We start from the raw sequence: 66,083 nt of genomic DNA on the forward strand, positions 1-66,083 counted from the left end.
GTTTTTCATCTTTTTTTTTTTTTCGTTTTTTTCCTTTAAGGGGAAAGAAAATATGGGGCGAGCGGAGGGCAGAGGCGGCCAGGGGACCGCGAATCGTTGTTGTCGCTAAGCCGGGAGCAAGGACTGCCGGTACCCAAAATGGAAACGAAATCGTAGGAAGCGCGTCCCGCCGGCACTGAGCATCCCCGGGGTCCTGCCGTCTGAGGAGGAGGAGGAGGGTCAGGCATCGCTGAGGATACTCCCGTCTTTCCTCGGAGTAAAAGCAGCAGCGATGCCCAGCGAGGAACGGGGGTTGGGGACCGGGGAGGAGGTGGGGCCGAGGTGGGGGTGGAGGGGGTGTGGGGAGGCTCAGCGGGGCCGCTGCCGGTAGTTGCCGTTGATCTCCTGGGAGATGGTGACAGCCTCGGCACCCAGCGGCAGCTTGTCACTGTACTCAGAGCGCACCTCGAACTCCTCGCCGTTGGCTTTGGATTGTGACTCCGCCATGGAGCTGGCTGCCACGCTCTCCTCTCGCTCCAGCTCCGGAGCCCCTTCGGCTTCTCTCCTCCTCCTCCACCTGCCTCCTTCTTCATCCTCCTCCTCCTCCTCTTCTTCCTCCACCTCTGCCTCCCCTACCTCGCTGGGATTGTAGTTCTTCTCAGACTCCAGGTAGGAGACACGGGGGTCAAAGTCAGCGGCCATGTGCTTCTCCATCTGGTCTGGGTTCTGGGCCTTCATGATGAGCTTGTAGGTCTTCCCTTGGTATTTGGAGAGGAGGTGGCACCACGTGGCCCCCATCAGGGGTAAGGTGGCCAGCACCAGCAAGAAGATGCTCACCACCACGATGATGATGAGCGAGGGGATCTCTTTTTTGGTGGTGAAGACCACTTGGACCTGGCAGTCCTCCCCGAGGTAGGTGAGGCACACGGAATAGTTGGTGCCGGGGTTCAAGCCCTGGAACCAGTACGAGTTCACCCCTTCTTCAATCTTGGACCACTGGACCAAGGCATGGCCCTTGCTGCTCTCCTGGCACAGGTAGAGCATCCTGAGGTGGACTTTCTCGGGCTGCGTGTAGGTGGGTGTGAGCTGCACCCGGGCGTCGCGCTCTGACACGTCCAGAGCGATCACCCCCAGGTCGAACGTGTGCTGCTTGAAGTCGCCGCTCTGGTTGAAGGCGTGATTGGAGATGTACTTGCTGGTTTGCGTGGAGCCACACTTCTTCTCAAAGGGTGGCAGCTGGAAAGGGATTTGCCCGTCTCCCGTGGACTCTGTCCCACCTGCCAAGGATGGTTGGCTCTGCCGGGTGGGACCAAGGGGTTTGCTCCTCTCATCTGGTGTGAGCACGCTATTCTTTGCTCCCTTGGCCCCAGGCTTCTTGTCACCTGGCTGTGCTTTACCCCCCAGTGGGTCCCTCCCGGGCTGCAGTGGGTATTTCTGGGTGCCTGCCACAGCCACGTTGACAGAGGTCTGGTTACTCCCCATTTCATTGGAGGCCAGGCAGGTGTAGGTGCCTTCTTCCCTCTTGCTCAGGTGGGGAATCACCAAGGTGCCATTCTTGAAGACCAAGAAGCGCTCAGGGTCCCGTTTGGACTGGTCCTTCCCAGCGGTCTCATTCGGGTTCCCGTTGAGCTCCAGGGTTTGGCTGGAGGTGCGGATCTTCCAGCTCACTTCGGGCAGTGGGGTGCCCGTCACGGCACAGTGCAGTGTCAGGGTAAAGCCATCAAAGAGCTCAGTGGTGTCCAGGTTGGGGTAATAGGTGAGCTGCACCGTAGGCGAGGCGCACTGCACATCCGGGATCTTCCCCACCGGCACTCCTTGGAGCTGCTCCGGGAGGGCACAAGTGATGGAGTCCTTCTCAGGGATGGAGATGAGTGTGCTGTCCATCCACTTCTTCAGCCACTGGAGCTTGCAGGAGCACTCAAAGGGGTTGTTGTAGATCTGCAGGTGGGAGAGGGAACTGAGCGAGTCAAAGATCCCCTCAGCAAGGGTGGTGAACTTGTTGTTGTTGATGCGGAGGGACCGGAGGTCCTTCAGGGTGTGGAAAGCCCCCTGAGGTACCAGAGCCATGTGGTTATTGTTCATCTTGAGCAGCTGGAGAGCGCTGAGGTTGTAGAGGTCCTGCCAGGGGAAGTCCACGATCTGGTTGTGGCTGATGTCGAGGTTTTTCAGCTGCACCAGGATGGCGAAGGCACCGGGCTCGATGGAGCGGATCTCGTTGTGTGCCAACCAGAGGGAGGTGACCTGGGTCACTTCCACGAAGGAACGCCGCTGCAGTGAGGTGATCTTGTTGGCCGAGAGGCTGAGGGTGGTCACGTTGGAAGGCAAACCCGTGGGCACCACTTGGAGGTCCTTGTAGGCGCAGTCGGCGAACTGGTGCGCGTACTTGTCCACGCAAGCGCAGGGCTCGGGGCACGCCCGGGCCAAGCCGAGCAGGGCCACTAGCCACAGGGCCAGTAGCGGGGCCATCTCCCCCTGCCAAGGGATACAGGGGGTCTCAGGGCTGCCGGCCCACGTCCCCGCCCCGCTCCCGGCCCCGGTCCCCGCCCGGCGGGAGGCGGCGGCGGGGCCGCGCCCCATTGTCTGTACCCGGCTCCCCCCGCCTGCCCCCCCCTCGCCCCTCGCTCGTGCTCATCCCCTCTTCCCCTTCTCGCTCGTTTTCCCCCCTTTCCCATCCAGCTCTTCCCATCCTTCTCACTCTCTTTTTCTCGTCTTGATTAGGCTTTTCCTTCCCCCAGACGCTCAAAAATTAATTAAATCTCGTTTTCTTTCTTCTCTGCTTTAATTTCTCCTTTTTCAATTATTTCTTTCCCTTTTCTTTTTTTTCTTCCTTTCTTTCATCTTTCCTGTCCCCACTTTTCTCCCTCCCACCTCCATTCCTCCCTAGTTCTCTCCTTCCCTGTTTTCCACTCTCTCTGACTCCCTCCTTCGCCCCTTTCCCCCACTTCCCGCACCGCACCGGGGCTGACCCCGCACCTTACCCGCTCCTAAGTGCCGTTAAGCAACACGCAGCCCTTCTCCTCGTCGTTACCGGCCCTCCGCATCCTCCTCCCGACCCCCGTCCCTGTGGCACGGAGGAGCCTCCGCCAGCCCGGACACGACGGTGAGGGGCGGGGGGACCCCACCCGTCCCCCCGCACCTCTCCGGGCTGAGCTGTGAGCCGGAGCGGGGCCGTACGGGCACTGGGCTGCCGAGGCGACAGCGAAAGGGAGGAATTAGCATTTCTGCCAGCCTCCCCCTCCGCTCGGCTGCCCCCTCCCTCCTCACCACCCCTTTCCCATCCCACCACCCACCCACCGCCGCCGCTCGCCAGCCTGCGGCGAGGACGGGGCCGGCTGCTCCCGCGACGGGCGCGGCACCCTCCTACCCCCCCTAAAACATTCAAAATAACCAAAATAAACACCCACCCGGCAGAGCAACGAATACAACTCCGCGCGCTTGGCAGCAGGCGTCATCCAGCCCCCCCCCCAGCCCCGTCCGCCGTTTTGACTTCCCCGGTGCCCCCCCGGAGGGACCGAAATGCCGTCGTGGCGGATGCGGGACACGGCTACCCCCGTCCTCCCGGGACATCGCGGGGTCGCAACCCTTTGTGGAGCGCTTGTGGACGGGGATGCGGAGGTTGGACCCTCCCGCCCCCGGTCCCCGGGCCGTGCTGCCATCCCCCCACGCCCGATCCATGCGGTATTTCCACGGGCGATGAGCGGCGTGTGCCAGCCGGTCCCGTCGCTCGGCGCTCGTTGAATGCAAAGCGCTTTTAAACACGGAGGGGGTTAGGAGATGGGAGGGGAGAGAAATACACAGGGGCTGCCGGGGGTCCCCAAGACGGGACCGTTGTCTCGGAGCTTCCTCCCGAAGGTTTCAGCCCCTTGGAAAGGCGCAGGGAGCCCCTTATTCCCCTCGTGGTTTCACCTCGACGTGTGGGGCTGTTCTCCCCCTCCACCCTCGGTCCTGCCCCTCTCATCGAGAAACCATTGATTTTGGGAACGTGATCGATTCCTGTCTCCCGCCATCCCTCCCTTCCCCCCTGCATCCCTCCATCCTCTCCCCTCCGGGAGCTCTGCCGGGGGGTGCCGAGGCGGACTCATCATGGATTCGGATGGGTCAGTCCACTCCTCCCGGTGTCCCCGACCCGGCTCTGTCGCGACAGACAGCGGCCCCGCCTAGAGCTGCGGCTACCGCCCCTTCCCCATTCCCCACGGGGACTTGGCACATCCCGGGGAGCTTCAGGCGTGGGGACCCCCGGGGATCTGAGGGGGGGCCCCGCCGCCTTCCTGCTTGCTCGCAGGAGTAGTAAAAGCCCGGCCACCTCTCCCTCGGCGGGAGCTCGGCCCCGCATCCCAGCCCCGAGGCCACGGGATGGGCGTGTTCTTCCAAGGACGAGGAGAGGGAGGAGGGAGCGGAGAGGGGGTGATGACTGGAGGGACAGAGCACAAGCTGCTTGACAGCAAAATGTCAGATTTGATCCTCGATGATGGCTCCCATCCTCCCAGGAGCCATGTCCAAAGCCCCCCAGCCTGACACCTGCTGCCCAGGACAGATTTTGCCCAACCCAACCAACACTCTGCAAGGAAAACCCTGGGAATGGTCCAAGGGAACTGTCCCGAGCAGATGGGCAAGGCCACCTTGGTACAGTGATCTGCTGAGGGGCCACACAGAAGGGAGGCACCGCTTCAAATCCAGTGGATACATCCACAGGGCAGCGCTTCCATGTCTCCCTTCCTGCTGGAGAAGGGTTTGAACGGCCATGGTGCTCTCAGCATCTTCGGAGCTGAGCCATGACTCATCCCCATCCCACCCTTGTGGCTGGCTGGTCACCCAGCATGTCCTCACCCTCACCGTGACACTCCCAAGCACCCACGCTCAGGGAATTACAGCATCAGGCATTTGGAGTTGTGGTTTATAGGCATTTTCCCCTCATTTTGCTCACTTTCTGAACACCCGTGGGCTGTCACTCTCTCCTGAGCCCCACAGCAGGGATTTCTGTGGTTAGTGGGGCAGCACTTGTGGGCTCAGCATCTCCAAACAGACCCACCCTGCTCCTCACCCAGGTTATTCCACATCCCAAGCTCCCCGTGCTGCTGTGGGGCTGCAGGACCATGGATTAGCCCATGCTGGTGTTGCCCCATGGCTGCAGAGCTCAGATGGGAGACACAGGGATGGAAAACTTGCTTTGAGGAGCATGGAAGGGAGTTAAAATGCCACAAGAGTGTGACCAGTGAGGAGAGGACACTCGTTTTCTGGTTTGGCTGCTATCCACGGCATTCTGCTGAGCTCTTCCGAAGGGATGGATGATGCCTTCATCCATCATGCAAGAGGAAGGAACCCAAGTGTCCTAGATACAGTGGCAGCATTTCAGGAACATTTCACGTTGTGCTAGAAATGGGTCAGGGATGAGGCACGTGTGACAAGATGGATACACATCCCTCCTCATGCTCCTGAGGGCCAGACCCTCACCTAGACACGTGGGAGGGCATCGGAGCATGAAGCAGCATGGCATGGGATACACCATCCATCCAGACCCCCACTCACCCCTCCCCAGCTGACACAAGGGGTTCATGTCACCATTTGTGCCTCAGTTTCCCGTGGGCTGAGAACAGGGAGGAACAACAGTGCTCTGGTGGCTCTGCAGTCCACTCAGATGGGAGCTCCAAGGAGGGAGGGAGGGAGGGAAAATGAGCAGATAGATGTGTGGATGGATGGATGGATGGATGGATGGAAGAGCAGGCTCTGGAGCTGCCCACTTCTCCTTCTCACACTTCACTTGCCTCAGCCCCAGGCACCACAAGTTTCATTGTGCTCCTAAACATGTGGCACATAGGGGCTGGTGTTGACCATCCCAGCTCCAGAGACACAACTCCCACTGGTCAGGGACATTGCCTACTTCAGAAGGAGAAGGCCAAGCCACCAGTTTGGGCTCTCCTGGCTTCTCCAGCTCCCCCAGGACCAGGTGAACACATGAACCACCACCCTGGGAGCATCCTGACTGCAGGACCTGCCTGGCCAGAGACAATGTGGTTTCTCCTTCCACCTAGGAAAGTCTTTCCTCAGCTTGGCCTCACCATTTCTCTAAATATTCAAGAGTCCTGACCACCCCGTCCTCTCTCTTGACGTTCCATGGGATGCAAACCTGTTCAGGTGACAGTAGAGTTATGTTTTTATTAGGAATGTAATCCAGGTGACCTTTCCCAGGCTCGCAGAGGCGAATCCTCCTCTGCACTAGACTTCCCCCACTCTGGGCAGCAGACCTGAGCGATCCCGCAGGGCACAATCAACGCAAAGGAACCAGCCCTCTGGCTCTAATTAGTTTTGCATGATTGTTGGGGGAAGAAATCTGTTTTCATAACCAGAAAGGATTTATGCTTCTCTTTCCTGCCTTTTTTTTTTTTCCCCCTCCTAAGTCCCAGAGCACTTTGCTTGGGGCTGGCGGGGAGTCGTTTTATGAATGGTTTAGATTGAGCAATGCATTATTAATAACAGCCAATCAAGCAAGCAGGATAATATATATCATTTCAGGAGGTTCACTTAATTCAGTGAAGTTATTTATTGGGCTAAGAAAACCCAGAGAGGCTCTGAGTCTTCCTGGGAGGGGGATTTTCACAGGGTGGCTCTGGGTGGAAGGGAGGTCTGCACCAGTGTCAAAGCTTCCTGTTGGAGATGGAAGCTGGTAGGGCTTCTGGGGAGCCCTCAAAGCCCTTTTCTCCAGGGTTTGAGGGCTGTTGGGTGCTGCTCTGCTACCCTCACAGTGAGACACCGTTTTCTGGTCAGATGAATGAGCTTTACCGCAGCTCAAGGCAAGAGAAACAGCTAATCCTGCTGCCACAGCCCATTGGCTCCGTCATTGTTTTACCAGGCTTTGATGAGGCCGGTGACAGCAGACAGATGGGCTCTGCCCTCTGCCCGTGCCCTTCGAGAGGCTGATCCCCCGCAGAGCCCTCGAGCAGCCACCAGAGGATCCTCGCGGTGAATTTGGTGACAAGCCTTGTGTGTCAACGTGCCGGCTCCTTTGGGATCACTACTGTAACAGGAATAACTCATCGCTGTGTCCAGGACATGGTTTGCTCCCTGGGGGCTCCCAGAAGATGGGAGGCACTTTTCCTCCCTGTATCCCCCGTTTTCCAAGCCTGGTAGCTCCCCTATCACCCTCTTGGAGGGGAGACCCTCACCCTTCTCTGCCCACCCTCACTTTCCCTGCCCACTTTTACCCTGCCCTGTCCATCTTCACATTTCCCTGTTCATCTTCACCCTCCCTTGCCCACTTTCACCTTCCCTGCCCACTTTTACCTTTCCTGGCCCATCTTCACCCTTCCCTGTCCATCTTCACCCTTCCCTGTCCATCTTCACATTTCTCTGCCCACCTTCACCCTTCCCTGTTCATCTTCACATTTCCCTGTCCACCTTCACCCTTCCCTGTCCATCTTCACACTTTTCTGCTCACCCTCACCTTCCCTGTCCACCTTCACTCACCTCAAGCCCCCCAGAGCACCTGCCCACCCCTCCCACCCCTCTCCCTCCGTGCCCAGCACAGCAACTCAGGCACCTCAGTGACGGCCACGGTGCCCCCCAGGCACAGGAGAGACCACTGGTGGGCCCTGGGGATGTGGGTGGTGTGAGAGGTGTGGGTGTGAGCGAGCACAAGTGGGTGTGAGTGCACGTGTGAGAGTGCAACAGTGTGTGAGTGCACAAGTGAGTTTATGTCCACAATGGAGTGTGAGTGTGCACAAGTGAGTGTGCACGAGTGTGTTTGCACATGAGTGTGAGCACCAGTGAGTGTGAGTGCCCCAAGGACGGCGCCAGCCCCGGCGCTCCAGCCCGTGCGCGGCTGTACAAAGAGGACACCTGGTGGCATGTGCCCCTCACTGCCGTGTCACACACAGCCCTGCTCGGGGACACCCGATGTGGCCGCCTCCGACTGTCACCGGGGCCACATCCGGCCTTGGGGTGGGGGGGAAGTCCTGAGGGGAGGGGAGCAAGGCAGGGTGAAGAGAACTCCAAGCACCTCCCCTCCTGCCTGGCTGGAAAAAGGAGGAAGAAAGATGTCCCAGTAAATTGCACTTGCCTGTGTTGTGTCATTTATTTTATAAGGACGTTAATTCCATTAGGTTATTTCTTCCCCCTAGAGCTGGCCCAGGGGCCTGAACCTTTTAAGCCCAATGCTGGGAGCAGAGAAGGTTTGGGAGTCCTGTTTAATGCTGCTGAGAGCTTCCCTGCATTCCTTGTGAGCAACCTTGCACCCTTGGTGAGCATCCCTGCCTCCCTGGTGAGCATCCCTGCCTCCCTGGTGAGCATCCTTGCATCCCTGCATCCGTGGTGCAGTTAACCTGAGACCTGGCCAGCTCAGCTCACCCCACGGTTGTGCTCACTCCTCTTCCAGATCCCGGAGGACGAGGCTGCGCTGTGCCAGCACCTTGGCCACCCTCTTGGTGAGCAGCTTCTCCTGCACGAAGGGCCAGAGGAGGGTGTAGCTCTGTGCGTTGCGGTGGGTGAGCATCATCTCCATATCCAGGCTCACAGGGAGTGCCAGGGCTCCCCAAAGATTCTGCAAGGCCTTGGCCTTGGCCAGGGCGCTTTCTCCGAGTCGCTGCTGCAGGTACCTTCTCAGTAAGTTATTCAGCCTGTAGGAAGGGGCCTGGGGCACCCTGTCCTTGACCAAGGACAACATATCCATGTAACCACACACAACATGGCAGAAGTCCACTTTCCTGCCCGTGGCATCCAGGGCTTTAAAGACAGCGGGCAGCTCCAGTCCCCAGAAGTTCCAGATGATGAGGATGGGTCTGGGGAGCAGGGAGAGGAACCAGAGGAGGTACTGCACCCCCACCTCCAAGGGGATGCCCTCGGGGAGCAGTGCCAGCACTGACTCGGGGGTTTGGATCAGCGTCCTGAAGGAGTGGTCTCCGTTCACCGCCGCCATCTCCATGATGTTCTGGGCTGTGGAGGGGAAAGGACGGGGCTGGAGTAAGTGTTTGGGGAGGTCCCTCTCTGCCCCTCAGCCCCTGGGAAGGGCAGTGCTCACTTCTTGGATCAACCTTCAGGCTGAAGAACACCAAAGCACCCGGCTCCAACCTGTCATCCAAGGGGCTGGGGGGGCCGGTGCTGTTGTGGGGTGAGGTGCCACTTCTGGACCATGTGGGGCTGGAGGGCTTCTTGCTGTCCTTGGCCTCGCTGAAGGCCTGCAAGAGATTGGAGAAGGGATCCAAGTACAATCTGCCTGCTTGGACCTGGCTGGGAAGGCATGAGGAGAACCCTTGGGAGGACCATTGGCCATGGACAGGGATCTGCTTGTGGCAATGCCACAAAAACCACAGGTGTGATGTCCTGGCACTGGGTGTGTCCTGTGTCTGGAGTGGGCTGGCCATGGGGAGTCCTGCTGAGAGCCCAAAAACAGGGTCAGAAACAAGTGATCAAGAGCAGAGTCCTGAATCCAGCTTGTCCTGAGCAGGGTTGGGATGCAGGCACTAACACACAGGTCCAGGGATTGCTGTCCCTTGCTGTTCATCTTGTATGGATGCAGATCATGGAGGGACATAAACATGCCTGAGCAACCTCACTCCGTGAGATACTTAAAGATCTTGTTGGTGTCTAGAGGAAACTGGATCAGGAAGACTGGATCAGGTCAGAAGGAGGTTTAGGGCCTCTCCAGGCTCAGCAGATCCAGTGCCTACAGCAATACTTCCCAAGGATGAACAAAAGTAGCCACACCACCAGCCCCTGCCCAGCATCAGCAGGGATGGACACCCACAGTATCTCCCTACAGGAGGAGCAGGACAGCAACACATTCAAGAGGCTCCAACCTTAGTTTCCTTCCCTCTTTTCCCCCAGGACAATCCTGCACCTCTTTCCTGGGTATCCTGCAGCGATGGGACATCCATCTCCCTCCACACCAGCTCTCTGCAACTCCACCTGCAGCCCAGGAGTGGTGGAAACATCGCTGGACAGACAACTTCAGGCTCCTCAGCTCAGGGAATGTGGGATTTTTACCCCTGGCACCTCTCTTTGCTACACCCTTAAATCCACATCGTACTACACGACACCTGATGCACCCAGGGATTTCTCCCAGCAAGCTGCTAGCATCCCCCAAAGCCCCAGCCTTGGGATTTTTTGCCACTAGCAGGGACTGGGGACAGGTTTTAGCCCCACAACTCTCTTTTTCCCTTTGTTAGAGAGGAATCAGAGGAGCCAGGAAAAACAGGACAGGAGGAAATGAATAAGGAAGCCAGCAGTGGCTGGGGTTTAATCTGAGAACAGCTTTATTGAAAGAGCAAGAAGAGATTCTGCGTTAGTTTATACAAAAAAAAAAGGTGTTCACCCCTCATTAAGCCAGTATTGGAAAACCAACCCCAATTCCCAATCCCAAATCAGCCGCACTTGCCTCTGGTTCCCAGGGGATCCCCTTCTCGTGATGGTGACATGGTATCTCGTCAAGGATCCCCCCCTTTGGATCATCTCACCACCTCAGCCAAGGCCATTTGGTTGCCACACACCAGTTTGCAGCACCAGAGTTGTGCAATGTCCCTTGGGGGGTGCAGGTCCATCCCTGCTCCAGTGGCTCCTGGGAGCGTCTCAGCCCATGTTGGTACAGGGCCAATGAACTCTGAGAGCACAGATGCTACATTCAACTCACAAATTTGATTTTTAGATCAAAATTGATTGGTTTTAAGCTGAGAACCACCTCTCAGGAAGCCACAAGGACTGACTGGGAAGGTTTGCCTCGGGGGATCCCACCTCAGAGCAGACCAAGGCGGGGTTTACGGCTGCTCCAGAAAACCAGGAGCAAAGGTCTTGGCCTGGGAGAACTAGATTTGGGATGGCCTGGATGCCCTGCCACCTGGGAGCACCTGAAGTGGAAGAGAAAACCATAAGCAGGTCTCTGGGTGCTGCTGGGAAGGAGAAGGCTTGGCTCCAAGCACAGCTGGAGGAAAGGGAAAGGCACCCCGAGACGATGGGGTGTGGCCGCCTCTTCTCCGGCAGCGCAGCTCAAGGAGGGAGGTCTGGCACTACACTCACCACCGTGTCCTCCTCGCTGTCATCCGAGCTGCCGATGACGATGCTGGTGATTTCTGTGGAAGGAACAGGGGGATGCTGAAGCTCCAAGACTGTGATTTTGGATGCCACCAGATCGACTCTCCTGAGTTTTGCCGCAGGACCATGAACCACCCAGCCTTTGGATGCACCCCAAGGTGGGGGCAACCCTTCCACTGCTGCTTCACCCCATGGATCCTGCACCAGCCTCTTCAGAAGGTGCATTTCATCCTCTATCCTGTTTGCAGAGCTGATCCCAGGATTCCTCACTGTGGGATGCAGTGGGGCTGGCTCAGCTCGGGGAAGAAAATGTGTTTTCCTAAGAATTATATTGGGTTTTGCTCCAGGAAAATTTACTACTCCTGGAGCAGGAGGCAGAGGAGCCTTTCTGCACTTTCCCTGCTGATACGCTCTTCCCTAAGTTTGGATTTTGGCTACCTTGAAAGTGGGACATGGAGCTGGATGGAGCATCTACATCCACCCCGAGCACTGCTGTTGTATTTATTCCCTAGGAAGCAGCTCCCACCCTCTGCTTCTGTCACCCAGGGGAGGTTGACCAAGGCTCTGAGTGCCTGGGGGTGCAGAGAGGCTGGGAATGGACCCCCATAATGGAGAGAAAAATATGGGATAACAAGGAGGGCAACATTCATGGCCCCCACCTGCATCATCTGTGCTGCTGCTGCAGTTCCGTCCGGGCATGGAGGTGCCGGGCTCCCTTCGGAAATCCCTCTGGTTTGAATTGGGATCACTGGGGCCTGGCATGTCATCACACTCCAGCTTCAGTATTTTGGGAGAGATCTGGCTGCCCCTTTCTTTGCAGTGAAACATCCTCTTGTGCCACGAGGGGACAGGGCGAGCCTGGACAGGGGAGAGCACAGGTGGTGGAAGGTGCCAGGGTGGCAACTCCCAAGGGCTCCTGCCTGGCTGGGATGGTTCTTACCTTGTCCACATGCACATCCTTGAGGTTGGTGGGTGAGGTGGGCAAAGTGCTCTGGTTTTTGGGCCAGACTTGATCCTCTTGCTGCGGAGAGAGCACAGAGCAGCATTAGGGTGGACCCGGAGAACACTGACCCCCCCTGCAGGGCTGGGGTGTCCCCAGACAGCGTGGGGGGCAGAAACATCCTCAGGAGGGGGGAAACTGAGGGACAGCCTGGCCCTGTGGCTTGGCTCAAGGTTTGTGCTACAGTTGTGGTTTTCCCTGCGGAAAGTGAGGGATGAAGCAGCAGGTTTGGAGAAGTGGGATGGGGTAGGCAAATGCCTGGGTAATGGAAAATGATGGCTACAATGTAGGTTCTTCTCTGTCCAGGCAGAAACATTGCCAGGGGGTTTGTTGTTGATTAAAAAATCAACTGATGGGCTGGGGAGGGGAAGGTAGACCCTCGCAAAAGAACAGAGGAAGGGAGAATGTATGTTTTGGCTGATGCAGGAGGCCTCCCCACATGGCACCACACAGGGATGAAACGCTGATGTCTCACCAGGTTGTTCTCCAGGGCCACCTCGACCACGGGTACAGGTTGGGATTCAGTATCTGCAATGGAGAGAGCAGGGTTGAGATCCCAAATCGGAGCCTCCAGAGTTCCCACCTGGCCCTGGCAGCAGCCAAGCTGGGAAAAACCTTCCTGACAGCTGCAGCAAGGAAGGGGCAGCTCTGGTCTCTCTTCCCTTTCCCAGCCCTTTGGTCTGGGATGGCCCAAGGGTTTAGGAGACTCTGGTAACCCAAAAATCATCATCACCAGAGCCTGTTAGACTGCTGGGAGACCAGAAAGGGGCTCTGGACATATAAGCAAAGGAGCGAAGCTTGGCCCCAGTGGAAATAAGGACCCACAGCAATGGATCTGGGCTTCTTCTGCTGCAGGGAGCAGAAGAAGTGGAAGAATAGAAGTTGTGGATGTTCCATCTCTTGAAGCATTCAAGGTCAGGTTGGACAGGGCTTGGAGCGACCCGGTCTAGTGGAAGGTGTCCCTGCCTATGGCAGGGGGTGGAATGAGATGGGCTTTAAGGTCCTTTCCAACCCAAACAATTCCATGATTATCTGATCCCCATGGTAAGTCCTCACCTGGGTGCCCTGTGACACGCTCCACCAGCGCCTGCAGCCTGGCCCTGCACTCGGATAAGTCCCCGGGCTGCCCTCGGTCCGTGGCCTCCGGCAGCTTCAGCCGCTGGAGCTCCTGCAGCGAGCCCTTGATGAAGGGCTGCATGTCCATCACCTCCTGCTCCGTGGCGTACAGGCTCATCTTCTCCACCAGCCTCTCGCCCGCCTCCATCCGCCGCAGCACCCCCTCCACGTGCCGCAGCTCCCGCGCCAGCTCCCGACGGCCCTGCTCCTGCCGCGCCTCCACCAGCCCCAACAGCTCCTCTTCCTCCTGACGGATCAGCCGCACCAGCTGCTCCACGCGCTGACGGATCAGCTCCCGCGTCTCCCGCTGCGCCTCCTCCAGCCGGGCGGCCTCGCCCTGCAGGGACGCGTAGGTGGCCTCGAAGCCGCTCCGCCGACGCCGCAGCTCCCGCTCCATGGAGCTCAGCTCCTCCTGCCTGCGCTGGGTCTCGCTGCAGATGTCGCTGAACTGCGAGTGCTGGTTGTCCAGCAGCGCGCACGAGCAGCACAGCGCCTTCTCACACTGCTGGCAGTAGATGCTGGCAGGGAACAGGAGCGCCCTTCAGAGCCGGCACGGCACTGGGGCGGCAAAAGCAGCTCTGCTGCCCTGGGCACCATTGCCCCTGCCCGAGGGACAGTGCCAGGGAAACTGAGGCACGGGGGCTTTGCCTCACTGCACCAGCTGCAGGGGCGGCCATCAGCCTGGGCCTTCAACCCTCTTTTGCTGCCCTCCCTCCTCCCAGGCTCCTGATAAACCAATAGCACACACACTCATGGAATGGCATCTCCTGAGCTGGAAGGGACCCACAAGGATCATCAAAGTGCAACTCCAGGCCCTGTGCAGGACACCCCAACAATCCCACCATGTCCCTGAGAACATTGTCCAAGCGCCCCTTGAGCTCTGGCAGCCTTGGGGCTGTGACCACTGCCCTGGGGAGCCTGTTCCAATGCTCAACCACCCTCTGGGGGTGGGTTCTTTTCCTAATATCCAACTTGAACCTCCGCTGGCTCAGCTCTATGTGATTCCCCCCAGCCCTATCACAACTTGCTCCTGCCTGGGGTCTCACCAAGGTTGCAGCTTTTCCTCTCCAAAGGCAGGTGATGAAACCCCTTTGGCAGGGTTGCTCCTGGAGCAGCAGCCCCAAAGCCCTTGGGACAGGATGGGATGCAGGAACAAGGCACCCCTCTCACCTGCAGACGCGGCTCTGGTCGGGGTGACTGGAACTGGTGCAAAAAAGGTTGCAAGACTTCCTGGTGTCTTCCAGGAATTGATGGGCTGACTCAGCACGCAGCTCCTCCACCTTCTTGACTTTGTGACTCTTCTTCTTGTGCCACCACTGGTGGTCCTCAAAGCACTTGGCACAGAAGAACTCCTCGCACTCGCAGCACCACACCAGGGCCGCTTCGCCCCGGCACCGGCTGCAATTGGGACCACCAGGGCTGGTGATCTGCTTGTAGACCCTCAGCCGGGCCTGCAGGTTGGTGAAGAGCAGGTTGTCCATGTCTGGGATGCCGTTGGCCTGCGGGATGGCCGTGCAGCACACGGGGCACTGCCCGACGGGCTTGTTCTCGCTCAGGCAACCCAGGCACAAGGTGTGGAGGCAGGTGAGGAGCTTGAGGTTGGGCGATTCCTGCTGGCAGCCCTCGCAAAGGAGGAACTGGAAGTCATCTTCCACCGCCGGAGGGTGGGATGGAGGTGAGCACACAGGTGTATCCGGCTGGGGTCTTGTCTCCATGGGAGCAGTGGCACCGTCTCCATCTAGGTGGGATGTGGAGAAAAAACCTCCATGAGATGGAAGTTTGGGAGGCTCAGTCCCACCTGTGGGCATCCCACTTTGCCCAACTGCTGCAGGGGAGAGATGAAGGAGCCACAGGGTGTGCCTGAGGCTCCTCTCCATCCCTCCTGCCGAGGGCGAGCGGGTGGCAGCACTCCAGGTGCTCTCCCGGGGAGATTCTCCGCTGGATGCAAAGGGTTGTGCTCCCGCCTACCCTCTGTGTGGGAGGCTCTTGGAGGCCCTCCTCCACCCTCCCCAACCGCCTTCCCTTTCAGGACTTTCCAGGACTTTCGGATTTCAAGACTGGGGGTGGGGACAAACGATTTTCGTTTTGCTGCTACCGCCTTTTCCTGCTCTGCAAGCGGGAAAAGCAGCGGAGGCAAAAGGGGGGAACCCGGCAACGGTCCCCAAAGTTTCCTGCAAAACCTCCCAGGCAGCAGTGGGATGCTGGCATAAGCCCTGTCCCCAAAGGTGTCCCCTTCCCCACTCCTCGTCCCCCCAGCCCTCCCTCAGGCCGGCAGGACAGAAACCCCCCCGCCAACAAAGCCAGTACCCCACTTATCACCTCCCTCCTGCAACGGTTTTGTACCCTAAAAACTAATACACACACGCACCCTTCCAAGCAGGCAATGCCCGCAGGTCCCTTTCGGAGACTCTGGATCGGGCTTTGCCCTCCTCCCCATCCCGCCTCCCTCTCCAGGAAAGCGGGGAGCCCCTCGTTACCTGCTGGGGGGCCGGGGCCGGGCGGCCGGGGCGCGACGGGGATGTCGGGCATGAGAGCGGCGAGAGGGGACAGCCGTCCCAGACCACTTTCGTTTCCTCAGCCTGGCTGGAAAGGAAGGAGGAGGAGCTGGTGGTAAAAAGGCGGGGAAGGCACGGGGGGGGGTCGGCCCGGGCCAGGAGGGACCGAGGGAGCTGGTGGGTGGGAAAGGAATGAGATGGGGGCTCCCCGCTCCCACCCTCTGCCTGCCCGCTGCCTGGGGGTACCGGTGGAAAATCCGAGGGAGGCGGAAATGCAGGGAAGGGGGGATGTTGGTACTGGGGTGGAATATTGGCACCGGGAGGGAGGGCAAGCCGGCACCGGGGGTACGCTGATACTGGGGTGGGGATGCTGGTACCGAGAGGATGTTGGCACCAGGGGGATGCTGGCTCCGAGAGGGGTTCGGATGGCAAAGTTCTGCTCCAGCTGTTAGGTAGGACCCCCGAGCGGTGCTGTCTGGGTGTTGTCTCGGCTGCAAGAGCTGCTGCTCTCTCTGGGGCAGTGTCAGGCTCCCACTTCAGCCGAGGGGGGCTTTAAACCCTCACTATTGTCATCCCCTACCCTCGGCAGCGCCGCTCTTGGATCTCCACTACCCTTTGAGCCGGCGAGAGGGAGAGCGGGGGGCTTTGGCATGGCGGGAAGGCCACGCCGGAGCAGGAATTCCTGGGAAAACTACCTTTCCCGCTTTCCTGTTCCTGTGGGGTCGGGGTACCCTGCGGAGCCCCCCATGGTGTGAATGTGCGATGGAGACCCCCGTCTTCCCCGTGGCCGGCGGAGCGTTTCCCTGGCAGGGCCTCTCCGGAACAACTCACCGAGCCGTGAGCCATGGGCCGTGTCGTCCCTGTGCCGTCAGCAGCCACATGACGAGCGGACCAGGAAGCGATAGCGGCTCCCTCCTTCCCCCCCTCAGCATCCTCGGCGCGGCCTCCGCTCCCCGCGGCCACGGGGCCGGCGGCCGAGGACGCCCCGGGGTCACCCCCGGCTCCGAGGGGGTGCGAAGTGAGGAGCGACCGCGGGGTCGCAGCTTTTGTCTCCAAACTCGGCTCCTGCCCCAGAGGGTCTCCGGGAGGATGTGAAGCCTCCAGCACCTCAGCCGGGGTGAGACTCCGGCCAGGGAAGCCCCTGAAGGATTGGATTTCTTCCAGCAAACGTCCTCCTGTGATGTGACTACAGAAGGGCTTGTCAGCTGCATCTCTCACGGCAGGGAGACGGTGACAGGGACGGAGGTGGCTGTGATGGCAGCAGGGAGCCAGGATTAGAGGAGCACCTTGGAGCACCAAGAGCAAGGCCCTGTGCAAGGCACCAGCACCATGTTCAGCCGCTCGGGATACCAAGCCCTTCCCTTGGGGGACTTTGACCGCTTCCAGCAGTCCAGCATTGGGTTCTACGGTGCCCAGAAGGGCTTTTTCTGCTTCAGAGACAAGCAAGACCCACTGGGACCAGCTGGGAATGCCATAGGTGAGCCCCAAGCCCCTGGGATGGCTGGGAATACCTCAGGTGACTCCCACACCGGGAGGGGAGTTGCTGCCTCCCTCCCTATTGCCCCCGGTGCTGTAGGGTGTGGCACTGGCTGGGTGTCCCCCACACTGCTGGCAGCCCTGGGTGCAGGGTGCAGGGAGGGGAGAGGCTTGGATGGGGGTTCACGGGCAGGGCAGGGCGGTTTGGAGCAGGTACATCCCCCTTTCACCTTTCTTGCAGACACCTCCCAGGGTTGGCTGTCCTGGATCTGCCATGGGATTATCACCTCCTTGGTTTTCTTGCTGATGGTTGTCACCTTCCCCATCTCAGGGTGGTTCGCCTTGAAGGTAAGTGAGGAAAGCAGGTGAGGAGTGGCATGACAACCAACCTCCATAAGGGGACAGTTACAAGCTGCCCCTGGTCCTGGCGTTGCAGGATCCAGGGTTTTGCTTCCGCCCTGCTCTAAACTTTCCCGTTCCAGGTCGTGCCCACCTACGAGCGAATGATCATCTTCCGCCTGGGCCGCATCCAGGCACCTCAGGGGCCCGGCATGGTCCTGCTGCTGCCCTTCATCGACCACTGGCAGCGGGTGGATCTGAGGACAAGGGCCTTCAATGTGCCCCCCTGCAAGGTGACTGCCATCCCTCAGGGTGGGATGGAGAAGTAGCTCTCAAATTCCCAGAGCCGGTGGATTTTGGGATGGTCTGACCCTTGGTGACCCAGCTTTCAGCTCCTCCTGGCAAGGCCAGGGACATTGTAGCTGGTGTTGTGTAGTCAGTCCTCACCTGCCTGAGGTCAAAAAGCTCCTCTTGCCTTGTTCAGAGGGTGTTCCTGGCTGGAGACATCCCAAAACCATCAGTCCCTACCCTTCCCAGATGTCTTTAAATAACAGCCCATGCTGGAAGCTGCCCTCACCATCCAAGCTAGCCAAAAATTAATTATTTGGATTGGTTTTGTTTCAAATAATCCTCTTAACAAAGACATCTGGGAATGCCTTTGCTCCCAGGATCTACACACAAGGGTTGGGCCGTGGGGCGGAGAGCGGCAGAGATCCTGACTCCTTTCTGCCCCAGGTGACCTCCAAGGATGGGGCAATCATCTCCATGGGTGCCGACGTCCAATTCCGGGTGTGGGACCCCGTGTTGTCCGTCATGATGGTGAAGGACCTCATTGCGGCCACCCGGATGACAGCACAGAACGCCATGACCAAGACCCTGATGAAGAAGAGCCTCCGTGAGATCCAGGTGGAGAAGCTGAGGATCGGGGAGCAGCTGCTGGTGAGGACTGCCTGAGAGCCCCCCAGGACACCCAAACCCTTGGGATCGTGGTGCCGAAGTGACAGTAAGGAGAAGATGGAGCTGCTGAAAGTCTTATCTGGCCACAGACCTGGACAAGGAAGGGAGCTGGGAAAATGTGGTGATTAGCAGGGAGCAGATATTTTCAGATCTCCAGAGTTCTGTAGCTGATCTCTAAGGGCTTTGGGTGCACAGAAAGGCTGACGTGTTGTGATTTGACCTCCTTATCTTCATCAGGAAAATGTCTGGAGGGAGACTGGAAAGGGCTTTGGGTGAGAGAAGAAGGACAAGGTAGTGACAGAGGGCAGTGAGTCCTGCCTGCAGTCAGCCTGGGCCAGGCCAAGATCTTGTGGGTTCAATGTCTATAAGGGGTGATGTAAAAAGAGACTGGGGGATACCTCTGGGGTCCCTAGGGTGGTTTGGAGGCCAGAGATACTGCCTGGTGGAGCACCATGCCAGGATGTGTTGCCCAAGAGGGAGCAAGGAAAAGGACCATGGAAAGAGGAACAAGACAGAGCTGTCTCCCCTGTCCCAGCCTCCTCCAAGCTGGGAGAGCAACTGGGGGAGGAGGGTTTGGATGTGAGAGCTGACAGCTTGGAGGAGAAGGAGGACTACTGAGCCTGGTGTAACACCCCACTGGTGGGCAGCAGCAGCACAAGCTATAGGATGGCAATGGTGGGAGGTGCCATGGTGGGGAGGTGGTCTCCATGGCCATATCCAGCTCTGCCTAGGCTGTCAAAGCTGTCAACACCTCTCCCTTTCTTCCCAGCTGGAGATTAACGACATGACCAAGTCGTGGGGCCTGGAGGTGGACCGGGTGGAGCTGAGCATGGAGGCTGTGCTGCAGCCACCCCGGGAGAACCTGGCGGGGCCTGCAGCCACTGTGCCACCAGTGCCAGGGCTGGAGGGGCTGGACGGCACCATTCAGCAGCTGGCTGCCCATTTCTTTGGCAGCACCCTGGCCCTGGCCGGCGGCGGGACCGGCGCTCCAGAGGCAGGTAACCAACCCTGGGTCACTGCTCCTCTGCTGGGTCATGTCCCTCCTGCCAGGTGACCTTTGTGTCCATTGGCTATCTGACAGAGGAGTCAAAGTCTGGGAGATGTCATGCTCCTACGAGCACAGCACAGACAGGCTGGTAGCAGGGAGGAGAGCTGCGGGCACAGCTCCATACAGCACATGGCACAGCACCACCATTCCAACAAGACATTGGAGAAGGGACTGGGAAGGGCAGAAGCAGATCTGCAGGAGCCCTGGGCTCAAGACCAACTCATATCTCAGCATTTCCACAAGGCAAAATCGAGCCTGAGTTTCCCAAGAGTCATGTGGATTTTTTTCCAGAAACCCTGCACCGATTGGTGCCCCATTAACTTTTCAGGGATAATTTTCCTCGCCCTGTTAGCCAGGGAAGAGTAACCCATGGCAGACAGTGGAGCAGGAACTGGCAAGACCAGTTGCCCTCTTCTTGCTTAGCTGAAGACTTTCTGGATAAGGTGGTTTCTTTCCTCTGGAGACCTTTTCTGGTGGGTCTGGCTCACCACACAAATGTGTCCCCTAATCTGTGCCGTTGTCCCCAGCAGACAGTGTGGAGATGGTGAACGAGGTGGAGCCTCCCACCACTCCCCTCCTTGCCCAGAGGAAGCCCAGCGCAGACGAGCTGCTCTCAGCAGTGGAGTCTGTCCTCTCTGAGGCCCTGGTCAGCCAGGTGGGAGCATCCTACCAGGTCAACATCGCCCTGTCCAGTGGCACCTGGAGTACCTACTTCATAGACCTCTCCTCAGGTCAGCACTCTTTGGGGTTGTTGTGTTGGAGCTGTGAGGGTGTGTTTTGCTCTTGTGCCCCCTTTGCATGCTGTGAACCCCACCAAGCTCGGTGGTCAGAGGTCCCAAACCAAACCCCTTTGGTACCTCCATGAAAGCCACCTCGGGACCCATCAGGTGAGCAACATAATTTGGTGACCATGACCTTGAATCCACGCTCCCTGGCAGTCCAAAGTATCATTTGTTCTGGGTTAAAACCATGAATTTTCTTTGATAAATAGAATATTGATGGAAAATTGACAGCAAGGTCTCGTGGCTGGCCTGGAGACCTCAGGAGTTGTTGACTCTCATAGGACACCAGCACAAGGGGGTAGTGATGGAGGGCCCCTGCCATGCTGGAGGATGTCCTTCCAGCACCCTAATACATCCCCACATGGTTGCCTGTGGTTTTCTTGGTGGTTATGGCAAAAGCAGGACGGGGCTTGGAGGTGGACCACTGTAAAGGGTATTGGTGGAGCAACACAAGAGAAATTCATCTCCATGAGGTGTAAGGACTCCTGTCTCCAAAGTCTCCCTGCCAGGAGGAGGCCCATCTGTCATCTGGCCCATCTCAAATCTCATGAAATGTGTGTGGGGGAAACACCAGCTGGATCAAGGCTGGATCCTGAACCCACTGTTTCTCCCTCTCCCACCCACCGTGTCCTACAGGCAGCGGGCGGATTTGCCGCGGCGTGCCCGAGGGCGTTCCTGATGTCACCCTGCAAGTGTCGGAGAAGGACCTTCAGGACCTCTTTCTGGGTGACCTGCGCCCCCTGAGTGCCTACATGAGCGGGAGGCTGCAGGTGACAGGTGACCTGCACCTGGCCCTGAAGCTGGAGGAGCTCGTCAAGGCGATGAAGCAGCGTCGATAGAGCGTGTGCGTGGGCGCGTGTCCGTGTGCTTGTGTCTCTGTCCGTGTGCCGAGGCGTGGGGACGTTTGGGAGGACCGTGCTGTGTGGTGGGGGGCCTTGCCATGCTGGAGCTCCTGCTGCCCTTCCTGTGGAGGCTGTGGGAGTTGGGTGAACATCGGAGCAGGGAAACTGAGGCTGAGCTCCACTGCCTGTCCTTGTCCTTGGCTTTCCCTCTGTTCTTCATCCCCTGCTTACAACATTACGGGAACCAGCTGGCACCTCACCGGGCGCCAGTTTGCTTCCAGTTTCATAGAATCACAGACTGGTTTGGGTGGGAAGATCTTAAAGTTCCACCCCCTGCCATGGGCAGGGGACATCTTCCACTAGAGCAGGTTGCCCCAAGCCCCATCCAACCTGGCCTTGATCTCCTGGGCCAATGTGCCACCAGGGCACAGACTGATGTCCTGGTGTCCCCACAACCTGGTGCATGGCCAGGGATCTCACTGGAAGGGGTGTGAGCTGAGCAGTTGTGTGGAGGAGAGCTTGGGGACGCTGTGGCCGAGGACAGGAGCCATGGGATGGGGTGGGCAGCCAAAACGGGCCACGAGGGCTGGCTGGACCAGGCTGGGATGCCACCAGCAGGCTGGAACTGGGATCCAGTGTGGCACCACTGATGGGATAATGGCACTTACGGGGAAGTGGCAGAGGTGGCAATTTGGGGGATGACCTGCCTTCCCCACACAGCGGTTTGTAATTAGTGACTGCGCTAATTTGTGCTTCAAGATCCTTTTGCGTGTGTGCTGTGAGGTGTGTCCACAGGGGGCGGGGACTGGATATAGGCATATAGAGATATTTATTTATTTTGTAAGCTTCCTTTCTATCCACTCTCGATGGACAATAAACCTGGTGTGCAGCCTTGGGCAGCGCTGGGCTCGTGAATTCTGCAGGCAGATGTGGCTGCACCCTCCGTGCCTCAGTTTCCCCCAAGGCAGAGACCAGAGCATGGGAGGAGCTGCCAGTCAAGGAGGCTGGATTGTGATGAACACATGAAGTCCTGGAATGGTCAGGAAGAGCTGGCAGGATGCTGTGTGGCCTCTTGGGGGATGCTCAGCTCCCTAACAGCACCCAGCACCCCAGGGGTTAAAATGTCTCAGAGCTCCAGGCAGCTTTATCAGCTCCAGGATGTTCTGCTGGACCACTGGGACAAACCTGAGTGGTCTTGCTGTCCTGTCCCATCCATGCAAGGGGCTCCTTGCCAGAGGATGGGACAGGGGGAAAGAGAATTAACATGTTTCCAAAACTGAAATGTTTGGAACTGAAATGTTTCACAGCTGCAATCAGACTAAACCACCTGTTAAACATCTTCTTCAAAGCCTGGGGCTGGGTGGCTCTGGCCTGGGCCAGGCTTTGGGGATCCTCAGGGCATCAAAAGACCCCAGAGGAGTTGACAGTAGTGTCCTGCCATGCCCTCTCCCTTTGGGGGTGCCAGGAGAGGTGAACCCCAAGTACTCCTGATGGCCCCCCATTTGTAGTGGTCCACTCTTTGTGGCAGTCCCCCTTCTGTGGTGGTCCTCCAGTCATGGTGGTCCCCTGTTTGTGGTGGTACCCTTTCATGATGGTCCCCATGGTGCAGACGGCTGGGGGTACCGATGCCCTGCACGAAGGAGCAAAGGACCAGAATACAGGACAAAGGGATGTGGAAATCCTCTCCAAGGTGGAGGGACAGCCCCCGAGCTCCCTCAGGGCCTGCAAAGGGCACCGAAACCGCCTTTGGCAGTGCCCGTCTGAAGCACAGCAGGGACGGAGACGCTGCTACACATTTCTGGGGGTGCTTCTCCTTGGGGGAGAAGCCTTTTGGCGGGTATCTTGGGGTTTCCTCCCTCCCGGATGGCCGGGAAGGGCTGAGCCGGCTGTGAAGCGTTTTCCGGGCGGGAAGCGGGGCTGTGAGCGGGCTCGCTGAGGCTCCGCCGCCCAGGCACGGAGGAGGAGTTATTCCCGGAGCCGCAGAAACCGAAAGTACAGGCGGGGCGGACGCAGGGATCCGTCTCTTCCCGCCCCGCCATGTCCCTGTCCGGCTCCCGAGCCCCGGTCGGTCCAGGGGGGATGCGGGAGGGATGCGGGCGGGACGCCGAGGGGGCTCCGGCCGCGTGAGGGGACCAGAGGTGTCCAGGACACCAAAAAGTCCCTTGTCCCAGGGCGTGGGGATGGGGATGAGAGTTTGGGGTGTTTCTCCGTTTCCCGGTTTGGTGGGTGGTGGGGAGGATGCAACTGGTACCCAGTCCAGCCCCCCCCGGCCCCGCTGAGAGAGGGAAGTTCGAAGCCAGAGGGATGGGCTGAAGGGAGGGGGGGGTGTCTGAGAAGATGGTCCCCACCTCTACCAGGGTGTCATTCAGGGATCTTTAGCTATTTCCTCCGTGCCCCCACCCTTTGATCTGCCCCTCCCCAGCCCCATAGCTGGGGGACTGTTTCCTCTTTGCTAGAGGGAGAGGAAGGGCTCAGCAGGGCCCTGTCCATCCAACCTCATCCCAGTGCACGGGACAAACTCTGTCCTGGGCATCACTGGTGGGAAGTGGTTACTCACTGGTTGCTCCAAGAAGGGTTTTTGGGTCACCTCTACCCCCAAGATGAGGTTTCAGAAGTTCTTAAAAACACTCCTCAGTGCTTATTCCTCACCCTCTCCCTCTCTCTCTCTCCCCAAGCTCCTAGAAGATGACTTTCAGTTCCTCCTTTGCGAGGGCTGCCAGCAGGAATCGCCCAACCTCAAGCTCCTCACCTGCCTCCACACCTTGTGCGTGGGTTGCCTGAGCAAGAATGAGCCTGTTGGGCAGTGCCCCGTGTGCTGCACGGCCATCCCGCAGGCTGATGGCATTCCTGCCATGGACAACCTACTCTTCACCAACCTGCAGGCCCGGCTGAGGGTCTACAAGCAGATGGTTGATGGAGTTGACTTGTTTTGCGACAACTGCAGGAAATCTGGGGAGTTCTGGTGCTCCGAGTGCTTCGAGTTCCTCTGCACCAAGTGCTTCGAGGCCCACCAGCGCTACCTGAGGTGGGAGAGCCACAGAGCCAAGAGGGTGATGGACGTCAGGGCAGGGTCTGCAAATGACTTCCTGCGGGGAATCAGGAGGACAGGTAGCTTGTCCTGCTCCAAACCAGACCACAGGAGCCAGCCTGTGAGGTAGGTCTGAGAAGGCTTGTCCTCATCTGAGTGGGTTCTTGTCATCTCTTTGGGTCCCATGATGGGACCCCCAGAGGGTGGTTGAGCATTGGAACAGGCTCCCCAGGGCAGTGGTCACAGCCCCAAGGCTGCCAGAGCTCAAGGAGCGCTTGGACAATGCTCTCATGGTGGGATTGTTGGGGTGTCCTGCACAGGGCCTGGAGTTGCACTTTGATGATCCTTGTGGGTCCCTTCCAGCTCAGGAGATGCCATTCCATGAGTGTGTGTGCTATTGGTTTATCAGGAGCCCGGGAGGAGGGAGGGCAGCAAAGGAGGGTTGAAGGCCCAGGCTGACGCCCGCCCCTGCAGCTGGTGCAGTGAGGCAAAGCCCCCGTGCCTCAGTTTCCCTGGCACTGTCCCTCGGGCAGGGGCAATGGTGCCCAGGGCAGCAGAGCTGCTTTTGCCGCCCCAATGCCGTGCCGGCTCTGAAGGGCGCTCCTGTTCCCTGCCAGCATCTACTGCCAGCAGTGTGAGAAGGCGCTGTGCTGCTCGTGCGCGCTGCTGGACAACCAGCACTCGCAGTTCAGCGACATCTGCAGCGAGACCCAGCGCAGGCAGGAGGAGCTGAGCTCCATGGAGCGGGAGCTGCGGCGTCGGCGGAGCGGCTTCGAGGCCACCTACGCGTCCCTGCAGGGCGAGGCCGCCCGGCTGGAGGAGGCGCAGCGGGAGACGCGGGAGCTGATCCGTCAGCGCGTGGAGCAGCTGGTGCGGCTGATCCGTCAGGAGGAAGAGGAGCTGTTGGGGCTGGTGGAGGCGCGGCAGGAGCAGGGCCGTCGGGAGCTGGCGCGGGAGCTGCGGCACGTGGAGGGGGTGCTGCGGCGGATGGAGGCGGGCGAGAGGCTGGTGGAGAAGATGAGCCTGTACGCCACGGAGCAGGAGGTGATGGACATGCAGCCCTTCATCAAGGGCTCGCTGCAGGAGCTCCAGCGGCTGCAGCCACCGTCAGCCGGGGACCAAGCGGGGCCTGGGCCCTTTGCTGAGTGCAGGGCCAGGCTGCAGGCACTGGTGGAGCGCGTCACAGAGCACCCAGGTGAGGAGGCACTTGGCCAGGTGGGTTGGGGAGGGGGGATCTGAAAGCAGAGATGAAGGTTATAACCCCTGTGTAGACCACATTCTCCGTGGGTTTCTCATCTCCTTCAACACTGTGACTGTTCCCATTCCCACCCCTGGAGGTGTTCAAGGCCAGGCTGGATGGAGCCCTGAGCAACCTGCTCTAGTGGAAGGTGTCCCTACCCATGGCCTGCAGGTTGGAACCATTCTGTGATTCTATGACTTGAGGGAGCTGTGCCCCACCCAGCCTTTGCTCACGCCTTGAGCACATTCCAGCCTCTCCCAGGGATGGGATGTTGTTGTTGCACCCGTCACTTCCAAAGCAAAGGTGTCTCTTGCCCTTGCAGAGTATGGTGGGTGCTCCCCAAATGCACTGGGGGAGAATGCGGGGGATCCCTCGGGATGAATCTGCTGTCTCCAGACCTGGGCTATGACCTCCTTGGCTTTCTGTGGGTGTCCACCACTGAGCTTCCCAGGGCAAGCTCATGTGCCATGGATGGTCCATATAGGAGTCCAGGGGTGATGTCCTGGATGGCACTTGGGGTTTCTTGGGGACAATCTGCCCCCCACCCCACTACTTGCATCTCCTTTTTATGGTAGGCATCATGCCTCTGCTTCCCTTCTCCACCTCACCAAGTCATGCTCTGAGGACCCTTGGAGCCCTGACTATCTCCTCTTGCTTCCTTCACCCCTACTTCCAGCTACAGGTACCTCCACTTCCCAGCACAACTCCCTGTCTGATGAGAGCACTGTGATCCTTGACCTCAAGCATCCCGGGGAGGATTGCCAACCACAAGGAGATCTCCCTGTGGACCTGCTGGCCCACCACCAGCCCTGTGCCCCTGTGTCGGACCCCTCTGGTGGCCGAGGACACGTGTGCCCCAACCAGGGAGGGGGTATGTCCCCCACCCTACCCACAGCTCCAGCTCTTCTGATGCAGAGGGAGGAAGAAGCAGAGGAAGACTCAGGCTCAGCCCATGGGGACACTGTGCCTCTTCCCAGGAGCATCCAGGACTCTCTGACCTCCCTGCAGGAAGGTTTTGATGGCTGGGCCAGGTCCAACGTGCAGCAGGCAGACAAGCTCCTGAGGATGGGCACTCGCCTCCTGCAAGCTCAGCAGAGGGCAAACAGGCACCTAGTGGCCATGACCCGGGAGATCCGGGCCACGTCCCAGTCCCTGGCCACCATTGCCTCTGCTGTGGGACCCCTGGTGCAGTCCGTGGCCTGCCCACAGAACCCCTCCACCGCAGACATGGACTGGCCATCGCTGCCCTCCAACTTGCTGGACTTATTCCCTTCCAGCACCCCACAGAAGGGTGAACTGCCAGTCCCAGTGGCTGCCGTGGCCCTTTCCCCCAGAACACCCCCTCCTGCCACCCCCCCTGCCAGCCCAACACACTCTGAGACCCCCAGCTTAGAGTCTGAGTGGGAATGCCCCAAATCATTGCTTCCCACCAGGGGCAAGCGGGGTGGGCAGCCCTGCAGGAGACTTCGGAAGCGGAGGAAGTGAGGGTCTGCAAAGCAGGACGTTTGCCATGGACTGTGGCTGCTTGGAAAACCCTCCAGAGGTCCCTGTGGAGACCTTTAGGGCTCCATTTCACCTTGCCGTGCCAATAAATCCTCCTGGGATGATCAGCGTGTTGGTCTTTTGCTGGGTTTGGGAAGGCAACAGCTCCCCCATGAACGTGCCCTCACTGTGGCATGGCAACATGTGGCTCAGGAACAGCATGATTCCACTAATGTTCCTTTTTCTTTCCTTTCCAGCGTGTGGGACCTCCTGGCTGATGGGTCTGGCGTAGGTGGGAGGGCAGCAAATCCATAAGGGAGAGCTGGAGGGTGAAGGAATGAATGGTGGCTGGGTGGAATGGGCACCTCTCCAGCCCAGCCTGGAGCTGGCTCCTGGATTTCAGCCTTAGTAGCATCTCCAGGAGGTGACCCTCTGAGGAGGTGCCCTCAGAGCCACCTGCACCTTCTACAGAGGCTTTTCTTCAAGGCTGCTTGAGCTCTGGCTCTTGGCTGGGACTTTCCAAGGTTTCACTGGAATGAGATCAGCCAAGCTGACAGGGCACAGGGCTGCAGGGCCAGGGTGAACTTTGTCCCTTGAAGGCACTTTTCTGGCTGAGGTGCCAACATGTCAGCACGAGACACGCCACTGCATGCACCGAAACAGCTCTCAGAGGCACAATGGTTTGCAAGTCATTTCCTGCCCTGCCTTGCTTAAATCCCACATGCTGCCACAGACTGTGATGGATTTGGTGCCTCCCAAGACATCTCCCACAAGAAGGGCAGAGTCCAACTCAAGCAGAAGTGACCTTTAACTGGCTCTGTTCTGGTGTCCAGTCTCATAGTGCATGAAGAAGAGCAACAAGGCTGGTGAAGGGACTCGAACACAAGTCCTATGAGGAGAGGCTGAGGGAGCTGGGGCTGTTCAGCCTGGAGAAGAGGAGGCTCAGGGGAGAGCTCATCACACTCTACAACTCCCTGAAAGGAGGTTGCAGCCAGGTGGGGGTTGGTCTCTTCTCCCAGGCAGCTCTCAGTAAGACAAGAGGGCATGGTCTTAAGCTCTGCCAGGGGAGGTTTAGGTTGGATATTAGGAAGAAATTCTTTACAGAGAGGGTAATCAGGCACTGGAATGGGCTGCCAAGGGAAGTGGTGGAGTCTCCGTCTCTGGAGGTTTTTAATATGAGACTGGATGTGGCATCAGTGCCATGGGCTGGGAACCATGGCGGGGTTGGCGTAAGGGTTGGACTTGATGATCTCGGAGGTCCTTTCCAACCCGGCTGTGGTTCTATGATTCTATGAATGACTTGTCCAGCATCAGAATTAACTTTGCGTGGGACAAAACTGAGGCTGAGGACCCCCAGGCTGCCCTCTGCATCCCCAGCATGGGATCAGAAGGGCTTATCCCTTGCCTGCAAGCCCTGCCAAGCTTGGGAGCTTCAGGGTTGGACCAAGAAGATAAAGATAATTTATTGCCCCAGCTCAGGAAGGACAGGTTCCCATCTTCTCCTCTGCAGCCGTTGAACCAAAGTTTTCCTGGCCTGTGTCAGGCAGAGAGGGAACCTGGACCGATGTGGCTGGAGTGGCCACAGCCCAGGAATGAGGATGTGGTGCTGGTGCCTCAGAGCAGCAGAGACCATCAGGGCAAGAGGACTTGATTTGGACAGGGGCAGACCCGTGTGGTCACCTTGTTCAGCTGTGCTTCGGTGGCAAAGGCCATCTCCATCCCTGACTGCTCACTGGGCTCCTCTTTGCACACTCAGGTGTCCATCCCCACCCCTGCAGAGAGGAGAAAGTCCAAATTGTAGTTGTCCTGATGTTGCTGGTGAAGGTGATGAAGGTTGAAGACAATGACAACGAGTGGAACCATGCTCAGACCAGCTGTTCAGTGTCCCCCACGACTCCCACCAAGGACAGTCTGCTAGAAGACAGGCCAGGGGACAACACTGGGCTGCACGGCTCAGGTAAGTCACCTCTGGAGCGATAAATCCACAGGTAGGCTTTAGGATGTGTAGGCATCGGGATGGGATAGTTTGGAGCACCTCTCTGGAGCCCCTGGTCCCACAGTTTGCTTGAGGATGAGCACAGGATGACTCATGTACGGGAGACGTGCAGCTCCCCATGAGAAGGATGTTGGCTTGAAGACAAGGAAGAGAACACCAAGAGGTCCTGTTTGCTCAGGGAGGTGCCAAGAAAGGCTGTCAGCCTGGTCCCTTGGGAACAACTCGAGTCGTTTCCCTTCAGATGGTTCTTAGCTCTCCTGCTGGCGGTTGTCCAGTTTGGATCATGCTAAACCAGTCTGATTAAGCCACAGATGTCACCTAAAATTCATGGGCATCTCACGTGGTTCTCACCTGAGTGTGGAAGCAAAGCACTAAGCCACAAGCAAACATCCTTGTTTGAAGCCTCCCCAGTGTCACTTCAGTGCCCAAACTGCTTCTCCTCCTGCACACAAACCAGGCACGAGGAAGCCTGTAGGGTGATTCATCTGGATCAACCTGCCCCTGGAGTATTTGTCCCCCCATGGAGGAGACAACCTGCTGCTGAATCATCTCCACAAGGGCTGGACAGCCCACACACCATGGGGACCATTTTGCTCCAGGCCTAATCATTCTAATAATTATTAGAAATAATTATTGTTTCTAACATCAAATAGCTCTAATTTATTCCTGATAAGGAAATTATCACCTCCCTGCTCCATCCCCCAACAGCCCTGCTACGGAAGGACCCCATAACCTGGAGATGGGAGATCCAGGCTGAAGGTGGGACACACCTCTGTGTGTCCTAACTGGTTGTTCCCAAAAGAACAGGGGGAAAAACTGCAGTTGGCTGCACAGCAAGCTCAGCATCTCTCCTGTGAACAAGGGACCCAATCCAGCATCTTGTTCAATCCCACCACAGGGGTCCCACAGAGAACTGGGTCTCTCAGCTGTTTCCAGTTGCCCTGATGGGAGGCATGCTGAACATCACCTGGGGCGGGAGCTGCCGTGGGAGAGGTGGGCTATAAAAGCTCCCTGGGCAGCAGTTACTCCTTGTGCTGGACCCTGGTAGGCAGGATGAGGTCTGGAAGCAGCCTCGGGTTGGCTCTTTTGTGCTGGGTTTTTGGGGAGGTGGTTGCTTACGACCCCCTGGGTGTCTTTAGAGGGGAGGCAGAGCTATGGAGGTACGGAGGGGATCCTTCCCTGGGGCAGCCACGGACCTTCTCCCAGCCCTGGGCGTGGGTGGACGTGTCCCAGCTCCAGGCCATGGCCCCGCTGCACCCCGTGGCCGTGCAGTGCCAGGAGGCACAGCTGGTGGTCACAGTGCACAGGGACCTCTTTGGCACCGGGCGCCTGGTCAGGGCTGCGGATCTGAGCCTGGGGTCAGCCTCCTGCCTGCCCGTGGTCTGGAGCACCTCTGAGACCACTGTGACCTTCGTGGCTGGGCTGCACGAGTGTGGCAGCACCCTCAGGGTAAGTTGTGGGAGGCTGGACCCCTAAGGGGGAGAGGGACTGCCTCTTGGCTTGCACCCTGGTGCCTTGGGGTGCTGAGACTGAAAGGATTTGTGGTGTGGTTGGGCTCAGGGAAACGCTCCAAAGTTTTCCTGGAGGCTGAACACCTCGGTCAAGAGGAGCAGGAGCTGCGCTGTGTTGTCTGGGCTTGTGTGAGCAGGGAAGAGGCAGAGAAATAAGGTTTTTTTTTTTCTGATAAATATAGAGGTAGCTAAACACTCCAGGACTGTTCGTGCTGCTGCTGCCACCTCGAGGCTGGAGCGCGGAAAACCCGGTGTTGGGAGCCGCTGCTCCTTATGGATACCTCCGGAAGCATTTGGGTGCTGCCTATGGGGTGTAGCATGAAGCTACTTCACCAAAAACTTAAGTTTGAAGTGGTCTCTCCCCTGGGAGAGACGTGGGGGGCCATGAGAATGAGCAAGTGCCCCCATCCAACAGATGAAGTCACCCTTTGGTATCCTGGGAGACAGACCTTCCTGTCTGTTGTTCCAGGGCATGGAAACTATAGAATAAAAATAAGAATCAGCTAGAGAACATCTGCATTTAGCTCTGCTGCTGGCCACAGGCTGTCCTGGGCCAGGCTGGAGCAGATTCCCACCCTAGAGGATTCCTACATCAGGATGAGTGCCACTCACCTGCCTCCAGCACAAATGCTGCTGGCTGAGGACCAGAAAAAATATCTCAGTGCTGAGTCTCTGGTCTCAAATGTGCTGCTCTGTGTGTGTGTGTGTGTGGTCAAAGGAACAGGGCTCTTAATGACTGCATAATTGCCTTGCCTTTCCCCAGGTGACCCCCGATTCTCTAATCTACACCACGAGCTTAAATTACAGCCCAGTTCTTCCCAGCAATTCTGTTGTCATCCGCACCAGCCCTGCCGTGGTTCCCATCGAGTGCCACTACCCCAGGTGAGCCAAGGCAAGTGAGCAACAAATAATCCCCTCTGCTGCCACAGAGAACTCACCTGTGGGCATTTCTCCTCCCCAGGAGGGACAACGTGAGCAGCCGTGGTGTCAAGCCCACGTGGGCACCCTTCCGTTACACCCTGTCCTCCGAGGAGAAGCTGCCCTTCTCCCTGCACCTCATGAGTGGTAAGTTTGGGGTGAGGATCTCCTCTGGTGGCCGTGATTCCACTAGATGGTTCAGTTTTGGGCAGTCCCCAGGGCCTTGTGCCCGTTGGGGTTTCCCTGGGTGGAAGCAGTGAAGCCCAAACCAGCTTCCCATCTAAGAGTGCCTGGTGCCCTCTGTCCTTCCAGATGACTGGAGTGCCGAGAGAGCCTCCGCTGTATTTCAGCTGGGAGAGGTCCTCCACTTCCAAGCTGGTGTTGATGCAGAGAACCACGTGCCTCTGAGGCTCTTTGTGGACAGTTGTGTGGCCACCCTGACCCCGGACAGGACCTCTTCTCCCCAGTACGCCTTCATTGAATTCAGTGGGTAAGAGCTGGCTGTGCCCTTGTTCAAAAGGACCTTTCTGCAGGTTTATGGAGATGTCTGACAGTGGGACCCTGCTGGCCCCTGTGTTTGTGTCCAGGTGCCTGGTGGATGGGCAGGTGGATGATGCCACCTCGACTTTTATATCCCCAAGACCCAGGCAAGATGTGCTTCAGTTTGCAGTAGATGCATTCAAGTTTGCAGGAGACTCCAGCAATATGGTAAATCCTTCCTAAAGCAATTAACTCCCTCTTCTGCATGACAGCCTTGCTCCACTAGGAAATTTAAAGTGGTTTTTGTCTAGAATTACATTCCCAAGGCAACATATGAGTGAGGTCATCCTGTACCTCAGGATGTTCATGATGTAGCACTGCTGCTACATCATGGCCCTCTGAGCCAAGGATCAGTCTTGATGCTGGTCAAGACAAGCCCTTCTGATGGGCTTGGTAGCTGAAATCCCAAGTGGCTTGAAGGAATTGGAGGGGCTTGAGCTGCCCTGGGAAGTTGGTAGTCCTGTTGGTGGTCCAACTGGAGACCAAACTTGTGGAGTGTGGGAAAGACATGAAGACACCTGATGGCCAAACCCCTCTGTTCTGCCTGCCCCGCCCAGATCTATGTCACCTGCCACCTGAAGGTCTCCCCAGCTGACCAAGCTCCAGACCCTCTGAACAAGGCCTGTTCCTTCAACAAAGCCAGCAACCTGTGAGTAGCTGGAACAGCAGCTTGGCCAAGGGTGGGGAGCTTGGGATTCTCACCTGGTGTGTCACTTTGCAGGGAGGTGGGGTTGGACACCTGAGTTGGGAGGGTTTGGGTCTCTCCTAACAGACCCCAAAGCATGTGAGGTGTTCCTACCATGGGGTGGGCTGGTCACCAGGCTCTCTTCCAGCTGGGATCCTGTGGAAGGCACACGGGATATCTGTTCCTGCTGTGAGATGAGGAGCTGTGGCTTGGCCAGGCACTCCGGGAGGTTCCATGCTCCTTCCCGATGGCCAGGAGGACGTGTCCGGAGAGAACTGCCCTCCCAGCCTGGTATGTCTCTTGGTCTATGCCAAGCTGGAGCTGCTCCATGACCTGTTGGCTCCTCAATGCCAATCCAAGACTTCTGGAGAGGTTCAAATGAGTTGGAGTGTTCACAGGTCCTCCCTTTCAGATCCCTTGGTGAAAGAAGCAGATGTTGTGGTTGGACCTCTCTTCATCCACAGCTGGCAGGATCACACAGCGAGGAGGGTCCCTTCACAAGGTAGGGCAAAGCCAAGGAAGTGGGGTGGTTTGGGGGACAGGTTCTGGCTGTGGCTGTAACTATCTCCTTCCTTCTCCTTCCTAGCTGCAGGTCACCTGTGGATGGTTTGGGGGCTGGCTGCAGTTGCTGGGTTGGTCATCCTGATCCTGGCTGTCCTGGGAGCTCTGACTGTCTGCCAGAAACCCAGCAACCCTGTCTGAAAGCTGAAACCAGGGACTTATACTTTTTTTTATTGTGTATGACTGTGAGGGACTTGGTGAGGAGAGGGGAGAAGTCTTCTTTGAGAAGATGGATCGAATCTTTGTGCTGACTTTAACTGAGCTGCTTTGCCTCCCCAATCCCAACTTTATCTCCTTCTCCTCCAGCCCTGCCCTCAGCAGAGCTTTGTGCAGCCTTACCCTCCTCCTTGAACTTCTAGCAGAGCACCTCTTTGGAAACTAATGTGAAAACTCCCCACCGAGATGCTCTGTTTGCTCACCTGTAGAACCATGGAGTTGGGTTTAGTCTCCAAACACTTTTACTTTTTCATGGAGCCATGTGGGTCTGCTCCATGCTGGAAACTCCTTACTCGATGAGCGAAGCATTTAATAAAACTTGGACCACTCTCCTCTTGCCTCAAGCTGTTTTTGGGAGGAAAGTGCAGCTTTGCTGGATGAGGGAGGGAGCATAGTTTGAGGGTCTGTGGGTTTGGCTCTTCATGGGACAGAGAGGCAAGAATTCCATCCCCAGCCCCAAGGACTATTTACACATAGTTGTATGTAACAAGCCTTGGCTGAAATGTATAAACAGTCCTTGGGGCTGGGGTTGGAATTTCTTCCTCTGCTTCCCCCCCCCTCCCTGCTCCAAAAAGGGACTTTCTGACATGCCTGAGTCACACTTGCTCTTTTTTTTTCCTCCAGTGCTGTGGAGTTTGGGCTCTTCCGCTCAGCAGAGTGGCCATAATGGCAAGATGTTCATCCCCAAACCCACAGAGCTCTCCACAAGCTGGGAGAGGTTCACACTTTAGGCAGTGGTGGAATTGGACCACCTGAACATCTTGAGATGCTGTGCTTGTAGGAGGAGGAAAATTCAGGTGCCTGGATTTATGGAAAAGTGAAACCTGTGAGGAGTTGGGATTTGCCTACAGCACAGCCACCTCTTGGGCTGGATTTGCAGAGAGCAGGAGGATTCCTGCAGACCCTTAACCCACGCTGGGGGACTTGTCTTTGTCGTAGAAAACAGAGGAAATGGATATTTTGCACAAGCTTGTGTGCCTTGGGGTGTCATCCAGCGCCCTGGAGACCCTCAGCCAGATGTCCTGGGATAAATGTCACCTTGGGCTCTTTGGTACAGGGTTCCAAGCTGAACTTAAGATTTTAGGTCACCCCAAACTTTCTCCTGGTGAAGAAATATTTCTTCCTCCCAGGCCACAAGTTGTGGCTGCTGAGACATATTGAACCTTCTTGTCACCAATTTCTTCTTGACCAACACTTTCTCCAGGTGTTCAGGGCCCCTTATCATTCTTTGGCATAGGTGCAGGGACTGTCTCTGGTTTGCTGAGACACACAGAGGGTCCCTTTAAGTTAAAACCCTTTCCCTCTGCCATTGGGCACAGCCAAAATACCTCCCCTGGTGTCAGGATGGAAGACAAGCAGAGGCCAAATCTGGTCAATAAGGAAATGGGGGATGGGGAAAAGCTCTCTGACTACCCAGAGCAGCCATCCAATTCCAGCAGCACCCCCAGCACTGACTGAGGGGTTTGACTTAAAACTTTGTTATAAGGAAAAGTGGGATGTGCTTTTATCTGATGGTGGGGCAACACTGGGGTTTGTGCTTTCCCACTGCCCTGGGACTTTCTGGCCTTTGCCTTTCCCAGCTGTGCTGGTCTGTGGCTCCAACTCTGTGAATCCAATGTGCTGTGCTTGGAATATAGTTGGGACAGTAGAAATCCCCTCTTCCATAGAGAAATACCCCCTCTTCCCAGAGCCTGTGATCATATCTCCCTCTGGTCTTCCCCTCTTCTCATTTGTGCTGTGTAAACATGAGGTGATCCATCCAAGGGATTTATCCTTCTGCTGGGTTCAAGCCCTGGTACCCAGAGACCCCCCCAAGCTGGAGCTTTCCAGGGTGAAACCAGGCATCTCCCGTGGTCCTTGCAGCCAAGGACTCATCTGAGCAGAGATTCTGCCCTGGGGAGGGGGGGCAGCCACGTATTTACTGAATCAGCATCGCCTGCTGCTGTTATCTCCCTGACGCAGGAGCTCAGCCTCTGGAATCCCCGGCATTTCCAAGCAAGTGCCACTTTCAAGGTATGTATTTTAAACATGGAGAGGTCCTGGACCCGCTGGCAGCAACAGGGCTGGGGCATTGGCTCCCTGGGGAAAAGCAGAAGGTTTTACCCTAGTCCATAAATGTTCCTACTGGTGGGTTTTGGGGATGTTGAGTCAGGCGCAAGCCAGTGCCAGGTCCAAACCCAGTGGGATTTCTGCTAGGATTGGGCTGGTCAACATCTGCCCCTAAAACTTTCTGTTTCTCTTTCTTTTCCTAGAAATGACTCAGCTGTTCCAGCTCAAACATCCAAATCAGGGCATTTCTTCTGTCCCTAAGGTTTGCCAGGGACATCCTGAAAGGTGGCGAGGGGTTTGGGGTATGAAATGGAACATACATCATGTGGAGTCAAGGGGATACTGGCAGAGCTCTGGCAGGGAAAAAGAGTGAAGACACTCAAAAGAAGGAACAGAAACTCCATAATAATAATAATAATAATAATAATGAGCCTTGTAATAATATATATAATTAAATAACCCCATAATAATGAGTTTAACAAATAACGAGCCTTGAAAATCTATAAGATTTCTTTTCAAGCAGCTTTCCCTGTTCTCACCAGGCCCCTTTCCCTGAAGGCAACAAAACAAATATAACAGAAAGAGCCAGGGAAGGGCAACAGAGATAAAAAGGAATGATTGGGGCTCTGACCTCACTGCTGAGGCTGAAACAGGGGGGTGTGGGGCCCCCACTGAGAACAGCCACGCTTGTGACAGTGGTGAGGGCTCTGCATCATTGCTGCTGCCCCAACACCCCATCCTGGCCCTGCTGAGAGCAGGGGGATGCACAGAGCCCACCTTTGGGATCGAACTGTGAACATGTGGGTTGCTGCCCTCCCCCCATCAGCATCCGAGCGGAAAACCAAAGTCCCAGGGGGGCCAATGGTGCCGGGCTGGGATGGTCCCCGCGATTTGGGATCATGGACCCTGCTCTCTCCACTGCTGTCACCCCCGCAGCAGCCTTGAAAAGCCCCTTATCACCTTCTAACCTAAACAAGTCACTTTGTACCCGTCTCCCCGTCTCCGGCTTCTGCTGAGTTTTATAAACAACTTCCCCAAAGAGGCTGACGAGGATGTTTGCTCTTGCCTTGGGCAGCCCGGGGGCAGGGGGTCCCGGCACCCCGGAAATGACGGGGTCATGCCTCCCCTCTCCCCGCACCCACGAGGGCCGCCCTTTGGGTGCCATTGGCCCCCAAACGGGAGCCCGGGGGCAGACGGCTCCTGCTTCTGAGGGGATATAAAGGCTGAAGGAGCAGCCCCAGTCCTCTGTGCCAGGGCTTGCTGGAAGAAGGAGGGATGGGACCCGAAAGCAGCTTGATCCTCTCTCTTCTCTGCTGGGCGGCGGGCGAGGTGGCTGCCTACCCACCCTGGGACTTCTCCTGGGGTGACCCGGCGAGCCGGCAGGCGCGGGCAGACTCCAACACCTGGTCCTGGGTGGGGGACTCCCCGTCTCCAGGGACCTACAGGCAGCACCCGGTGACGGTGCAGTGCCAGGAGGCTCAGCTGGTGGTGACGGTGCACAGGGACCTCTTCGGCACCGGCCGCCTGGTCAGCGCGGCCGACCTGACCCTGGGGCCGGCGGCGTGCAAGCATTCCTCGCTGAGCCGCGCCCACAACACCGTCACCTTCACCGCCGGCCTCCACGAGTGCGGCAGCACCGTGCAGGTAAGACCTTCTCCCTTGCACTGCGTCCCCTGGTCCCGGGATCCCGTCTGGCTCTCCCTCCTCCTGGAGCAGCCCCAAGGGCTGTGCGCCGGGCATCCCCTGCGAGGCTGGGGGAGCTCCAGGTGTAGGATGCAGAGCACCGTTGAGGAACAGCCCAGGGGAAGGACGAGCAGGTATTTCCCCCAAACTGGAGCATTTTTCCTACAGCTGCTGTGCCCATTCAGCTGGAGCCATGCAGATAGCACAAAGCCATTTCACTCATTTCACAATCAGACCCATTTCACTCATGTTTCAGCCCATTAGTTTAACTCACTGCGGACAGAACAGGGCTCCTTCTCCATTCCCTTTTCCCCACTTTCTTTGGATTTCCCCAGTGTTTCCAGTTGGGAAAGGCTGGATACGTGGCCTGGTGGTGGTGCTGAGGGTGGGGAGTGGCCTCTCCAATGACATCTCAATGCTTTTGTGCCCAGATCACGCCGAATTCCCTCATTTACCGCACGTTGCTCAACTACGACCCTAGCCCTGCCAGCAACCCCGTCATCATCCGCACCAACCCCGCCATCATCCCCATCGAGTGCCACTACCCCAGGTGAGGCCTTCCTGCCCTCGATACCCCCACCCTGCTCCCTGGGGATCGGCACGGGGTGGTATCCTGATGCATCGTGGTCCCCGCCCAGGAGGGAGAACGTGAGCAGCAATGCCATCCGGCCCACCTGGGCTCCCTTCAGCTCCACACTGTCGGCAGAGGAGAAGCTGGTGTTCTCCCTGCGCCTCATGAATGGTAAGTAGGAAGCCATACTGACCCGTGGATGGGGACTTTCCACCTTTTCCCAGTGCAAGAGAGCTCCCCAGTGCCCCACTGGGGACACTCCGGCAAACCCCATTGCTTCTGCTTTTGTGCTTTGCTCCCACGAGGACCTGGGGACAAACAGAGCCACCCCCTCTTTGTTGTCACCCCTTGCAGACGACTGGAGTGCCGAGAGACCCTTCACCGGTTTCCAGCTGGGCGATGTCCTCAACATCCAGGCAGAGGTGGGCACCGAGAGCCACGTGCCGCTGCGGCTGTTCGTGGACAGCTGTGTGGCCGCCCTCAGCCCCGGCACTGACTCCTCGCCCCACTACACCATCATCGACTTCAACGGGTGAGCCTTGGGACATGCGGGGTGTGGGGGGGGAATCCAGCAGGGTGCTGACCCCTCCACCCCACCCCATCCCACCCCAGGTGCCTGGTTGATGGGAGGCTGGACGACACCAGCTCTGCCTTCGTCACCCCCCGGCCCCGGGAGGACATGCTGCGCTTCAGGATCGATGTCTTCAGGTTTGCAGGGGACACCAGGAACCTGGTAAGGCTGCGTGTCCCCTGCCAGCCCCAAAACCAGCCACTGTCCCCACCAGCATGTGCCTACCTCTCTCCCTTCCCTCCCCACAGATCTACATCACCTGTCACCTGAAGGTGACCCCAGCAGACCAAACCCCGGACCCTCTGAACAAGGCTTGCTCCTTCAACAAAGCCAGAAACACGTGAGTAGCCACCTTGCCAGGATGGGGCACATCCAGGAAGGTACCCACCTGGTGTGTTGTGTACCACCTGTCCCACAGCCCTGGCGTGGCACAGGGATGGGTCATGGACCCAGACTTGGGGGGCGAATGCTCTGTGGGTGCCACGGGTGGATCTGGTGACAATCTTCCCACCCTGCTCCAGCTGGGCACCTGTGGAAGGCACCCGGGACATCTGCAGCTGCTGCGAGATGGGCAACTGCGGGTCCCCTGCGCTCTCCCGGAGCCTCAACCCCCTGGAGCGATGGCCCAGCCGCCGCTTCCGCCGCCACGACACCAAGGGTAAGGTCCCCGCGGGGACAGAAGGGACAGCCCAGAGTGGCAGGACAAGCCTCATCACTCCTTCCTCCCTAGGGAAAGAGGCTGAAGCTGACGTGGTCATCGGCCCCGTGCTGCTCTCGATGGAGCCGGGCGCGGGGGGACGGCAGCAGGAGGGTGGTCAGGGTGAGTCCCCACTGGATGTACCTCTGTGACACGGCCCCAGTGGCAAGCGGTGACACTCCCCTTGATTTTCCAGGCGGGGTGACGGCCGTGCTCGGCGTGGGGACGGTGCTGCTCTGCGTGGTGGCCGGTGTGGGGCTGGCAGCAGCTGTGCTGGCCATCGGTGTGGGCCGCAGGAGGTGCGCCCGTGCTCAGGCCTGAGCGTGGGGCCAGAGCCCAATAAAGCCTGGGAAGGACAAACTGAGTCCATGGTGCTCCTTCTGCGACAGCATCCCGGGGACGTGGCTGGGAGAGAGCATCCACCCCTGGGACATGGGTGTGCTGGAGCCCCCAGTGCCAGGGGAGGGCCCCAACATCTCTACCTGGGTTTCAGCCCTTTCTGAGGCTCAGTTTTGGAATGGCCCCAGTCATGGGGGGATGTGGGGGACAGTCCCCTCACCCTAGAGGAATTCCAGGTGGGTTTCCTGGCCTTGTCACCACTCCTGGGGGAAGGGGGTGCAGGGCAGGGTGCAGGGCCCAGCCTGGATGATCTCAATGGTGAGGTGGGCTGCAACAGCCCTGCAGGGTTCCAGGAACAGCCCCTGCAGACCTCTCAGATGGCATTTACTGCCTAGGAGCCCCCCAGGCAGTTCCATCCCCTTTCCTACGGGATTTATTTCAGCTCCAGCCACAGCATTTCCATCACTCCAACATCGCTTTGTGTCTGGCTCCAGGGCCTTCATGTCCCCTCCAGCCCCACAGTCTGTGTTTCAGTCCCAGCCCCTGCCCTACCACCTTTATTTAATAAACACTGTATACGTAATAAGAGCATAATAGAATAAAAAAAGTAAAAAACATCAGAATAATAGAGCTAAAATACGATAACATCTTAAAAGAATAACACAATAACAGGATAAAATAATAATACCACAACAACAACAGAGCAGCAGTAGGAGAACACAGCAGCTTTATGGTCTTTCATTACAATAGTTTAAGCTCCGGATGCCGGCGGGGGGTATCCCCCAAACCTCCTCCCGTCCGGGGGTCCCGCGAGTGGGCACTGCAGCCACCGCCCCGCCCGCTGCCCCCGGCCCGGTCCCGGAGAGCACGGCCCCGGGGAACACGGCACCGCGCTGGGTTCCCGCATCCCGGGATGGGCCTCCGGGATCGGGCCTTGTGCGAGAATCAGCGTAGGGAAGGGGGGGAAAGGAGGGGAGGAGTGGCGCGGGCGGGGCTTATATAGGCGGGAGAGAGGCGCGGCTAACGGGGGGAGTGATGTGGGGACGGGGGACACGGGAGGAGGTGGGGACAGGAGTGACTGAGGGGGACACAGGGCTTGGGGGGGGGACAGGAGTGAAAGAGGGGGACACAGGGCTTGGGGGGGACAGGAGTGAATGAGGGGGACACAGGAGGAGGGGACAGGAGTGACTGAGGGGGACACAGGGCTTGGGGGGGACAGGAGTGACTGAAGGGGACACAGGGCTTGGGGGGGACAGGGACACAGGGCTTGAGGGGAGATAGAAGTGAATGAGGGGGACACAGGATGAGGGGACAGGAGTGAATGAGGGGGACACAGGGCTGGGAGGGACACACTTTAGACACTCTGGGACATATCTAGGACATACCTGGGGCACACCTGGGGACACCTGGGGATACCTGGGACATACCTGGGACATACCTGGGGATATCTAGGACACACCTGGGGACACCTGGGACACACCTGGAGACACACCTGGTGATACTTGGAGGACATGGGACACACCTGGGGCACACCTGGACACACCTGGGACACACTTTAGACACTCTGGGACATACCTAGGACATACCTGGGGATATCTAGGACACACCTGGGCACACCTGGGCCACACCTGGGGACACCTGGGACACACTTTGGACACACTGGGACATACCTGGGGACAGGAGGACACACCTGGAGCATACCTGGGACATACCTGGGGATATCTAGGACATACTTGGGGCACACCTGGGCACACCTGGGACACACCTAGGGACATCTGAGAGCACACCTGGGGCACACCTGGGCACACCTGGTTTATTTTTGGGCCCAGGTTCCAATTACTCCGTGTGGATCCTGAGCACCATCGACCGGGAGCTGCTGAAGCCCAACACAGACACCTGGGGGGGCACACCTGGGGCACACCTGGGGACACCTGGGGCACACCTGGGCACACCTGGGACACACTTTGGGACACACCTGGGGGCACCTGGGGCACACCTGGGGACATTTGGGACATGCTTGGGGATATCTTGGACACACCTGGGGATACCTGGGGCTGACATCACACACCTGGGGCACACCTGGGGACACCTGGGACACACTTTGGACACACTGGGACACACCTGGGGACACCTGGGGACACCAGGACACACCTGGGACACACCTGGGGGCATTTGGGATATACTTGGGGATATCTTGGACACACCTGGGGATACCTGGTGTCGTGGTTTGGATTTTGTTTTCCCCAGAGGCTAGAAAAGTGGTAGACCCCAAGGGGTGGAAACCCCTGGAAGTTTTGAAGTTCTGCCCAATGGGCGCTCCTGCAAAAATGTAAACATATCACAAGCTCACCGGAAGAGATGAGTTTTAGTTTTGGTTGTTGGAGAGGTGGCCATGTTGTGAGCCACGAGGAAGGGGCTCTGAGCCCCTTGGGCCCTCTGGGGCCCCCCAGCCCCAGGCTGGGGGGGGGGAACTGCAAAGACCTGGAACAGTGTTAGACTGGGCTAAGTGTTTGTAGTATGCCGGGAGATGTTTTCTCCATGGGCACAGAGCAGCAGCCGGCACTGACTAGAGAAACGGTGGCAGAGAGCCAGAGATAAGAACCTGAACTGAAGGAGCAGCAGAAGCAACATGCAGCACCAGAGAAAGGACTCCTGGAAGGAGAGCCGGGAGAAAGAGAGCCAGCAGCTGAGAGACAGAGTTCTGGGGGTAAGACTGTACCAGCCCCCCAAAACTCCTTTGAGATCCCTCTGGGAAAAGAGGGAGATGGACTCCTATTAAGGAGAAGTTTTAGACATGCAGCACCGGAGAGAGAGAGAGGAGCTGAGAAGCTCAGAGCGTCCCGGAGCTGGACCGGGACGGCCAGAGGAATGCGGGGGGAGTTGACCTTGGCTCCCCTCTCGCACTGCTGCCACGGTGGCAGCCTGAGAGACAGGGCACAGAGGCCCTGCAAGGAGCTGAGTCTCCTGAAGATACCAGACCGTCACGAAGACCCCTCTGTGTCTTCGTGATATGACGTGGTGATACGACCTTGTCTGGGGTTACGAAGCCCACGGAAGACCCCTCGGTTGTGAGGCGATGGGGCCGAGAGAGAGGCTTGAATACCTCCCTCGTGAGTGCTGGCAGAAAGCCAGCTATCAGCTGCTGCATGTGGAGAAGACAGACAGACTGCTGCCTCAGAAGATGCTGCTGCTTAAGGACTGGAAGGGATCTGTCCTTCTTTCCCTCCTGGACTTTTATTTGGAGGGGAGAAGAGATCTGATCATTGTAAATATATATGTTATGGTAGAGATAATTGTGATCGCGTGTATAATATGATATGGTATTTATTTGTACAGTCATTGTAATATATTCCCTTTCCCCCACTTTGAGTCTGGCGTGTTTTGTTTGGAAAAACCCATCTCACATTAAGTTGAGATGTGGGAGGGGGAATGGAGCTAGGGAATTGAATTTTGGGGCTATCCCAAACCATGACAGCCACACACTGCACCTGAAAACCAAAGCTCACAAGGTTTTTGTCCTGGGAAACAGGGCTGCTGTCCCCCCTTTGGTCAACCCTGCCCCGCCTTTGCCGGCCACCCCATCTAAACCCGTTACAAATGAGGATTCCTCGAAGGGAAAAGGTGCCAGCACAGAAAGCCCTGGCTGCCCACGGAGTGCCCAGGCTGTGCCACACACTGCACATTAAAACCAAAGCTCACAAGCTTTCTGTCCTGGGAAACAGGGCTGCTGTCCCCCCTTTGGTCAACCTTGCCCACCTTTGCCGGCCACCCGATCCAAACCCGATCCAAATGAGGATTCCTCGAAAGGAAAAGGTGCCAGCACAGAAACGTCTGGCTGCCCACGGAGTGCCCAGGCTGTGCCACACACTGCACCTGAAAGCCAAAGCTCACAAGCTTTCTGTCCTGGGAAACAGGGCTGCTGTCCCAATGTTTCTTGCAAATCCCACCTTCCTGCCTTTGCCAAGTTAGGCAATATCAGCCTTTCCTTGGCTATGAGAAGTTTCCTTTATTTTTAAAAAAGCAGGATAACTCCAAGTACCGTCTGCTAAGCATAAACAGGTGGGTGACAGAAGGCAGTGGGGTGTAAGACCTGCTGGTACCCCAGCTTTTCCCTTTGCCTCTTCCTGACCTGGTTGCTGTTTGTCCTGCCAGGTCAGGGATCCTGAATCCCTCCAAGGGTCCTGGAATTGATGAACTAGAGGTGTAACTGAGGCTGGGTTTTACCCCAATTAAAGAGGAGTTGCTGAACCAGCCCAGCATACGGAACCTCTGCCCTCATAGAGCAACTGGGAACAACTAAGGGGTTTTACAGAAATGCCAGTAGGATAAAGGGTTTGGATGAGCTTTCCCAGCAGCCAGTGCCCTGCTATGTCTGCCTACAGATTCGTTTTCTGTCTGTATTTCCTGCAGCCGACTCCAAGCAGAATGGGATGGTGTCTTAAAAGCTGGTGGGGTGGGAAAGGGGAAGATCTGTGTTAATTTACAATTCCACAAGATTATCCTTTCAGTCTGTTTTACTTTTGGAGTGTGAAGAGCAAGGGGAAGTGGGGTGCAGTGGGGAAACAGTGGAATGCACCAGGCAACTAAAACTAAGCTGGACAATGCTTTTCTCTTTTTCCTTCTTTTCTTTTCCCCGTTCCTACAGAAACTATGTGAAGGATAATTTTAATGTGTGGGAGACGATAAGAGAGAGAGCAGTGGGAATGTTCTAAGAGCTTTTACACATTTCTTTCACAGTCTGACTGACCCTACTCAGAAAAAGTCCCAAGTATTAAAATACCAATGGACATCATGGAGCAGGAACCTTTCCTAAGTGATAGCAAACCTGCCGACAGTGAGTAGAACTAACCTCTCGCATGCCTGCTTGACTCTGACTTGCACTACAAATATATATCTATATATTTAGAGTGATTTTTTTTATTCCTCTCCTCTCCGAACCTCTCCTCTCCTCTCCTCTCTTCTCCTCTCCCCTCTCCCTTGGTGTTAACCTGCTGATGGTGGGATTTATATTTTTCCTCTGAGTCTGGTGTTCTGGATTTGCAGCGCTGTCCTGTCACTGTTTGTTTCCTTAGGTGCCAAGCAGTTGCAAAAAAAATCAGCACTTAACAGAGTAATTAATTATTTGTGTCATTAAGCTGCCCAGGGAGGGATCAGTTGGTCATTAACTTATTTCCCTTCTTAGATGATTTGCCTTTTTTTTTTTTTGGTCAATTTTTTTAACCTTTTTTTAATTACTGCAAAGAAAAATGAATATTTTTCCTGCAGCAGGAAACGTATAGTTGTGAATAGTTCTACCTCTTATTTCTAGATGCCAGGCTTTCTGTAAAAAATGTATTGTACCACATATAATGTGATTTTTACAGAAAAACAAACCCACCACACCACAATCTCCAGGACGTGGCACAGGGCTGGATGGGTTCCATTAACACCTTCTGCTCCGAAGCATCTGGCTGTTTTAGGGTTATGTTGGTTTTATGGGTTTATTTTTTATGAGTAATCTTTGCTGTGAAGGAGACGGGATGTGATCTGCATCCTCCTGCATCCCACACCATCATCTGTGGAATTTACCCGAAATCTTGGCTACTCAGCTTCTCATCCCCAGACCCGGCAATGCAGCAGGACCTAGCAGGCCAGGCACGGGCATCCCAGGATTTTGGGGTGGAACCAAGTGAGCAATCACCTCAGGGGAGGATTTTCTCTCCGTAGCGTGTTTATACTGGTGTGTGCATCTAAACAAGCCTTTGGGAAACTGGGTTTCACCAGGACATGAGGGAACATACTAAAAGCTTCGTCCAAAAATTAAAATAAGAAGAAAGAATCCCCGAGCTGTCCAGGTGAATTCCCTGATGGAGACAACCCCACTGCAGAGGAAGGGCATGTGCTGCCGCTTGGTCCTTGTGAAACCAAAGTTCCTGTTGGTGAAGTCGAGAGGATTTTCTGATGGTGCTGAGACCTTAAATGCCAAATTTTAGCATCTGTTCCCACGAAGGAGCCGTCACCTCCGTACATCCCCCGCTCACTCTCGAGGGCTCTTTGCTTCCGTTTCCATGAAAGCTGTGTTGTATGTCACAGGAACGCAGCTGAAACCTGCTCTGAAAAGGCTGGGGAGACACGGGAAAAGGCCTGAAGAGGAGCAGTTCAATCCAAATTGGGTATTTCGTAGGAAAAGCCTGGGTGGGCGCTTCAGGGAATCGGTGTGGAGGCTGACCCAAAGCCCTCTGAGATCAGAGTCGGCCGTCAACAACGACCTTCCCCTCACAAATCCAAGGTCCCAGCTCCCGGTGGGACCCCTGACGGCCACCAGCCACAGCCAGCTTTGTCCCAGCTCCGGGAACACGGTGGCCACCAGCCTCTGGCCTGCTGATACACCTTGGTATTTGTATTTTTATTTTGAATCAACAGCACTTTCAGCTACTTTTATTATTGTTTTTAATTCTCCTAAGTCTGTATTTGCTTTGGAGGAGAGAATGAAAACTTGGGATGAAATGAAGTGGATCAGGATGGTGGAACAAAAAGGAAAAAAGCAGAAAACATTTCAAATATTATTAAAGTGGGTTTTTTCCCAGTAATATAAAACATGAAATTCCTTATAACATTATAGTATTTTACAGTTTTATGAAGCTTTCTATTGTGACTTTTATGGAATCAAAAGATGAAGATGATGAGATATTTTAGCTTTTATATTTTTCCAAATTAAATGTCTACTGAAAATAAAGTAACTTTATGCATTTATGGGAGAGTTCATGTCCATTTTCGCTCCTCATGTGTCGAGTCTTGTCTGATTGAATTGAGATCTGAGGATCACTGTGGTGGGATGGGGGAGTGGCTGGAAATTTGGAAGCAGGCGTCATTGGTTGGCTTGGATTGCCAAGGAGCAGCATGGAGACTGCCAAACTGAGCTTGTAACATAGACACTCTCAGGATAATTTGTATCTCTCATTAAACGCTAATTCTTCATTAGAAGAATCAGGACAGAGAGGCTGATTTAACACCTAGAGGGATTCGTGGGCTACAATGAGGACACTGAACACAAGCCTGGTGCTCCTGAAAAGGGCAGGTATTGACCTGACAAGTGCCTCAGATCCATCTGTGACAAGAAGTGGGAGGTGGAGTTGGTACCAGAGTCGCTGTCCCTTCACACACAGTTAGTCATTGGCCTGCAGAAGAGAAGGGGGTTCCTGCCTACTGCTCTCCCCTGTCCCTGCCCCGTTCCCTGGGAAAGTGCAGCTCTTGTCCCTGCAGTGTAAAGGTGGGGAAAAGGCAGCGAGAGAAAGGCAGCCCAGCTTGGGGGGTGAGCCTCCCTTCCTTCAGCTGCTGGGAAACGTGGCCGGGGGTCCCTCAGAGGCACTCCAGCTGAGGAGCTGCACCACTGCCAGAGGGACTTGGCAGTGACGGGGCAAGGGCAGCTCCTAAAATGCCCAGCTGGAGGAACGAGCCGCCCAGGCCTCCGCACCGAGCCCCGTACAGGGCGTTTGGGCTGCTGGGGAATGGCCCAGCAGGGAGGTTCTGCTCCTGCCAGCCCAGCTGTTGCTTCCAACCGCAGAAGAGGGGAAGGTATTTTTGTCAGGACAGTCGCTCATGGAATGGGTTGCCTGGGGAGGTTGTTGTATCCCCATCCGTGGAATGTTTCCAAACATGACTGGATCCCTCCCTGAGCAGCCCGGTGCGATCCCATTGGTGACTGTGGCCTGAGCAGGAGGTCAGACTTCGAGACCTTTAACTGTCTCTTCTGACCCAGATTCCTCTACAGTCCTGCAGCACTTCTGGCTTCTTACAGTCCATGAGACCTGTTGGTTCCACAGTCTGCAGAGAAGCTCCTTTGCCCAGCAGGCAGTCCTGGAATGCCCAGACATCCATGGCAGAGATTCCCAGAGCTGCCATGTGCCCCAGCTGTCCCTGAGCCCCAGCTTTGGCCTCGGCACTGAAACGCTGCCAGGACCCGTCCCTGCTGTGCAGGTCCGTGGGGCTGCAGGACACGGTGTCACACAGCACACACGGCCACTGGGTCCCGCCAGCTCCTGCAGCCTGTGCTTCCTGATTGCCGGGGATTTTGGGGGCCACCTGTCTCCGGGGATGGGCAGGGAAACAGAGATTTCCTGTGACTGGGAGCAACGCAGGGCCTTGCCAAGGCAAGAAAATGGCCCGGGGTTCAGGTGCCCGTGTGCAATTCCATGTGCAGGGGGTCTCCCCCAGCAGCAGGTTCCCGGCCCCAGTTCCCGATCTCCCGGAGCGGAGCGGGCGGGGCGGGGCCGCGGGGACAGGCGGGCTGGGATTGGGCGGCGGCGCTCGAGTGCTGATTGGGCAGCGCTGCCGGCCCGCGGTATAAAGGGCCGGCGGGGCGGGTGCGGGCGGTTGTGTGTGAGGGCTGAGGGCGCGGCCCCGCTGCTGCCCGGGCTGCGGAGGGGAGAGCGCCTTGGCCGTGGGTTTATGGACCGGGGGAGCCGGGGGGCGTTTAGGGGCGCGTTGTGCTGGGCAGCGGGGGCCGGGTAAAGCCCTTCCCTGCCGGGTGACCCTGGGGGAGCCGTGGCAGGACTGCGGGGCTGGTGCTCTCTGGGTGTCTCAAGTTTTGCTTTGGAATTCCAAGCGCTTTCCCTGTGCAGGGAGGCAAAGACTGCTTCAGCTTGGTTTTTTTTGGTGCTGCATTAATGCTTTTTGCTCGTTCTGTGTCGATTTGCAGCCTGGCTCGTGGTTTCCCCTGGTGCTGGGGAGTGGAGGCGAGTTGTGCTTCCTGCCGGGAGAGAGAAGGGCCTTGGGAAGCTGCTCCATGAGCCACAGCTGTGCCGAGCCCGGGAGTCTGTCCAGGTAAGAGCAGGGCTTCTACTGCCAGTGAGGAGCTGGGTTCTGCTGCTGAAACATGCCCATGCCTTGAAATGCAAGGACAGGCAGAAGCTGGGAGGGACCCTGAGCACATTTGAAAAGCCCTTGACTGTGGGCCAAGTGTCCAGGAGAAATGATTCCTTTTTTTGCAGGGAGGCAGTTTGTGAGGACAGGGGGGTTGCTGTGCTCTCTAGCAAAACTGCTCCCCTTGGGATGTGCAGGGTGAGGAAATGTTGGCCACGTGTGGACTGGAGCAAAGGTGTGTGGGTGCCTGTGTGTGACAGCCGTGGGTGTGCTGGAAGGGGGTTCTGGTGCCATTGGAGCTGCCAGGGAGCCAAAAGGGGCACAGTTGTCTGAAAAAGGTGAAAGCTCTGTTGGCCTCTGTTGACACCTGCCCCAAAGGAGCTGCAAATTTTGCCCCTCTTGGTTGCAGGCTTCACAAAGCTGCCAGGAAAGGAAGTTTTAGATTCCAACTCCCCTTTCTGCTAAAGGTTTCCTTGCTCTCTCAGCAGGATGTCAAGTGCCACCATGTCTCCGAGGTCACCCTTTCTGCTGTTGGGAGAGCATGAGGTGGATGGAGAGGATCCCCAGCCATCTGCAGGCAAAAGGGACTGGCACAACTGCGATTTTTCTCCAGCTCTCTTAAGGTGGACTTTCAGGGTACCATGGGTAATGGGCCAGCTCTCCTGCTGGAGTGTTTGTCTTCTGCTATATTTGAACATCAAGAGTAAAACTAAAGCCAGGTGTGTTCTGGAGTATGTTACACTCGTGCAAAGCTCCTTCCCTCTGTTTATTTTCTGTTCTGGAAAGCACAGTCTGGGGTTCCTGGGCACTTCCTATTAAATGATTCCATGAAAATAATTTTGTACTGAAAGGAGAGAGGAGCTGTCTGTTTGAGATCAGATGTCACTGATAAAAGCTTTATGTTTTTTCACTCAGTAAGCTTTTAAAATATCTCATAGTGTGTAGGAATGCCTGGCTTCTAAAACTCACCAATTGAGTCTTAGAGGCTTCTTTGAAGAGCTGTTTTCAGGCAGCAGAATTGGCCCTGCAGGAGGGACTCTGTGCCTGCTCTCCCGTGGCTCCAAGGGATCTCTGGCCCTTCACGCCGGCACCGAGATTTTCTCGGGAAGGGTCTCAGATCCCCGGACCAGTCTGGGACACAGGCAAGATCCCCCTGCATTTTGGGACCAAATTGGGCCCCCTGGAGGGACAGTGCTGTTGGTGCCCCCCGGGTTGGGGCACCCCGAGGACTCCAGCGCGCACCGAAAGGATTATTCGGGGAGATCCTCGGGGTGCCCGGCCCTGGGGAGCTCAAAGCAAGGTCCCTGCCATGGATTCAGGCATTGCTGAGAGTATCCCATGTCCATGCTAGACATGGAGCTCTCTAATGGACTGTAATTGGGTTCTAAAAGTGGTGCTCCAACTGCAAAGGAAGTGTGGGATTGGGATTAAGAAACGAGCTGTGATGGTCCAATTGGCTGTTTTCTCTTGAATGTAATGGTAAGAGCTGCAGGAGTGCCAGGTGTGTGTTCCAGTCCCCAGCATTTGGTTTGCACATGTCCTGGTCAGACACAGGTCCACATTCCTCAGTCCTTAACACAAGAGAAGGAGAATTAAGGACTGGCAGTGTTAAGGTGACTGGTGTGGCAGGGGTTAAACTGGGGAAACATTGGGGAATTCCTCAGTTTGTCTCTTTGCCAAACTCACCCAAACCTGTGCTAGGAAGAGATTGAGTAGAAAAGTTGAGGCAGAAATGAAATGGAAAACTGGGGATATTGAAGCTGTAATTGCTGGAACTAAATGTGTCAAAGCAGCAGCTCTTGTTGTGCAGGGAATAACTCCTGTCAGCAGCAAGGTCCTGACTGAAGTGGCAGCTGCAGTTGTTCCTGTGGTGTGGGCCAGTGGAGTTCCAGGAGAGTGGAAGAGGGCAGAACCTGTAGGTATTACCCCTGATGTGGAATCTCTATGGGTAAGGCAAAGCCAGTATCCTTTAAAATGAGAATTCCAGCTTGGATTGGTTGCAGTAACAGCTAAATTGGCTCATCCTGGTTTGCTTGTAGGATGTGAATGCAAGAACCTGCCAAGAAAAGCAATGGCCAAGATGATTGATGAGTGCAGGACCTGAGAGAACCACCTTGAATGACAATCTCGAGGAGTTTCCAGTATTGGATTTAAAAGACGGCCTTTGCTGCATCTCCTTGAGCAAGGAAAGCCAAGAAACCTTTGCCTTTGAAGGAGAAAATCTGGAAAGGGGAAAGGAAGAAAAGAAGCCACCTGACTCCTCTTGAGCCCCAGACAGCCCATGAACTGCCTTCCTGGGAATGGTAGGACAGGGTGGACTCTGGATTGCTCCCTCTGGATGTGTGGTAAGACTTTTATACCAGCTTTTCCAACAGCCTGTAAGCATTTGCTGCCTTAGATAAATGGTGCAAGGGCAGCCTTTAAGCAGCTAAAGCATTCCCTGAGGAGAGCTCTGGGTCTGCCAGATCTCTCAGAACTGTTGGAAGCATCTTTGCTGGGGAGGGCAAACAAAGGACAAGGTGTGCAGTGACCCCCCTGACAAGGGACTTTGAGTTAATGGCATCCCTGCAAGTGAACTTTGTGGGCTGTTCCCCCTGTAGGGCAGGTGATAGTCCCAGCTAGAGTGATGGGAAAAATGGGTAAAAGAGAGCCCCAAAAGCTGGAACTTCTCCTGGAGGCTCTTGGCCAACAGAGTTTCCTGAGTTGCCCCTGAAAGAAGGATAGTGACAGCTTTTGAGTGCTAGTAGATGCTTTTAATAGATAGCCTTGAGTGTGTCCTTGTTGCACCAGTAGGCTTTGTCCAAGTCCCCATATTCCAGGAGATATACCTATTGAAGTTTAAAATGATCTCCATAATCCTTTGTTGGCTTGAGGCTCTCCCCTCAGGAACTGCAGGAACTCCTGGTGCCGCCTGGGCCGATGGATTGGACGCCCCAGCCCCTCCGTTCCTGCCCAGCCACTGGGGCCGTGTCCAGTGGTGGCACTGCCAGCCCTGCAGGTGAAGTGGGAAGGGCCTTTCCAGGTCTTGGGGGTCACATCTATAGCAGCTAAAGTTGCAGAAAAATGACCTGGGGTCTATTATTCCTGAGTTCAGAAAGCTCCTTTTGGTTGGTGAGCAGAACAAAGTGGATCCTTCAGAGTTCCCATCCGTGTTTGTGTCTCAGCCTGTGTTATGATTCAGGGCTGTAGCTGTTGTTGTCACTGAGGAAGTCCAACTCTGCTTTAAATAATGAGGCACTGGCCTAATGGCCAAGTGTCAGGAAAAAAGTGGGAATGATATCTGAGTGTTGAGATGTAACAAGAGCTAATCCTTTTTGCAGTGGGATTTAGCCTGGAAACTGCACAGAGCTGAGCCAAGGGATTTAAAGGGACCTGTAAGGAATTGGCTATAGAACAGGACTTGCCTAGGCCATGAGAAAATCTGAGATAGGGAAGCTACAGTGTCTTTGTGCCTGCTAGTTGGCTGGTAAACAGGCTGTTGTGATTAGCAAAACAAAGGCAACTGAGAGCCACCTGTGTCAACATAAGAAAGGACTAAGAGGCGGAATCAACATTTAAGCCAGAGCCAATAATGAGCTTAGCTTTTGCAATATGTATGAGCTAATTATAAAGCATATATTAAGCTGTTAGTAATGATCAATAAACAAAGGTTGCTGATTCTCATATTGAGTGTGGCTTTCTTCCCTCGTCGTGACAGGGGCCAACCAAGGGAGGTGAAGAAAGAAGGAAGAAGGGAAGTGAGGCAGCAGCCAAGCAGCACCAAGTGCCTGTGTAAGCAGGTGAGTTGTCTTGAGGTTCCTAAGGCAGGCACTGAGGACTTTGAGGGCTCCAGACAGAGCAGAGCTGCGAAGGCCCTCGGTGAAGCCCCTTGGAAACCTTCTAAGGGTAGGTGTGTATGGTAGTAAGTGTTGGAAAATGCCCTGAATGTGGAACAGGAATGTAGAGAACAAAAATGAATCCTCCTGTCATGCTGCCATATCAGGTGCAGTGGAGATAGCTCTGTGTGTGCCCTTTGGGAGCTGATTGCCAGGACACCAGACGGGCTGGAATGATTCAAGAGCATAGGAATAAAAGGTTGCCTGGCTTCTAAACCTCACCAGCTGTATCTTAGAGGCTTCTTTGAAGAGCTGTTTTCAGGCAGCAGAATGGGCCCTGCAGAAGGGACTCTGTGCCTGCTCTCCCGTGGCTCCAAGGGATCTCTGGCCCTTCACGCCGGCACCGAGATTTTCTCGGGAAGGGCCTCAGATCCCCGGACCAGTCTGGGACACAGGCAAGATCCCCCTGCATTTTGGGACCAAATTGGGCCCCCTGGAGGGACAGTGCTGTTGGTGCCCCCCGGGTTGGGGCACCCCGAGGACTCCAGCGCGCACCGAAAGGATTATTCGGGGAGATCCTCGGGGTGCCCGGCCCTGGGGAGCTCAAAGCAAGGTCCCTGCAATGGATTCAGGCATTGCTGAGAGTATCCCAGGTGTAGCTGTCCATGCTAGACAGGTCAGACACAGGTCCAACTTCCTCCGTCCTTAACCCAATTGAGGGAGAATTGAGGGCTGGCAGTGTTAAGGTGATTGGTGTGACAGGGGTTAAATTGGGAAAACATTGGGGAATTCTTCAGTTTGTCTCTTTGCCAAACTCACCCAAACCTGTGCTAGGAAGAGATTGAGTGGAAAAGTTGAGGCAGAAATGAAATGGAAAACTGGGGATGTTGAAACTGTAATTGCTGGAACTAAATGTGTCAAAGCAGCAGCTCTTGTTGTGCAGGGAATAACTCCTGTCAGCAGCAAGGTCCTGACTGAAGTGGCAGCTGCAGTTGTTCCTGTGGTGTGGGCCAGTGGAGTTCCAGGAGAGTGGAAGAGGGCAGAACCTGTATGTATTACCCCTGATGTGGGATCTCTATGGGTAAGGCAAAGCCAGTATCCTTTAAAATGAGAATTCCAGCTTGGATTGGTTGCAGTAACAGCTGAATTGGCTCATCCTGGTTTGCTTGTAGGATGTGAATGCAAGAACCTGCCAAGAAAAGCAATGGCCAAGATGACTGATGAGTGCAGGACCTGAGAGAACCACCTTGAATGACAATCTCGAGGAGTTTCCAGTATTGGATTTAAAAGACGGCCTTTGCTGCCTCTCCTTGATCAAGGAAAGCCAAGAAACCTTTGCCTTTGAAGGAGAAAATCTGGAAAGGGGAAAAGAAGAAGAGAAGCCACCTGACTCCTCCCTGAGCCCCAGACAGCCCATGAACTGCCTTCCTGGGAATGGTAGGACAGGGTGGACTCTGGATTGCTCCCTCTGGATGTGTGGTAAGACTGTTATACCAGCTTTTAAGAACAGCCTGTAAGCATTTGCTGCCTTGGCTAGATGGTGCAAGGGCAGCCTTTAAGCAGCTAAAGCATTCCCTGAGGAGAGCTCTGGGTCTGCCAGATCTCTCAGAACTGTTGGAAGCATCTTTGCTGGGGAGGGCAAACAAAGGCCAAGGTGTGCAGTGACCCCCCTGACAAGGGACTTTGAGTTAATGGCATCCCTGCAAGTGAACTTTGTGGACTGTTCATCCTGTAGGGCAGGGGATAGTCCCAGCTAGAGTGATGGGAAAAATAGTTAAAAGAGAGCCCCAAAAGCTGGGAATCCTCCTGGAGGCTCTTGGCCAACAGTTTCCTGAGTTGCCCCTGAAAGAAGGATAGTGACAGCTTTTGAGTGCTAGAAGATGCTTTTAATAGATAGCCTTGAGTGTGTCCTTGTTGCACCAGTAGGCTTTGTCCAAGTCCCCATATTCCAGGAGATATACCTATTGAAGTTTAAAATGATCTCCATAATCCTTTGTTGGCTTGAGGCTCTCCCCTCAGGAACTGCAGGAACTCCTGGTGCCGCCTGGGCCGATGGATTGGACGCCCCAGCCCCTCCGTTCCTGCCCAGCCACTGGGTCTGTGTCCAGTGGTGGCACTGCCAGCCCTGCAGGTGAAGTGGGAAGGGCCTTTCCAGGTCTTGGGGGTCACATCTATAGTAGCCAAAGTTGCAGAAAAAGGATGTTGAGTCTCTTCTTCTTGAGTTCAGAAAGCTCCTTTTGGTTGGTGAGCAGAACAAAGTGGATCCTTAAGAGTTCCCATCCGTGTTTGTGTCTCAGCCTGTGTTATGATTCAGGGCTGTAGCTGTTGTTGTCACTGAGGAAGTCCAACTCTGCTTTAAATAATGAGACACTGGCCTAATGGCCAAGTGTCAGGAAAAAAAGTGGGAATGATATCTGAGTGTTGAGATGTAACAAGAGCTAATCCTTTTTGCAGTGGGATTTAGCCTGGAAACTGCACAGAGCTGCGCCAACGGACTTAAAGGGACTAACCAAGGGAGGTGAAGAAAGAAGGAAGAAGGGAAGTGAGGCAGTAGCCAAGCAGCACCAAGTGCCTGTGTAAGCAGGTGAGTTGTGTTGAGGTTCCTAAGGCAGGCACTGAGGACTTTGAGGGCTCCAGACAGAGCAGAGCTGCAAAGGCCCTCGGTGAAGCCCCTTGGAAACCTTCTAAGGGTAGGTGTGTATGGTAATGAGTGTTGGAAAATTTCCTGAGTAGGAATTAGGAATGCAGGGAAGGAAAATGAATCTTCCTGTAATGCTGCCATATCAGCTGCAGTGGAGATAGCTGTGTGTGCCCTTTGGGAGCTGATTACCAGGACACCCGGTGGGATGGGATCATGGCAGGGTGTTGTAAGCCAGGAATACCTGGCTTCTAAACCTCTCCAACTGAGTCTTAGAGGCTTCTTTGAAGAGCTGTTTTCAGGCAACAGAATTGGCCCTGCAGAAGGGACTCTGTGCCTGCTCTCCCGTGGCTCCAAGGGATCTCTGGCCCTTCACGCCGGCACCGAGATTTTCTCGGGAAGGGCCTCAGATCCCCGGACCAGTCTGGGACACAGGCAAGATCCCCCTGCATTTTGGGACCAAATTGGGCCCCCTGGAGGGACAGTGCTGTTGGTGCCCCCCGGGTTGGGGCACCCCGAGGACTCCAGCGCGCACCGAAAGGATTATTCGGGGAGATCCTCGGGGTGCCCGGCCCTGGGGAGCTCAAAGCAAGGTCCCTGCAATGGATTCAGGCATTGCTGAGAGTATCCCAGGGGTAGCTGTCCATGCTAGACATGGAGCTCTCTAATGGACTGTAATTGGGTTCTAAAAGTGGTGCTCCAACTGCAAAGAAAGTGTGGGATTGGGATTAAGAAACGAGCAGTGATGGTCCAATTGGCTGTTTTCTCTTGAATGTAATGGTAAGAGCTGCAAGAGTGCCAGGTGTGTGTTCCAGTCCCCAGCATTTGGTTTGCACATGTCCTGGTCAGACACAGGTCCAACTTCCTCAGTCCTTAACCCAAGAGAAGGAGAATTAAGGACTGGCACTGTTAAGGTGACTGGTGTGGCAGGGGTTAAACTGGGAAAACATTGGGGAATTCCTCAGTTTCCCTATTTGCCAAACTCAGCCAAACCTGTGCTAGGAAGAGATGGACTGGAGTCTCTGATCTCCTGAGTAGTTCTTCTGCATGATCTGGGAGCCTCTGGGATTAGACTGGCCTGGGCAGACAGGGAGCAGTTTGTCCTGTGGAGTTGGGCTGGGTTTGTTCAGGATGCCTTGGGAGGCAGGGCTGGAGAGGCTCCTCTGTTGGCTGTAGTGGTGGAAGGTTGTAGCAGGAGGGATGGAGCCTTCGATCTCCTGCTCCCCCCGTGAGCCCCGACGGGACCGTGCCCTTGGCAATGGAGGGCCCCCATTGCTGAGTCAGCGGTTCCGGGGGCCAGGAGGGATGGGATCAGGATGCCGAGCTCCACCCAGGGCCAGGGCTGCAAATGTTGTAACCCTGGGAAGAACTGAAAGCAGAGTGAGATGGAGGCCAAGCTCCAGCAGAAGGATGGGTGAGAAAAGACCGTGGTCCTCAGGTGGAGCTTTGAATTCCCTGGAAAAATGGATCCTGTCAGACAGTTCAGGCCCTGGTGGGTGCTGGAGCAGAGGCCTCTTTAATTTATGGTCACCCTAAAAAGTTGCAAGGGCAGCAAGTTTTGACTGCAGGATGAGGTGGGAAACCAAGTGAAGTGGTCCAGAGCAAAGCTGAGCTTCAAATTGGTCCTGTGCCAGAGCAGCCTTGTGCAGTGCTTGTTGCTGTCCCTGAGTGTCCCATTGCAGTGGATATTTCCAAGGGCTGCCTTGTGCTGGGGAACACTGAGGGCAGTTCCCTTTCCCTGGGCACGTTTCCCCCCCTCGAGGGTGGCTCCACAGTCTCACCCTCTGCCCTGGGAGTGTGGCAGAACACCTGGACCCACTGTCCTTGTCAGAGAGGGGACAAGGGATGGTTGGATGGGTGAGGGACTGGTTCAGGGAGTACAAGCACCATTAGAGTGAGTAGTGCAGCCCGTGGAAAGAAAGGGGGGGAGTTAGTCCAGACAGAATTCAAGCACCTCCCCAACCTGTGATATTTTTAGGAACTCAGTGGCGTTGTGGTCCCCAGGAAGTGTTACCCAGGACTAGGCAAGTGACTTGAGGCTTTGTCACCCCCAGAGCAAGGTGGAAGCCCAGCAGTTTATTGGTTTGTTTGGCTTTTGGTGACAAGAAGGTCCTCCTTTGGGACCAATCCTTGGCCTGTGCCATAAAGTCCCAGGACAGAAGTGTGAGTTTGAGTGGGAAATGAGCAGCCAGGAGGGTTTGAAACAGGCTCTGGACCTGTGGCCAATCCGAACCAGAGAGGGGGAACTAAAGGTTCCTTCCAGTGCTAACGATGCCCCTTGGAGCCTCTGGCAGAAGTAGGGTAATGTAAGGGGGGAACTTTTGAATTAGATGATCAATGGAGCATAGATGTGTGAGAAAGAAATCCTATTAGGATGTGAAACCGGCTCGAGTGTGGTACAATGTAACTTGATGGCACAAGCTGATTGTGAGGTCCATTGTGCTTTTCAGCAAGTCAGCCTGATATCCCCTGTTCTGAGAGCTGAGTTCTTCCTTGGTCCTGCTACATATTGCCAGATAGATACCTCTGCCCTTGAAACACAAGGGTAGAGGTCATACCCAGGGGTGAGGAAGATGATGGTGAGAGGAAGATGCTGTGGGCAGGGGTCGCTGGCCCCTTGCCCTCCAAGTAGGGCAGGCCCAGACTGTTGCCATCAGGCAATGCTCAGGCGGGGTTTGGCTGCCATTCAGGCCTCCCCTTACACTGCGTCCTGGCCCTACGTGGTGTAATGTGGAGCTGATAAAAATGGGCTGTCAGGACTGCTGAGCTGAGCGATCCTCATCCTGCCACCCAGCCTGTGCTGCTCCGCGGGGACGCCCGCGAAGGGATGGGCACCGACCAGCTGCTGAGATCCTGACAGCCCTGCCTGTCTGGGGGGGTGGGCACAGTTTAGTGATGGGAGGCAATCGAGAAAGAAGACTTTAAATATCCTTTAGTGTTCCTTTAATACCCTTTATTTAGTATTCATAATATTTTCCCTTTAATTTCCCCTTTTACTTACCAAATAGCGTGTTAATAGTGATCCATAATATTGTGTTAAGATCCTTTTTGGTATCCCTTTGACTCCCTTTTTACTAGTTAATATTACACTGTATTGAATGCTGTTCTTAGTATTTGTTTTAATGCCACATGCTAAGGTAGTTCATTTGTATCCTTTTTTAACTTTTGATTCTCTTTGCTAAGTTTATTATTATTATTATTATTCTCACTGTAATAAATATGTTTTGTGTGTTTGAATGTTTGTGGCACTTGTCTTTATTCCGGGCATGTATCCCAACGAACTGTTCCAGGTAGGAAGGAAGTGCCCTCAGGATTTGGGAATAGGAAGTTACTGGAAGCCAGCCCAAGATAGACCCTGTTGGAGAAGTGGCTCTGAGTATGTTATTGGGCTTTAGTGGGAACAACAAATGATAAGAGGGCCTGAAATCCCCCTAAGGCCTTGGGTAAAAAGCTCCTCCAGGGTGCACAGGCCAGGCCATGCTCAGGAAGGCAGCACCATGAAATGGAGATGGTGGATCCAAGCCAGAGCCAGAGCAGGGGTTGGGGCAGGAGCGAGGCCTCGGGAGGGAGTTGCCAACGGCCCTGTGGTTGAAGCAGCAAGTGTAGATCCCCTGGACAGTGAGCACAAATCACTGGGGAAATGGGGAAAAGCCCCAAAGCAAGTGCTGGGAGAAGAGAGGGAGCATGCATGGCTCACTGCTGGGTCAGCCAAATCTATCAGTGGGAAGCACTTTTGGAAAGCAGGAGCACATAACCCGTGCCAGAGTCACGACGGGGGGAGGCAAAAGTAGTCCATGCCACAGTGTGTATATTGTAATACAAAGAAATAAGGCACAGAATGACTTAATGGGTACCAATGAACTGATCTGGAGGACCGTATTCACATCCTGGATTGCAAAAATTAACTGGATTTTGTCTCCTGAGTTGCTGCAGTGCCCCGACTGATATCGTGGTGGAAAAATAACACACTTCAGTGTAAGTAAACCAGGCATTTTTGTATGTAAGTGCAAATGATTGCCCTGCAAATCTGAAATAAGACTTGACTTGATCATCAAATGCAAACAGTAAATATGGGGGTCAATTAGTGACCTGTGGGCATCAGGTTAGAACAACTCACTGCTCACCACTGGTGGGACATATTTACAGGATTCTCACCACCTTCTACAAAGTTTTTGAACCCTTTAATCCATCCACAAATCACAGTAATTATTGTACTGACTTTATGAACAACAGAGTTGCTGTCTCTGAGATCAATTACTGCCTGAGTGCATCTTAAGGATGGATCCCAACTGTCAGCCCCTGGCTCCATGACTTGAGTAGATGGTGTTCTTGCAAGCCCAGCTGCTGTGTTGGTGGTGCTGTGGGCACCTCTGGCCCTGGCCTGCTGTGACTGTGTTTGTGTTGCAGCTCAATAAAGTCCCTTTCAGTGGTGATTGTGTCATTTTTGTGCCAGTTGCTCTCAGTTCCTGTCCCCTCTTCCCCTGCCCCAGTGGCTGCATCACTGCCTTGTGCCTAAAGGAACTCTTCCCCTGCAGCAGTTCCCTGCTGCTCTCAGAGAGGGTGGACTTGAGGCCTCTGAGGAAAGGGAAAAAGGATCCATCCTAGGCAGGCCGTGCTCACCCCCTGCATTCCTCCAGCCTTTGATGTTTACAGTTCTCATCCCTGCTGGACACCCAGCCTGTTCCCAAACAACCCCTGTTCCTGTTCTCTCTCTGTGTCTCCCCTCACAACTCCCCTCCTCTAATCTCCAGCTGCCCAGGCCCCTGTTTTTGAGGGGCATTCCTGGGCTGCTGTCCCCCCCTTCTTTATAAATGAAGTACCAAGAGCCCCAAGTACAGAGAGGTCTGCAGGGAATCAGTGCCAAGAGCTGCCTGTGCCTACCTGTGTTCCTGCAGTTCTCCTTCCTGTTCTCCCTGGGCTGGAGAGACCTACCTGCCCTGTGTTTATTGGAGCAGAGGGATGGGATTACATTGGTGCAGAAGGTTTGTTCACAGACACTTGATTTCTGACAGGCAGTGCCATTTGCCTTTTGCCTTTCCCAAGTTTTTCCAAGTGCTGCCCAGCACGGGGATCCGTGTGCTGGGACAGTGATTGGCAGGAGGAAGGGGAGCCTTGGCCTCACCTGCCCAGCTCAGGTGGGTGGCAGAGAATTGGGGTGGGCTGGCAAGGCATGAACATATTTCTGAGTTCTGGGGTGCCTCGAATCCTCTCCCTGTCAGCTTCCTCTCCCTCATTTCCTGGGCTCCAGCATCCCAGGTGTCTCTTCCTTTGCCCAAAGTCCAGTGGCAGAGGATTGACTAACTACCAAGGGGGGTTTAGAATGAAGAAGGTTCTGTTCAAATGGGGCAAGGAATGCAGTGAGAAAGATGAGCCTCCTTTTAGTGCCTGAAGTAGAGAGGAATAAAAATGCTGGAAAAGGCCACGTTTCATTTGTTGTCCCCCCTGGATTTTTCATGGCTCAAACTCTCCAGTGAGCAATTGAAGAGAAGGGTGAAGGGCAGGAGCCTTTGACTTGCCCAGTGCACTTAATTGCCTTGTTCTCCTCTCTTCCAGGCCAGGCCAAAGCCCTGATCCAGCCCAGCTCTGCCAAGTGCCCTGGGCTGGGAGCAGCCAAAGGCAAGAGGCTGCAGCCCCGCCGGCCGGGCTGGGGGCTCCTGGTGCTGCCCGTGGGGTGGGGTAAGTCAGAGGGACACCTTTCTGTCCTCCTGGTGTTGGCATTTGCTCCCTGGGCCCTGGATGTGTAAGGAAGGACGGAGTAGCAGGGAAGGGGAGTATTTCCAAACTGTCTGAATGTTGTCCCCAGGTTTGGGATGGAGCAGCGATGGGGGTGGTTGGGTTTGGCCTGGGCCGGTCAGGATCAGCCAGAAACGACCCACCAGACCCCTGAACCCTCACTGGACCTGTCCAGCCCCTCAAGTCATTAATTTTCAACAGAGGACAAGCAAGTGTTGGTACTTGCTTCTGATCTGTGGAGAATTTCCTTTGGAATGATCAAGCAGGGAATGTATCCCTGCAAAGCATCTTTTTGGGTCTTTTGTTTGTTTATTTGTTTGTTTGTAATTTCCTCTCTGGCTTCAATGAGTTTGGTGTGCTCCTGTTAAGGAAGCAGCATGTTTTTATCTTGAAATTTGGGGTGGTTTGGTTTGTTTAGGCTTTTTCCCCCACTGACTCGGGCCTTCCGTGCATAGTCCGTGTTGTCCTACAGGACTGTTCTGGTTCTGGGTCAGAGAGAGAGAAGGGAAGTGGCTTTTCCTCATCTTGGATGTTTCCAAGCAGAAGTGGGACATCGTCCTGCCCCTCCCCAAAGCACTGCAGGCACCTGGGAGTAGCTCAGGGCTGGCCCAGTTCTCTGAGACAGAACCATGGGGGAGAGGTTTAAGTATTAATCACATCTCTGGTGTCCCTCGGTTGCAAAGATTGGGTCCTCCAGTCCCAGAGTGTTAAGGAAAACAAGGAACTCCTGTTCTTCATGGCAAACCTTCTGTTATTGCTTGTGCAGTCTATGGGTTCTGTTGTCTGAGTTCCTGTCCAGGATCATTCTAAGAGAACCTGTTAGAAATTTAGAGGTAGGATTAGAATTTGGGTCTGTTGCCTACCCAGCTGCCTCCAAGTCCTGATGGACTGGAGTGATGAGTGCTCTCAGCCCAGGCTACTTCTTAGTATTGTGGCTTTCCCTCAGCTGTGGGTGAGGAATTGTGCAAGCAAGGCCTGTGTGCCCGTGGGTGTCTCCCGTGTGTGTCCGTGTGGCAGGGCTGGGACAAGGACTCGTGCAGGGACCCAGCTGGCACTGGAGCTGCTGCCATCCTGAGCCACTGCCAAGGGCTGGGGAGAGACCATCTGGGAGGCTGTTCCCAGGGTTCCATTGGAGCTGGATCTCCCTCCAGCTGCAGCAGCCAGGGGAGGGTTCTTCCTTGTGCAGCCCAGTGGCTTCTGCTCAGGCTGGCCCAGAGTGGGGCTGGGGCAGGTTCTCCAGGGAACTGGAGCCAGCCCTGAACGGGGCTCTGGAGAGCAGGAGCTGCAGGGACTGAGGTTTGCAAAGCTGGGCTGAAGTTTGTCAAAGCAGCAGAAGATTGTCATTCCTGTGGGTTTGTGGAGTCCGTGTTGGTGCCCAAGAGAACTGGGTCAGACTGGGCTTTGTGGTCCGAGAGCTGCAGCCCTAAATTTGGCAGGCTGTGTGTGCTGGCAATGAAGTGCTATCCCAGAGGCTGATGGTTTCTGTCTCCAGGGATGCCCAGGACGCTGCTAATGCCCAGGGATCTGCTCTGGGTCCAGGCTGTCCGTGCTGGAGGGCCCTGGTGGCTGCAGTCCCTGAGCCCACAGAGACAGAGAGAGCCCCGGCCCGAGTGGCCTTTGGCACCTTGTCCTGAATTTGGGGTGAGCCTGGGAGCGTGTGGAGGGTGAGAATGAGGGCTGTGTTTCCAATACATCATCCCTGGGAAGATCCTGTTGTTCCAGAGCACTGGGGACAGTTTGGGCTTGGCAGCTTCAGAGCTGGATTGGAGCAGTCCCTGAAAAGAATCAGGAGAGTGGAGGTTTGTCCCAGTGGTGCTTTCACACCCCACTTGACTGTCTGGGCTTTGTGTTTGAGGTTGTCCTGTATTTGCTCTGCAGATAAGGGGCCCTTCCCAATTCAGCCCAGCAGATCCCAAGGGCTCTGACAGGAATATTTGTTCTTTCCTTCCCTTTGGGATAACTTCATCTCCAAACTGCCATGAGCAATTCCTTAATTTCTTCTGGAGAAAACCAAGTGTCAGAGGCAGTTTGCCAAGGAGCCCAGAAGTGTCTTTGGAGCAGAGAGTGCTGCCAGCTCTGTGTGCCTGTCCCCAGCCTGGCACTGCCCACAGGGACACACGGGGCACTGACCATTAGAGGGGACAAACCCACTGCCTGCCAGAGGGTTTGTCCTGGGCCAGTCAGGCCTTGGGCAGGAACTGGACTGGGCAACTCCATCAGCTGGTCTTCCCCCACAAAGCCCCATCCCCTGGGCATTAATGACGTGCCCTGTGCCCACCGCTCACTGTTCACCCAACTGAAACCAGAGCAAGGCTTGCTTTGCTTTGAACAACTTAAAGTAAGTTTAAAACAAAATAAATAACTTTTTTCTTCTTTTTTTTTTTTTTTCTTTTAGATGCTGGAATTGCCTCTCTGGATGTGTGCTGAGCTCTGGCTGCAGGGGACTGTCAGGCCTTGGTGGCTGTGAGTTCCTGTTCTTCTCCCTGGGAAACTGGAAAGAGTTATTCATTAGATTGCAGAAATATTTTCTGAAACCTGTCCCCCTCTTTGTGCCTTTTGCTGACAGATCTTCTCTTTCTGCCTTTGCATGTAGAGCTGTTCCCTGATGTCCATTCACTGGCCTGAATTCCTTGCAGCTCCCAGCTGGGGAAACCTGGGAGAACATGGTAGGGACAGAGGTGACATTTGTAGCTGCAAACTTGGGATAATTTTGAGGGGACCCATCAACTGTTTCTGAAGGAAAAGGTGAGGTGCTGCAGAGGGGAGGGAGGTGGCATTTTGGAGGGGTCCCACTGAGGGGGGAGTGGAGAGCCTGGGGCTGGAGTGTGAGTTCTTAAAGAGGGAAGAAGGGAAGGATGCTTGGGAGGGAAACACTCAGGGAATGTGTAGGGATGGAATGGAAATGTGGGGCATCAGGAAGAGAAAATGGATGATGTAGAGGAAGGGAAATGTTGGGTGTAAGAGTTGATCTCATCTGTAGAGGACAGAAGGACCATTTAGAGATAAAGTGAGGCAGTCAGTGTTGGGCAGGTAGGGAAAATTTGTGTTTGTAAAATTTCAGGTCACCTGTAGCCGAGAGGATGTACCTCCTGATGGACACTGAGGCAGTCAGCAATGGGCAGGACGGGGGGAAACCTTTGGGGGTAAAACTTGAGGTACCGTCCAGGGCAGAGAGTGAATATTTTGAAGGATAAATGAGGTACTCAGTGGTGGACAGCTGGGGAGTGTTTTAGGGTAAACTTGGGGTAGCCCACAGAGCAGAGAATGAACATGTATTTGTACAAATGAGCTGATTACATGTGGGTAGGTAAGGAGAATTTTGGCAGTAAAATCTGTAGCAGAGAGAATGAATACCTTGGGGTAAAGTGAGGCAGTCAGTGTTGGGCAGGTAGGGAAAAATTCTGTTTGTAAAATTTGAGGTCACGTGGAGCAGAGAATGTACATCCTGAGGTAAACTGGGGTAATCATTTGTGGACTCGTAGGGAAAATTGGGTGGGAAATATCTGAGGTAATCTGCATGGTAGAGAATGAATATTGAGAGGTGAACATGAGGTACTCAGTGGAGGACTTGTAGGGAAAATTGTGGGGGTCAAATCTGTGGGGGTTAAAAAGGAGGTCCATTCTCTCCAGGGCAGGGAATGAACACATTGAGGTAACCTGAGGTGATGAGTGGTGACAGACAGAGAAAACTGTGGGTGTTAAAGTTCAGGTGATCTGCTGGGAAGAGAAGGAACCTGTTGAGGTAAAGATGAGGCACTCGGTGGCACACAGGTCTGGAGAGGTTTGAGATAAGCTTGAGGTGTCTGTGGGGTGCAGAATGACCCTCTGTAGGTACAAACAAGCTGGTCAGGTGTGGACAGGTAAGGCAGATGTTGGGAGTAAAATGTGGGGCAATCTGTCCCAGAGAGAATGACCATTATGGGGTGACCTGAAGCAGTCAGCTGTGGGCAGGGAGGGAAATATTTGGGGGTAAAACTTGAGGTAATGTCAAGGGTAGAGACTGAATATTTTGAAGGATAAATGAGGTACTCAGTGGTGGACTCTTAGGGAATGTTTTTAGGGGAAACTTGGGGTAGCCCACAGAGTAGAGAATGAACATATATTTGTACAAATGAGCTGATTACATGTGGGTAGGTAAGGAGAATTTTGGCAGTAAAATCTGTAGCAGAGAGAATGAATAACTTGGAGTAAAGTGAGGCAGTCAGTGTTGGGCAGGTAGGGAACATTTCTGTTTGTAAACTTTGAGACCACATGAAGCAGAGAGAATGTACACCATGAGGTAAACTGGGGTAAGCAGTTGTGGACATCTGGGGAAAATTACAGGGGTAAAACTTGAGGTAATGTCCAGGACAGAGAACGAATATTTTGAGTTAAAACTCTGGGGCTTTTGAATGAGGTTACCTCTGTACACTCCTAAACATTCACTGGTCAGATGATGTGACTAATCCATCTGTTCTAGAACAAGCAGCAGTCCCAAGCATTGAGGCCATGTTGCTGAGAACACAGCTGCACTGGGCAGGACACGTCTCCAGGATGAAGGACCAACCACCCCCTCCCTAAGATCCTGCTCTACGGTGAACTTGCCACCGGCTGCCGCAAGAGAGGAGCCCCGAAGAGAAGACACAAGGTCTCCCTGAAACAACATCTCAGCCCTGGCCATATTGATCATCATAACTGGTCTGCTCTGGCCTCCAGTCGGGAGGTCTGGAGACACAGCATCTCTGACGCTGCTGATGCCTTTGAGAACGCAGCAGGATCACCCCTGAGGAGAAAAGACACCGCAGAAAGAACCGTGTCTTGCAGAATTTACCACCTAAGGAGTCTCTCTGCTGTGCCTTTTGCAACGGGTCGTGCCTGTCTAATATTGGCCTTTTTAGCCACCAGCACGCTTGTGACAAAGGTGGGTAGAGCCCTTCCCAAATCTTCGTTCGTGAAGCCTGGCCATGATCTCCAGGGGACAGAAAGGACATCGTGAGGTCAACTGAGGGAATCAGTGGTGGCCAGGTGGGGACATTTAGGGCAGAAGTCTTTGAGGTCATCTCCAGGGTCCAGAATGAATCCTGAGAGGTGCAGAGGAGGCAACCTGGAGTGGACACTCCAGCAGGCCCAGAGAGGATTCTGGGGGTAAAATGTGTGGCAGTGTCTGGCAGAGAGAATGAACGTTTTGGGATCAACTAAGGCAGTCATCAGTGGACAGGTAACACTTGAGAAACTCTCCAAGGTGGAGAATGAATATTTAGAGGTCAAAAGGAGGTAGTCAGCGGTGAGCAGGTGGGGAAAGTTTTGAGAGTAAACTTGAGGAGGTCTGTAGGGTAGAGCAGGAACATATTTAGTTATACATGAGGTGATCAGCTGTGGAGAGGTAGGGAAAATTGTGGGGGTCAAATCTGTGGCAATGTGCAGCAGAGAGAAGGAACATTTTGGAACGAAGTGAAGCAGTCAGTAGGGGAGAGGCAGAGAAATATCTGAGGGTGAAACTTGAGCAAATCTGCAGGGCAGAGAATGAATATTTGGAGGTCCAAAAGAGGTAATCAGGAGTGTGCAGGTAGGGAAGACTCTGGGGGTTAAAAAGAAGGTAATCTCTAGGGAAGAGAATGACTCTTTTGTGTTCAAGAAGAGGTAATCAGGAGTGGGCTGGAAGGGGAAAGTTTGGGGGTTAAAAAGGAGGTTGATTCTCTCCAGGGCAGGGAATAAACACACTGAGGTAACCTGAGGTGATGAGTGGTGAGAGACACAGAAAACTGTGGGTGTTAAAGTTCAGGCGATCTGCTGGGAAGAGAAGGAATGTGTTGAGGTGAACTGAGGGTCTCTGCAGTGGCCAAGCAGGGAAATGTTGGGCTGAGCCCTGAGTTGCTCCTGTGTGGGGGGCTGCAGCGAGGCCGAGCCCTGGCCCTGATTTGCCAGCCATGGGCAGGGGGC

The 66,083-nt window shown here is 55.3% G+C and overlaps 6 protein-coding genes and 1 long non-coding RNA gene across 14 annotated transcripts in view; 5 read left to right on the forward strand and 2 right to left on the reverse strand.

The window, feature by feature from the left end:
* Positions 1-348: 348 nt before the first annotated feature.
* Positions 349-3,235, reverse strand: LOC127462026 (immunoglobulin superfamily containing leucine-rich repeat protein 2-like). The gene is made up of 2 exons (XM_051770293.1): positions 2,958-3,235; positions 349-2,451 (listed from the first exon to the last, which is right to left on the reverse strand). The coding sequence occupies exon 2, from the start codon at positions 2,443-2,445 to the stop codon at positions 349-351; it is 2,097 nt and encodes a 698-aa protein (XP_051626253.1). The 5' UTR covers positions 2,446-2,451; positions 2,958-3,235.
* A 4,730-nt stretch (positions 3,236-7,965) lies between these two features.
* On the reverse strand, positions 7,966-16,516 carry PML (PML nuclear body scaffold). Of its 5 annotated transcripts, none has more exons than XM_051770290.1 (10): positions 16,302-16,448; positions 15,589-15,694; positions 14,282-14,849; positions 13,052-13,629; positions 12,471-12,523; positions 11,936-12,016; positions 11,655-11,853; positions 10,981-11,033; positions 8,990-9,146; positions 7,966-8,904 (listed from the first exon to the last, which is right to left on the reverse strand). In XM_051770290.1, exons 2-10 carry the CDS (start codon positions 15,638-15,640, stop codon positions 8,333-8,335), a joined length of 2,313 nt encoding a protein of 770 aa, XP_051626250.1. In that variant the 5' UTR covers positions 15,641-15,694; positions 16,302-16,448; the 3' UTR covers positions 7,966-8,332. The 5 variants fall into 5 exon arrangements, with proteins under 5 accessions (XP_051626250.1, XP_051626251.1, XP_051626248.1 ...); XM_051770291.1 differs by having other exon boundaries at positions 15,589-15,690; positions 16,302-16,393; XM_051770288.1 differs by having other exon boundaries at positions 7,967-8,904; positions 15,589-15,690; positions 16,438-16,516.
* On the forward strand, positions 16,435-21,946 carry STOML1 (stomatin like 1). Of its 3 annotated transcripts, XM_051770303.1 has the most exons (8): positions 16,435-16,723; positions 16,830-17,083; positions 17,324-17,430; positions 17,565-17,714; positions 18,157-18,360; positions 19,148-19,376; positions 19,954-20,157; positions 20,845-21,946. In XM_051770303.1, the coding sequence occupies exons 2-8, from the start codon at positions 16,936-16,938 to the stop codon at positions 21,045-21,047; spliced, it is 1,245 nt and encodes a 414-aa protein (XP_051626263.1). In that variant the 5' UTR covers positions 16,435-16,723; positions 16,830-16,935; the 3' UTR covers positions 21,048-21,946. The 3 variants fall into 3 exon arrangements, with proteins under 3 accessions (XP_051626263.1, XP_051626262.1, XP_051626264.1); XM_051770302.1 differs by having other exon boundaries at positions 16,435-17,083; XM_051770304.1 differs by having other exon boundaries at positions 16,436-17,083; positions 19,957-20,157.
* An 840-nt stretch (positions 21,947-22,786) lies between these two features.
* LOC127462028 (protein PML-like) lies at positions 22,787-31,184 on the forward strand. 2 transcript variants are annotated; one of them, XM_051770296.1, is made up of 6 exons: positions 22,787-23,114; positions 23,726-24,204; positions 24,696-25,273; positions 25,995-26,799; positions 28,557-28,757; positions 31,071-31,184. In XM_051770296.1, the coding sequence occupies exons 1-5, from the start codon at positions 23,088-23,090 to the stop codon at positions 28,636-28,638; spliced, it is 1,971 nt and encodes a 656-aa protein (XP_051626256.1). In that variant the 5' UTR covers positions 22,787-23,087; the 3' UTR covers positions 28,639-28,757; positions 31,071-31,184. The 2 variants fall into 2 exon arrangements, with proteins under 2 accessions (XP_051626256.1, XP_051626255.1); XM_051770295.1 differs by having other exon boundaries at positions 22,787-24,204.
* LOC127462048 (zona pellucida sperm-binding protein 3-like) lies at positions 30,039-32,418 on the forward strand. The gene is made up of 6 exons (XM_051770337.1): positions 30,039-30,245; positions 31,071-31,189; positions 31,269-31,372; positions 31,538-31,715; positions 31,813-31,933; positions 32,323-32,418. The coding sequence occupies exons 1-6, from the start codon at positions 30,039-30,041 to the stop codon at positions 32,416-32,418; spliced, it is 825 nt and encodes a 274-aa protein (XP_051626297.1).
* A 4,133-nt stretch (positions 32,419-36,551) lies between these two features.
* Positions 36,552-39,119, forward strand: LOC127462049 (zona pellucida sperm-binding protein 3-like). Its single transcript, XM_051770338.1, has 9 exons — positions 36,552-36,920; positions 37,391-37,509; positions 37,598-37,701; positions 37,885-38,062; positions 38,143-38,263; positions 38,350-38,441; positions 38,623-38,759; positions 38,832-38,921; positions 38,995-39,119. Exons 1-9 carry the CDS (start codon positions 36,552-36,554, stop codon positions 39,117-39,119), a joined length of 1,335 nt encoding a protein of 444 aa, XP_051626298.1.
* Positions 39,120-63,169: 24,050 nt separating this feature from the next.
* The window catches only part of LOC127462040 (uncharacterized), a 3,520-nt gene continuing 606 nt past the window's right edge, over positions 63,170-66,083 (forward strand). Inside the window, exons 1-3 of the long non-coding RNA XR_007900283.1 lie at positions 63,170-63,225; positions 63,584-63,734; positions 65,527-66,083. The exon at positions 65,527-66,083 is cut by the window's right edge and continues 606 nt beyond it. This is a non-coding gene — a long non-coding RNA (uncharacterized LOC127462040). The remainder of the gene's footprint in view (positions 63,226-63,583; positions 63,735-65,526) is intronic.

Source organism: Manacus candei, unplaced genomic scaffold (genome assembly GCF_025592945.1).
Source record: "Manacus candei isolate 608988 ecotype Guabito, Panama unplaced genomic scaffold, ASM2559294v1 h1tg000119l, whole genome shotgun sequence".
Classification (NCBI taxonomy): Eukaryota; Metazoa; Chordata; class Aves; order Passeriformes; family Pipridae; genus Manacus; species Manacus candei.

Excerpts from the sequence above, each read along its gene's own strand:
- PML (XM_051770290.1), bottom strand. The coding sequence starts at position 15,640 with ATGCCCGACATCCCCGTCGCGCCCCGGCCGCCCGGCCCCGGCCCCCCA. Across the intron at positions 12,524-13,051 it reads GCGTGTCACAGGGCACCCAG|ATACTGAATCCCAACCTGTA; the intron begins GTGAGGACTTAC and ends TCTCCATTGCAG. Across the intron at positions 11,034-11,654 it reads CAGCAGCACAGATGATGCAG|AAATCACCAGCATCGTCATC; the intron begins GTGGGGGCCATG and ends TTCCTTCCACAG.
- LOC127462049 (XM_051770338.1), top strand. The coding sequence starts at position 36,552 with ATGGGACCCGAAAGCAGCTTGATCCTCTCTCTTCTCTGCTGGGCGGCG. Across the intron at positions 38,264-38,349 it reads CAGGGGACACCAGGAACCTG|ATCTACATCACCTGTCACCT; the intron begins GTAAGGCTGCGT and ends CCCTCCCCACAG. Across the intron at positions 38,442-38,622 it reads TTCAACAAAGCCAGAAACAC|CTGGGCACCTGTGGAAGGCA; the intron begins GTGAGTAGCCAC and ends ACCCTGCTCCAG.
- LOC127462048 (XM_051770337.1), top strand. The coding sequence starts at position 30,039 with ATGGCCCCGCTGCACCCCGTGGCCGTGCAGTGCCAGGAGGCACAGCTG. Across the intron at positions 30,246-31,070 it reads AGTGTGGCAGCACCCTCAGG|GTGACCCCCGATTCTCTAAT; the intron begins GTAAGTTGTGGG and ends GCCTTTCCCCAG. Across the intron at positions 31,716-31,812 it reads GCCTTCATTGAATTCAGTGG|GTGCCTGGTGGATGGGCAGG; the intron begins GTAAGAGCTGGC and ends GTTTGTGTCCAG.
- LOC127462026 (XM_051770293.1), bottom strand. The coding sequence starts at position 2,445 with ATGGCCCCGCTACTGGCCCTGTGGCTAGTGGCCCTGCTCGGCTTGGCC.
- STOML1 (XM_051770302.1), top strand. The coding sequence starts at position 16,936 with ATGTTCAGCCGCTCGGGATACCAAGCCCTTCCCTTGGGGGACTTTGAC. Across the intron at positions 17,431-17,564 it reads CAGGGTGGTTCGCCTTGAAG|GTCGTGCCCACCTACGAGCG; the intron begins GTAAGTGAGGAA and ends TTCCCGTTCCAG. Across the intron at positions 19,377-19,953 it reads GACCGGCGCTCCAGAGGCAG|CAGACAGTGTGGAGATGGTG; the intron begins GTAACCAACCCT and ends CGTTGTCCCCAG.
- LOC127462028 (XM_051770295.1), top strand. The coding sequence starts at position 23,651 with ATGAGGTTTCAGAAGTTCTTAAAAACACTCCTCAGTGCTTATTCCTCA. Across the intron at positions 25,274-25,994 it reads GCGCGTCACAGAGCACCCAG|CTACAGGTACCTCCACTTCC; the intron begins GTGAGGAGGCAC and ends CCCTACTTCCAG. Across the intron at positions 26,800-28,556 it reads AGACTTCGGAAGCGGAGGAA|GTGTCCATCCCCACCCCTGC; the intron begins GTGAGGGTCTGC and ends TTGCACACTCAG.